Source organism: Grammomys surdaster, unplaced genomic scaffold, assembly GCF_004785775.1.
Source record: "Grammomys surdaster isolate TR1022 unplaced genomic scaffold, NIH_TR_1.0 125881, whole genome shotgun sequence".
Classification (NCBI taxonomy): domain Eukaryota; kingdom Metazoa; phylum Chordata; class Mammalia; order Rodentia; family Muridae; genus Grammomys; species Grammomys surdaster.
The window spans coordinates 3,487,902-3,559,112 of NW_021620706.1; the positions used below are offsets into that span (position 1 = coordinate 3,487,902).

The window sequence follows — 71,211 nt, forward strand, 5'->3', positions numbered from 1 at the left end:
AGGAAGGGGTGGGAGGGTAGGACTTCGAGGAGAGAAAAGGGGGCTGCAATCAGGATGTAAAGTGAATTAATTAATTAAAAATAAATAAATAAATAAAAATATAAACAGTATCCTGGCATATGATAAAGACTCCAGCCGGGCGGTGGTGGCGCACGCCTTTAATCCCAGCACTTGGGAGGCAGAGGCAGGCGGATTTCTGAGTTCGAGGCTAGCCTGGTCTACAGGACAGCCAGGGCTATACAGAGAAACCCTGTCTCGAAAAACAAAAAACCAAACAAACAAAACAACAACAACAAAAAAGACTTCATAAATATTCGTTACAATAGGGCTGGTGTGATGGCTCAGAGGTTAAGAGCACCGACTGCTCTTCAGAAGGTCATGAGTTCAAATCCCAGCAACCACATGGTGGCTCACAACCATTGGTAAAGAGATCTGATGCCCTCATATAAGTGTCTGAAGACAGCAACAGTGTACTTTGGGCCTGAGGAAGCAAGGGCCTGGAGTGAGCGGGAGAGGCCTGGAGCAAGTGGGCCTGGAGCAAGTGGGCCTGGAGCGAGTGGGCCTGGAGCAAGCGGGGCTGGAGGGAGCAGGGCTAGAGCAAGAGGGAGAAGGGAAGGGGGAAAAATATTAGTTACAATATAAGTTTAAAAAGATATCACCTTATGAGACAAGGATACAAAAACTTCAAAAGGTGTCTGAAAGTATAGCTCAATGATAGAAGGTTTGCCTTCTGTGTACAGATACCAAATAAAAGAAAAATCCTGCCGGGCAGTGGTGGTGCACGCCTTTAATCCCAGCACTTGGGAGGCAGGGGCAGGCAGATTTCTAAGTTCGAGGCCGGCCTGGTCTACAGAGTGAGTTCCAGGACAGCCAGGGCTATACAGAGAAACCCTGTCTCAAAAAAACTAAAAAAAAAAAAAAAAAAAGAAAAAGAAAAAAAAGAAAAAGAAAAATCCTTCAAGTTTACTACCATTATTCTCATGATTAGCTCTACTCATGGTATGCCTACAGAAAGAGGACGTAAACTCCTCCACATGGCAGATCTGTTGCAAGATCGCCTCTCTGCTGCTGCCTGGGAACTTGAATTCTGGCCCTTGGTGATAAGAAGCTGACTGTGCCTAAACTATGCAAACAATACGGCTTATGCTAAACACCTGCTTTCCTCCTGGGAGTCTTGAATTGGCACCTGTGCCAAGCCGAGGTGGCCTGTGTGACTGCCCCCTCAATAAAAAACTTGGATGTGGAGTCTCTAATGAATTCCCTGGGTGATAACATTTCAAACAGTTCCCACATGGAGAAGTCCTTGCCTGAGGTTTCATTCGTTTCTGGTTCTCTCGGGACAACACCCCTGGGAACCTGTGCCTGTGTTTGCCCAGAGCTCCCCCTCTATCGTCTTTCTCATTACTGAGTATGTAGACATGTGTTTCCTTGTAGTGAGTCCTCAATCTGACTGGGGTTACACATGTGTCCTGGAACCTCTCGACGCAATGCTGAACTTTCTACCTCCGGGGGAAAAAAAAATGTTTCAAGGGAAAACAGCACATTATCTAATCCAATGAAGATAAATCAACATGTTTTCATAAAAAGACTCAAAAAATATAGCATCAAAAAACAAACATTTTTCTTTTTTCAGGTGCGTGGGGGTGGTACTGGGGATCAGGAAATCAAACCCCGCAGCCTTGTGCATGCTAGGTAAGCACTGTATCACAAAGTTCCACTCCCAACCCTTGGAAGAACTATTCCTAACTGAGTGAAGGATACAAATGCCACCACACACCAGTGACTTTCCCTTAACATGTTAAAGACATCAGGAGCCTTCAGGATCTTAGAATTTAACCACCTTACGTACAATGAAACAGAAAGTAAGCAGCAGGGATATCATTTAATCGTTTAGGTCGTTAGACACTAAAAGCTTTCTGTTTCTGCCCCACCCATGTAGGATTTTTTTCCTCTCCTCAAGAGATTGTTTTATAAGACAGGATCTCACAACATAGCCCTGACTGGCCTGGACCTCATATGTAGATCACGCTGGCTTCATATTCATAGTCAAGCTCCCGAGTGCTGGGATTATGTCTGTGCACCACCACATCTGGCTGGAACAACAGCTGGATTGTCTGGAATTTTTTCTTGTATTTAGTTTTCACCATCCTAGCGAGGGATTGAACCTACGGCATCAGGCATGCTATCCAAGTCACAGAACTGGGCTGGAGCCTCAGCTCCACCTCAGCTCACAGGCTTGTCCAGCTTTTCTACATCAGTGAAGGGGAGCTGCGTCTTCAATCACAAATCCTGTGTGTCGTCGTGGGAATTCCGTGTCTATGTGTTGGATTATGAATGTGCTATCATTTCTGTGTCTGTTTGAAATATACTCAATCAACAAGAGCTAATTGAGTATCTTCTTTCATGCCAAGCAGACTTGTGCATTTCTTTGGTTGAACATGAATCCTGCAGCTTAGAAGTCCTTGTTAGAAAAGCCTCTGAAAATCCTGCTTTCTCCTCTGTGGAAGAGAATCAACAGACCATGTGTTTGGGGATGTTGTACTGGGCTTCATATCCAATGTGCTAGTTACGGGTGTTGTTGTCTATCTCCTTGATGGATTGCAGCATGGGGAGGGGGTGGAAGCAAGCCTTCATTTTACAAAGATTTAATAAAATGGAACTTTTTTGAAAACGCACTATGAAACCCAGGCTGACCTGCCCCAGCCAGGGGATGGGCTATCATTCCCAAAATGGTACTTTTCTCCAGCTGGTTAAATTTAAAACACTGGAAAAAAAATAAAATAAACAGTTTCATGCAAGGCTCTTCAAATCTGGGCATGGGCATATTCTTCTGAGGGTGAGCTGATCATATTGGTATGTCACTCACTGGTCTGCAAGCATCTGTCTACTCTAGAGGGAACTGAGCCCTCCAGCTCTCCATAGTCCTTCTGGTTCTCATAACTGTGGTTTCCATTACTGCTGCAGCTGATGGCCCCTTCTCTTTGAGTGCTGACAGGTTTCAAGGAAGGGCTGGGCCAAAGCTGTTTCTATTTTTCTCTGCAAGTTCTGAACGGAGACATTCCCTGACATCCTCATGACTTTTTCTGAGGCAGTTTGAAGCCTCCCTTATATAATTGGCAGAAACGACAGAGACAGATAATAAGTGCATCCAGCTGCAACAGGAAGCAACACAGTAAGTCAAACAATTCTTACCTACTGAGTACTCCCTGCTCCCTAGCCTACATCCATGTCAGAAATGAAAGAGGGAAGCACGGGGCCCAGCCTGCCAGAAACAAGTGCTCTGGGCTGTCTATCTTAGTGCTCTTTGATGTCAAGGCACAGAAGGCCACTGGGAATGGCCATGGGGTTGCTGTAAGCTAGGGAAGGAAAGTTGCTGAGTCTCAATGAATCTGAACCTAAGTACCTGGTGTCAGTGAGAGGCATAAGGCTGTTCTTGTCTTCTGGAGGTCCCATCTCCTGCTGCTGCTTTTTCTGAGTCTACTTGATGGTCACTCTGTGCTCACCCACTGTCTCAACTTGGGGCTACTTGAGTCTGCTTGTTTTCCTATAATATCACTTCCACCTTCTTGTAGAAGATAGTTTTGCTAGTCATATGGCCACACAGCTAATGGATACACTCCTGATGAGGCTCTGACCAGTGCAGTATGGGCAAACATGACATGTACAACCTCTGGGTCAAGCTCTTGGTGTCTTCTTTCTGTTTGTTGTAAAGATGGACTCAGTTCGAAGCCAGCTCAGATGTGGGATCTGCTTACCACTCATATTTATCTTAAGTAGACACAGGTAAACTCTTTTCTCCTGTTCTTTCTTGGTCATCCTGTGGCTGAGATGCAGCAGGTAAAGTTACTGTCTTTGACAGGAACTCAAGGCTTAAAAGATAGAAACAACAGCAGAGACATCTGGGCCCTCACCTCCAGAGCTGGGATGATCTTTAACCCTTACTAAACTGCTTCACACTTTCCTATAAAAGGAAAATGTTGACCTTATTTGAGCTATTGTTGTATTGGACCTTTAACAAAGTCTAGAATCAAGTGAGATTGCTCAGTTGGTAAACCACTTGTTCCTCAAGGCCAAGGGACCCAAGTTCAAGCCCTGCTTCCCATGTAAAGGGAACCTGACCTCCACATATGTACTGAGTCATGCCCCTTCCTCATATGTCACACACACAGAATAAAAAAATAAAATAAATAAATAAGCATTTTAAAACATCCAGAATCAAACTAATAAACCCATTTTCTCTGTTTTCTGTATCTGAGAGGGAAAATGATCACCTCGTCACTTCTAAATTTACCAGACCTCAGTTGAAGTGGCCATATGAGAATTTTCCATTCTAACACCAAAAAATTTGATTGGTCCATCTTTTGCCTTCTGGTTAGCTAAACTAAGAAGGTAGAATCAGGAAATACAAGCCTAGTTACTAGGCACCCCTGGGGAGTGTGGGGCTGTAGCTCGCACATGGACATGGGTCCTGTTGGGCTGAGTTGTGGATCCCGCGTGGCGTGGCGTGGCGGCGTGTCTGCCACCCCAGGCGACTGGAGCCGCTGCTCAGCGGGGGGCAGAAGCTCGGGAATTCGACTGAGTTCATTCCACGAGGCCCTGGGCAGACATCAGGCTAGAGGAAGCCACTGAGTTCCACTCCTGGCAGACGTGGGGAGATCCCAGTCTGAAGTCCTACGGGGGCGGAGCTCTTGGGTTGGGGAATCCCAGGCAAGAAGGCAGACAGGACAGGGATCAGCTGGTCTCAGCTCCCAGATGCCATTGAGAGGCTGAGGAAGAGTTGAGACCAGAGTTGCCTCTCTTGGCTGGGCCTCAGCTGGCTCGAGTTGCTTGCTTGAGTTAGTGGGCTCCGTGGCTGGAACACAGAGAGGTCCTCCACAGGAGATTAGGCTGCAGCTCCTTAGTTGAAGACCTTCTCCAAAGTCCCCCATAGCAGACCCCAAGTACGAGAGATAGTCCATGGTTTTAAAAGGTTTATTGTCATAGCGGAAAGTGGATGAAGCTGTACCCCCATGTTCTCAGGCAGGCCTGAAGTTAAATACCTTTTGCAAGTAGGAGGGTGGTCTGGGAAGGAATGCTTAATTGGCTACACCCTCTGGCCTCTAGATATCTCATTAATATGGAGAGAGATCTCTCTGAGGCTCTTCGGCCTGTGGCCATGCCCTCTACCTGTGCTATGTGACACAAACCTCTCTTTGGGAGGGGCTGTAGAGGGCTGTAGCTAAGTGAGAGGAACCAGGAGGCCAAGGAGTATTCCTACCATCCCTTTAGGTCTCCAGGGTTCTGAGCAGACTCAACTGGATATCCCATTGCCTCTTACAGCCCACCGTCCCACAGGGGAGGGCATTCCCAGAAGAAAAGAAGTTCATCTACATAACTGACCTCTTCCTATCTATCTACCTACCTATCTATCTATCTATCTATCTATCCTCTGTATCTATACCTATCAATACATCTACATCTATGACTCTGTCTATCTCTATCTCCACATCTCTATATGCATCCCTTAGTTAATAAGGTCTCCTTTGGATGTGATGTGAGATTGGAATGGCTAGTGTCAGGTGACTTCCTTCATTCCTGTAGATCTTCTAGAACATGTGGATATGTAAATATGGTAACAAACCCCAATCCCTTTTGGTCGAGAATATTCAAAAAAGTATGTTCTTGGGGAATCTTAATTCAGACATAGGGAATGAACAAGAGAAGAGACCTGTCTGATAGATGGATTGGGTTTTAGATGAAAGGAAGGTACTAGAGTTGATACTTGGACCACTTCAGCAACAGCACTCAGATTGGGTACCATGTAGCATGGTTCTGCAGGCTGAGGTCTGAGAGCAGAGAGCCTGCAGAGCTGGGCTATGAGGAGAGGCATGCTCTGCCCACAGACTGCGGCTGTCTCTTTGTATCATCACCAGGTAGAAAAGGAGCCACTTCTTAGAGAATACGCATCTCAATGACTTGAGTCCTGTTCTTGAGACCTAATGACTTTCTAAAGGCCCAACTTCAAATACTATGGCACTGGATTAGACTGCAATGTGAATTTAGGGGAAAATGGGCAAAATTCACAGCCCCTCCTCAAATATATGCAATATGCAGACAACTGGTCCCACCAGCTTCCAAACCCTCGACTCATTCCAGTGTCAATCCTTAAGTCCAACCACTCATTTAGACATCATCAGACAAATCAGATATGGGTGAGACTCTAGGCACATCCTGAGGTGAAATCCCTCTCCATTAGTGAACCTGTAAACCCAGTCAGCTGGGTTGCCTTTGAAACAAAATGGCCACAAACTCCTTTGCTGAAGGGAGATAAAAGGAAGAAGGAAGAGGTGAAGGGTCCTGAGCAAGTCCCAAACCTAGCAGACTAAGCACCACACATTCTCAGAGCTGAAAAATGACCTCCTCAGATCCCTTTCTTCTTCAGTAGGTCAGTGGTCCTTCCTTTGTGACCCACTGAGGTGTCATTATAATCTCTTAGATCAGCTGGGATTGAAGTCTCTCAACTGAAGCCTACAAGGCTGAGGTGCTGCACTTGGAGTTTTAGTAAGTAGTGCTTGAAACTCTACTGCTTTGAGAATAGTGTATTTTTAGCTGGGCGGTGGTGGCACACGCCTTTAAGCCCAGCACTTGGGAGGCAGAGGCAGGTGGATTTCTAAGTTCGAGGCCAGCCTGGTCTACAGAGTGAGTTCCAGGACAGCCAGGGCTACACAGAGAAACCCTGTCTCGAAAAACCAAAAACAAACAAACAAAAACAAAAAACAAAAAAGCCTCCTAATAGTAGCTCTATAGTCTCATCAATGAAACCCACAAAACCAACAACTTCTTCTTCTTCTTCTTCTTCTTCTTCTTCTTCTTCTTCTTCTTATTCTTCTTATTCTTCTTATTCTTCTTATTCTTATTCTTATTCTTATTCTCCTTCTCTTCTTCCTCCTCCTCCTCTTCCTCCTTCTTCTTCTCCTCCTCCTCCTTTTCCTTCTTCCTCCTCTTCTCCTCTTCTTCCTACCTAACCTCCTCCTTTGCCTCCTCAGATTTCCTCTTTGAGACAGGGTTTTGCTATGTAACCCTAGTTGACCTGGAACTCACTAGATAGACAAGCCATGCCTCAAATGTGCAACAATTTTCTCACCTCACAAGTTCTGGAATCAGAAATGTGCACCACCATGCCTGTTTTGAGACATGGCTTACTATGTAACCCAGGATGACTCTGAACTATCTTCCCACCTCAGCCTTCCAGCAGAAGTAAACTCCTGTGCCCAGCATGACAGACATTCCTTATTCTGTCCCCTCCCTCCCCTTCTAGTCACACTTCACCCTTCATCGTTCACCTTCTAGTCACCTGGCTCACCCTTACACAGATATCCTTATGAACTTGGGTTGTGTCACACCCTGAATGACTGACATTTTCTGAGCTTGCTTTCTTGGTTTTCACAGGGTGGATAGAGTGAGAATTTTCTAAATTTTTTACATTCTAGTTCCCTTTGCTTAACAATTCTGACTTAAATATTTTTTCTTTCTTTTCACATTTAACTTTAGGACCAGAGCCCCTTTTCAATGCTTGGCTTAGAAATCTATTCAGCTAAATGACCAATAATTACCCTTCTTCCCAGCCTCTCAAAAAACGAAACAAAACAAACAAACAGTAGAGCACAAACACAGGCTCTCTGTTTGGCAAGAATTGTCTTTTCCTTATTGTCCCTTCTGTTGAAGACAGATCACACTGGGGTTACCTGATCACACTGGGGTTACCACCTACCCGTTTACCAGCTGTACTGGTTATAACTCTCTAAGAAGACACTTGGTAGCTTTTGTTTCTTTCCTTTCAAAGCCACTGGGAGACTTGACTTTAATGTCCCTTCTTGACAATCTGGTCGGCTGAATCAATCTCACCTAGACCATCCTTTACCTGGTTCCAAAGCTCCCCCAGCATCATTACATGTATACATAGAACCAACTCATTTCTCAGTACCAATTCCCATCTTAATACAAGTCACAATAGCAAAATCCCCCAAAGCTGAGACCAGCCCAGTGTCTGTTGAGGGTTCCTTTGGATAGAATTCTAACTACATAGCACAGAGAGAGCAGTTAATTCCATGCCTGGGTCTACACGGAAAGAAATCAAAGTGAATGAACAATGACATGGTTACACACCCATGTTTATTGCAGCACTGCTTACAACAGCCAAGATAGGAGTCAGCCTGGTGCCTATCAGCACTTGAAGGGATAAGGAAAATGTGGTATATGTATACAATGTAGTTTTATTTCACAATAAAGAAGGAAAGTATGCTGTTTGCCGGGAAATGAATGAACTGGAGAACATCATGTTAAGCAAAAGAAGACAGATTCAGAAAGACAAAATTACATGTTTTCTCTCCTATGACTAAACTAGACACATCCTCCCCGACTCATCCTCTACTACCTCTGGCTCCTTCTCTTTGTTTAGCATTGTTACCACAAATGAAAACAAATTAGTCTGTAAATTTAAGAACCACATAGTCTGGTGAAAAAGAGCCACTAGTCAATTATGATGCATTGGGTTCTAGGATGTTGTCTTAGTTAGGGTTTCATTCCTGTGAACAGGCACCATGACCAAGTCAAGTCTTATAAAAGAGAACATTTAATTGGGGCTGGCTTACAGGTTCAGAAGTTCAGTCCATTATATCAAGATGGGAACATGACAGCATCCAAGCTGGCATGGTGCAGGAGCTGTGAGTTCTACATCTTCATCTGAAGGCTGGTAGCAGAATACTGACTTCCAGGCAGCTAGGATGAGGGTCTTAAAGCCCACACCCACAGTGACACACCTACTCCAACAAGGTCACACCTTCTAATAGTGCCATTCCCTGGGTCAAGCATATACAAACTGTAACAGATGTGTTGAAACTAAGTCATGGAGTCAGGTATGATGGTGCACACCTTTGATCCCAGCCCTTGAGAAGCTACCCTGGCCTACATAATGAATTCCAGGACAGCCTAGGCTATGTAGAGACCCTGTCCCTGTCTCAAACAAAAAATGAAGTCATGGGAAGTGTCTTAGTTTGGGTCTTATTGCTGTGAAGAGACACCATGACCATGACCACAGCAACTCTTTTTTTTTTTTTTTTTTGGTTTTTTCGAGACAGGGTTTCTCTGTGTAGCCCTGGCTGTCCTGGAACTCACTCTGTAGACCAGGCTAGCCTCGAACTCTCAAACTCAGAAATCCGCCTGCCTCTGCCTCCCAAGTGCTGGGGTTAAAGGTGAGCGCCACCACCGCCTGGCAACCATAGCAACTCTTTTTTTGTTTCTTTCTTTGTTTGTTTGTTTGTTTGTTTTTCGAGACAGGGTTTCTCTGTGTAGTCCTGGCTGTCCTGGAACTCACTCTGTAGACCAGGCTGGCCTCGAACTCTCAAACTCAGAAATCCGCCTGCCTCTGCCTCCCAAGTGCTGGGATTAAAGGCGTGCCGCCACCACCGCCCGGCCCGTAGCAACTCTTAAACAGGAAAACATTTACTTGGAGCTGGCTTAAAGTTCAGAGGTTTAGTCCATCATCATGGTAGGAAGAAGAACGGTAGCGCACAGGTATATGGTGCAGAAGTGGTAGCTGAGAGGTCTACATCTGGATCGGCAAGCAGCAGGAAGAGAATACGAACCATTAGGTCTGGCTTGAGCATCTGAAACCTCAAAGCCCACCCTCAGCGACCACACTTCCTCCAGCAAGGCCATACCTCCAGTAATGCCACTCCCTATGACTCTGTGAGGGGTGGGGGCACTTTTATTCAGACCACCACAGGAAGCTAGCAGCAGCTCTGCAACAATGTGAGCATATGGGGTCAGAAAAGGCTTCCTGGAGAAGATGCTGAATGAGATGAGATGGGATAAGGCTGGTGAGCTAAGGAACACAGGAAGACATGAAAGAGGCCTCCAGACCCACATGTGTTGCCTGGTGACTGAAAGCAGAGCACTAGAATGTAGGTTAGGAACTCCCACGCAGGTAGGAGCGCCTGTAAAGCTCAGAGACCCATTTATTTCAGGCTGCCAATGAGATAGCCCATGAGAAGAGAGCTTTGTATAGAGTTGTCTGATGGGGCACACCAGGTATGCCAGCACTCAGGGGACTCAGTTAAAAGGACGGCTGTAAATTTGAGGCTGTCATAACTATATAAGGTCCTGCCTCAAAAACAAAGAGGGTGTCTTAATGTTTGGAGCTGTCCTCCAAGCACAGTTGAGTCTCCTAGAAGAACAAGGCTGTGCAATTGCCCTTGTGCAATGTAGATTTGGCTAGATACAAGATGTGAAAATAGGCCTCTTGTGGTTCAGTTGGTAGAGTATTTGTCTAGCATGCACAAAACCTTAGGTTTAATCCTGGCAGCATCTGATAGTCAGAAGGTAGAGGACAGTAGGATAAGAAGTTCAGGTCCATCCTTGGCTACATAGCAAGGTGGAGGCTAGCCTTGGGTACATGAGACCCTGTCTTAAGAGAAAGAAAGAGCCACTGGAGCGATGGCTCCATTATTAAGAGCACTGACTGCTTGTCCAGAGGTCCTGAGTTCAGTTCCCAGCAACCACATGGTAGCTCACAACCATCGGGCGTGGGATCCAATGCCCTCTTTCGGCGTGTCTTAAGAGAGTGACAGTGTACTCATATACATAAAATAAGTTAATAAATCCCTGCTGGACAGTGATGGCGCATGCCTTTAATCCCAGCACTTGGGAGGCAGAGGCAGGTAGATTTCTAAATTCGAGGCCAGCCTGGTTTACAGAGTGAGGACAGCCAGGCCTATACAGAGAAACCCTGTCTCAACCCCCCCCCCCCCCCCGCCAAAAAAAAGAGAGAGAGAAAGAGAGAGAGAGAGAGAGAGAGAGGAGAGAGAGAGAGAAACACCTCTTGAGTTTCATAAGTAAGTTTGAATAATAAATGCCCAGTAAAGTAAGCCATGCTTTTCTTTTGTTTTTCTTTTGTTCTTTTTATTACAACTGAAGTCTTAAAATATAATTCTTTTCTAAAGTAAATGCTTTATGTAGTTGAGGGACCTGTATAATATTGGATACCTTTCTATAAAGCCATGCTTTTCAAGGCCCAGATTTTTTCTTGCTTGTAAGCAGACTTCTCAGAGTCCAGGACAGAACCCGACATGCAGAAGACACTCAGTGGTTGAATGAGTGAGTGAGCTAGACAAAATGATGTGTGTATTTTAAGAGAACTGTTTGTTCACCTTTGTTCATCTTTTTGGGTTGGCCCTGATTGCAACAGTATTTTTGGCTCACATCTGAAAAGGACAACAATTTTTTTTAAGTTGTATATTAACCAGACTTTTCCATGGTTATGTAAGTGGAAAAGCAGTCTTCAAGAGGTAACACTGAAACTTTAATTTAAAAAGAGTATCTGGGAAAAATTAATAGTCTTCTTGCTAGTTTTCCATCACTATAACAAAATACTGGAAGAAATCAATTTTTAAGTAGGTTAAGGTTTGTCTTGGTTCGTGCTTTCAGAGATTTAAATCTGTCACGGTCAGGTAGTCCATCGTTTTGGCCCTGTGGCAAGCAGATATTTCAGAGCCAGGAACACATGGTAGAGCCAAAGCTGGTCACTTACTTCACTGTGGCCAGGAAGCTAAGGAGAGAGAGAAAGAGGCTTAGGGTCCCAGGGTCTCCGGTGACCTTCCTCCCTCTAGGCAGTGCCTGCTCAAAGTTCCACTTCCTTGTCACACCACAGGTCTTGGGGACTCATAACTGGAAACAATGGAAGGGAACAGTTTAATTGTCACAGTCTGCCTGGCCTTAAGAACCAGTTGGTCAGAGCCTACAGAGGTCAAATAACTCATCTGCATAACAGCCCACAGCTATGCGCCTTCCCCCTCCAGGCTTCTCTTAACCTCTGCCCTGTAATTCTTACCTTACTTAAAAATGTTTAATAGGAATTAGCTCGGAAAGCAAAGTAAAACAAAACCAGAAAACACTGACTGGTGTCAAGAGAAAAAAAAATATCACATTTTCTACAAAATAATAAAATGTAGTTTTCTTTCTTTCTTTCTTTCTTTCTTCTTTCTTTCTTTATTTATTGTTTTCTTCCTTTATTTTTGCCTTTCTTTATTCTTTTCATAGTGCCTTGCTATGTTGCCTAGGCTAGTCTTGCTTGGACCCCTGAGCTCAAATGATCCTCCTGCCTCAGCCTCCCAAGTACTAAAACTATGTATGTACTACCATGTCCAAACACTACATGGATTGCCCCTTGCTCTGACACCTCATGGTTTCTCCTGTCATAACAATTTTGTTATGGGTAATTCATAAGCAGTAAACGTTGATCCCTCACTGTCCTGGAGGCTGGGAAGCCTGCGGCTCAGTACTGCACAGGGCTGCTGTGTGTCCTGCCGTTGCACCCTCTCACTGCACAGGGCTGAGAGCAGAAGTGGGCAGTTGTCCTCTAAGTCTCTTTTGTAAGATCCTTAATCTCACCCAAGAGAGGGACTCTCAGACCCTTGACTCCCTGCCAGTTTGAACTCCTGATGCTATCACAGTGCAGAGTGAGTTAGGGCACAGAGTCAGACCACAGCACTCTTGGTGAGACAGCAAAACCAGGCAATTCAGAAATGCATTTTCAACAGCTGAAAGGGATTTTTTGTTTGTTTTTAGTGGGAGTGGAAGATGGGGTGGTATCTGGAATAATGCCTATAAATCACACCCATACACTCTTCTAGCTAAGAGCTACAAGCAAAAAGTATATTAACAAAGGAATTTCCTTAAAAACTAATTGGGGGGGGGGGAGTGATTTTAGGTGAGGCCAAAAAAAATTTTTTTTTTTTAAATCTATGATCACAATCCAAACAGTTTAAAATGCAACGTTGGAGAAAGAAATGGAAACGAACGTGGAGGCCAGTTCTGAACACACAAAAGGGAGTGGAAAAATTCTTTCCTATTATGCTGACCACATTCCTCTCCTAAAACATAAGCTCTCAGCCGAACCAGTATTATAACATAATAGGCGAGTTCTTATCCAGGGTGGCTGGACAATGGTCCACCTACCTCTTTTTTCCAGCACTGGGGTTGAACGTAGAGCTTCCAGCCTTCCAAGCCCATGCTCTGCCACCGAGTGCAAAGTCGGCCCTCTTCACATTTTAATTTAAAACCAGATATAATTAGCTTGCTTAGGCTGCCCTTGCCCTCGGCCTCTAGTTCTAGGCTGTGAACTTGGCTTACTGCTACCTCAGCCTCCCAAGCAGCTGGAATTACAGGCCCCAGTCACCTACCTCACCTACCTACTTAATTTCAGTTTGGGCCTGAGTTACCAGATATACTACTCAAGACTCCATTTTAAAAATCGCTTTAATGCCTAACTAATTTGGGCTTATTTTAATCCTCCTTTAATTCAGAAAAACACACAGGAGGTTTTTTTAGTGTTTTGCTTTTAACCCTTTAGACCTCCTGTCTTGTTACTTGTAGTTGTCTGTTTCCTGATGTTAAAATACATCTGATTCTGGTTTAAGTGAAAGCTTGGGCCAAAAGGTAGCTCAGTTAATAGAGTGCTCTCGTAACAAGCACAAAGGCCTGGGTCTCAGGCCCAGCACTGCATACGATTAGACATGGTTAAGCATACCTGTAATCCTAGTACTTAGAGGTAGAGACTGGAAGATCAGATGTTCAAGGTCATCCCCAACTAGTTAGCAAGTGTAAGACCAGCCTGGGCTATATACTCTGTCTCACAAACAAGAAAGAAAAGGGGGAGGGGCAGTGTGTTCTTTAACTGGAAGTTTTGGAGGCTAAAAATACAAAATCATGCAGCAACTAGTGAGGGCCCCTGGAGCGGTATGTCACATGGCTGGTGGCATCATGATAAGAACATAAGCACAAGGAGAGACCACCTATTGAGACCGGGAGCCAGAAGCTGGGAGGGCTGGACTTTCTCCTTTTATAACAACTCATTCTTGTGAGCACTAAGGTCCCAAGAGAATTGGGCCAATCCTTTCCGAGGGCCGTGCACTAATGACCTAACCACATCCCACTAGGCCTCTTTGTCTGTGCGTGCCTCGTGTATTGGTGTGTGTATTCGTATGTATGCACTTCTCGGAAGGTCAGAAGTGAACCTTTGGTGTCGCCTCTCTTGCTTTTGGCTGATGGGTCTGATCCCTTCACCTCCCCAGAGCTGGGATTACATGTATGCATCACTGCCCTGGCATTTTTTTATGTTGGTTCTGGAGATCAAACTCAGGTCTTTATGTTCTTCCAGGAAACATTTTACCTAGCTAAGCCCCACTTCTTAGGGGCTCTACTAACTTAACACCACCGCACTAGAGCAGAGCTCACCACATAGACTTTGGGAGCATACCCTCCATGCAGCCAAACCATAAGTTATCCCTTTAAGGCCAAAGGCCTAACAACTTCAAAGCCCTCTTGCTCTGATGGCTGCCTGAGCCTCCTATGCCACCATCCCCCATTCCCCCCAGCCAAGCCTCCAGCTACTTCTCTCCTTTTCTGAGTTTCAAGCTTGTCCTCTTCCAGGAATGTACCCTCGCTTTATCTTCTCAATGATCACATCTCCATTTGAACGGCCAATCCTCCCCAGACCACCCTCCCTAAAGCACACACCCAGGCCTTTAGCAGAGTTGTTTTGCCACGTTCCTAGTAGTACTGGACTCTGTTCTATGTCCTGCAATGGCTGATAGTAGCTGGCTCTTTTCTCTGTCCTGCTGCCTTCTAGATTGGAAGCCCCAAAAGATCTTACCTGTCTCATTTCCCAAGTGTTCCCAGAGCCTAAAAATATCTGCCACAGGGATGGCACTCAACAAACAATAGCTGAATTGAATGACAGAGGTTCACCAAACGATAGGACTCTGTAAACTGGGTTCTGTTACCTGCTCGCTTTATGCTCACTTTTTGGATATGAAAAGGTACGGTGGAACACAGACACAGCCATGAGGTAGAGAAAGCACTTGCCTAACAAGGGTAAGACCTGGGGTTCAATCTCAAGCACTGTCAAAAAAATTTAAACAAAATTTAACATACACACACACACACACACACACACACACACACACACATATATATATATATATCTCACCAGGGCCTGAGGTAGAGACAGGAGGATCAGGAATAAGAGGCCATCCTTAGCTACACAGTCCATTCTGTCTGCATGAGACCCTGACTCAGATAAAAAGAAGAAACAACGACTCTTTTTTTTTTTTTTTTTTTTTTTTTGAGACAGGGTTTCTCTGTATAGCCCTGGCTGTCCTGGAACTCACTCTGTAGACCAGGCTGGCCTCGAATTCAGAAATCCACCTGCCTCTGCCTCCCTAGTGCTGGGATTAAAGGCGTGCACCACCACCACCCGGCAACAGAAACAACGACTCTTAAGAATGCGTTTGAGTGCAGACATAATCAGGAATCAGGCAGCACTGTACCCTAAACAGTGCACCTCCATACATAGGCAGTGAAGAGAAGAGAAGCGTTTGTAAGCTCTTTGCAGAAATGAGGCAGAAGAAACATTTCATTGCTTAAAGTCCTATGAGGAGCTAGCTGGTGGTTTCTGATTGGTTAAGCTGAACTTTCCTTGTACTACTGATGAAGTTTCATTTTAACAACGGGCCTCTCAATTCATTATTGTAGTTGTTGCCTTGCTAAGAGGTAAACCAGGGCCTTTGCACATGCTAGGCAGAGCTCCTACCATAGAGTTCGGCTCCTAGCCCCCAACTCGTTATTCTTACAAGACAAATATTCAATAGTGGCCGCCTTGTATGAAGTATTGGTGTGATACATTGCTGGACAGAATGGTTCCTGCCCCCCTTGAAATTTAAAATCTAATGGGAAGGAGAACAGGAAATTGGCTTAGGCTTCCTATATGAATATTATTGAAACAATCTAAGTATCTTTATTACAAAAAAAAAAACTGAATTGCATTCCTGACTGCAAGTGTGTGTGTGTGTGCACCCGCACTGATGGATGCACCTAAACATAATTATTTTAAGAAAAAGGTGCCCAGCAACTTTGAACAGATTGGGAGGTTCACTTGTCTCAGTGCTAGAGGAGTTGTGTTTCTGAAAGGTGTTCTGGCTTCCATATTCAGAGTAAACAAGTTTACAAAGGAATTAAAGGGCATTAGTATTCTCATCCCTTCTTAAATCAAATTATCTAAGGTTTTGGTAAACCAACCAGAAGACTGGAATGTGGCACTGGAATTCGGACCATTTCTTTTTCTTTTTCTTTTTTTTCTTTCTTTTTTTTTTTTTTTTTTGGTTTTTCGAGACAGGGTTTCTCTGTGTAGCCCTGGCTGTCCTGGAACTCACTCTGTAGACCAGGCTGGCCTCGAACTCAGAAACCCACCTGCCTCTGCCTCCCAAGTGCTGGGGTTAAAGGCATGCGCCACCACTGCCCGGCTCTGACCATTTCTTTACTTCATCCCTTTGCTCAAAGAATGTCCACTGAATAAACTGTCTCTCATAGCCACCTTCAGTTGTCTACTCTACATATCTGGACATTTGGAATCTCAACTGAGGAATTGCCTCCCCTGGATTGGCCAGTGGGAACCTTGTCTGAGGCATTTTCTTAGTTGTTAGTAGACAGAAGAGGGGCCAGCCCACAGTGAGCTGTACCATTCCTGTGCCGGCAGTCCTACAGTTATATAAGGAAAGTAGCTGGGTAAGCCAAAGCCAGCAAGTCAGTAAGAGCAGTCTTCCATAGTGTCTGCTTCAGTCTCTACCTCCAGAATCTTCCCTAGAGCTCCTGCCCTGACTTCCTTTGATGATGAACAGTTAACCAGAAATATAAGATGAAATAAACCCTTTCCTGCTCAAAATGCTTTTGTTCAGTGTTTTATGAAAGCAATAGGCAAACTGCCCATCACTTAACTATTGAGCCTGGCTATCAGATCAAATACAATATCACAATGGCTTGTGTTCAAGTAACCTTTACTTTACATCATAACAGCTCTAATGTTCAGGGACTATAGTGATGGTGGCAGTTTCTCTATGCCAAAGAGAAGATGGAAAGTGCTTCTTTTCAAAAAGCTGTCATTATTGTCTTTAATTATGGGGGGGGGGGGCTATGCATGTGTAAGTGTAGGTGTCATATTCTCAAGCTGAAGTTATAGGTGGTTGTGAGCTTCCTGAAGCAGATGCTGCTGAACTGAACTCAGGTCCTCTGGAAGAGCAGTATGCATTGTTAACCACTGAGCCATCTTCGGGACCTAGTTCTTCCTTTAAGTATAAATGTCCCATCATCACAAAGCAGGGTGACTACAGTATAGTACAGGGCAGAGCAGACAATGCTCATAAATAGCACAATCATGCTGTGTTCTCACCAGTTGTTGTTACTCTTTTGCTGTACCTAATGTATAAATCAAACTTCACCATCGCTATCTACATAGAAGAAAAAAACAATACACTTTATTTAGGGTTCATTACTATGCTGCATTCTTGGCACCCTCGGGGGTCTGGGAATCTGTTCCAGGTGGGTTAGGTAGCTGGTTATACCAACAGAATCGATCACTTCAAGTAAGGGAGGAACATTCCCCAATAGGGACATAAAAGAAAAGTATCGTCCAGAGTGATGTCAGCCACACCTGTGTGCTCTTATCCCAGCATTTGGGAGGCTGAGGCAGACAGACTTCATTTTGAGACTAGCTTGAGCTACAGAGTGAAGATCTATTTCAAAACAATAACGTCCTCCAAATCAACAAAACACCACCGGGCAGTGGTGGCGCACGCCTTTAAGCACTTGGGGGGCAGAGGCAGGCGGATTTCTGAGTTTGAGGCCAGCCTGGTCTACAGAGTAAGTTCCAGGACAGCCAGGGCTACATAGAGAAACCTTGTCTCGAAAAACCAAAAAAACAAAACAAAAACCTAAAAACAAAAATCAAAAAAACAAACAAAAAAACCCAAAACACCCATCCACCTCACCCCAACGGACACAAGGGGATTTAATAGAGTTACAGGATGCAGTGCCTGGAACATGGATGGAAACCCTGTGACCCTTTTCCATAGCTCACCCCTGCATGCCTTTCACCTGGCTATACATCTTTCAGGAAAACCGACTGTACATGAAGTTGAATGCTGTACAAAGTGGATATTTTAAGTCTTCAACACTAGAGAAGTTGAGGCAGGAGGATAACTGTGAGTTAGAGGCTAGCCTGGACAATATAGCAAGATCTCATGCCAAAAAATAAAATCAGAATTTAAAAAAATGAAAAAATAGAGCACAGGTGAGCTGTGCACTGACGGTGAGCTCTGGTGTCTGGCCCATTGCTCTGTCTGACTCCCCGTAGGAGGCCTCAGGAATATTCAGGTCCATCTGGGGCACAGGCAGCGGAGAGCAGTGTGCTGCTCCCTGAACTCACTGTCAGGACCATGGCTCTGCCTGCCTGTCTGAGGAGTCTTGCCAGCATCAGGAGCATCCAGCCACCACCAGGGACAACCAGATGGCTAAAGGCCAGCATAAGAACACAATCAACAAGAGCCAGGGCAATGTGGCACCACCCGAGCCCAGCTCTCCTGCTACAGCAAGCCCTGGATAGATATCCTTTTTCTTTATTTTTTTTTTCTTTATTTTTTTATTTTTTTATTTTTTATTTTTTTTGAGACAGGGTTTCTTTGTGAAGCTCTGGATATCCTAACACAGCTGACAAACAATAAAGTGACCTCAAATCCTATCTTATGAAGATGATAGAGGCCTTAAAGAGGAAATGAATAAGGTTCCCCAAGCAAACAGACCCAAGAATCAAGCTGGAGTAGCCATTCTAATATCTAATAAAATAGGCTTCCAACCAAAATTAATCAAAAGAGATGAGGAAGGATACTTCATACTCATCAAAGGAAAAATCCACCAACATGACATCTCAATTCTGAACACCTATGCCCCAAATGCAAGGGTACCATTATTCCTAAAAGAAACAATACTAAAGCCTAAATCACACATTGAACCCACACATTAATAATGGGAGACTTCAAAACTCTAGGCTCACCAATGAACGGGTCATCAAGACAGAAACTAAACAGAGAAATAATGAAATTAACAGATGTTATGAATCAAATATACCTAACATATCTACAGAACATTTCACCAAAGCACAAAAAAATATACCTTCTTCTTAGTATCTCATGGAACCTTCTCTAAAATTGATCATATAGTCAGTCTCAAAACAAGCCTCAACAGATACAAGAAAATTGAAATAAGTTCCTGCATCTTATCAGCTCATCATGGATTAAAACTGGAATTCAACAAAATAGAAACAACAGAAAGCCTACAAATTTATGGAAACTGAACAACTCTTTACTCAATGACCTCTGTGTCAAAGAAGAAATGAAGAAAGAAATCAAAAGCTTTCTAGAATTCAATGAAAATGAAGGCACAGCATATCCAAACTTATGGAACACAATGAATGCAGAACTAAAAGAAGAGTTCATAGCACTAAGTGCCTTCATAAAGAAATTGGAGAGCTCTCATATTAGCAATGTAAAAGCATACCTGAAAGCTCTAGAACAAAAAGAAGCAAACACACCCAAGAGAAGTAGACGGCAGGAAATAATCAAACTCAGGGTTGAAATCAGTAAGTGAGAAATAAAGAGAACTCAAAGAATCATTGAAACTAAGAGCTAATTCTCTGAAAAACTCAATAAGACAGATATAGACAAACTCTTAGCCAAACTAACTAAAAGGCAGAGGGACAGTATCAAAATTAATAAAATCAGAAATGAAAAGGGAGACATAACAACAGACACTGAGGAAATTCAAAGAATCATTAGTTTTTACTTCAAATGCTTGTATTCTACAAAATTGGAAAATCTAAATAAAATGGACAATTTTTGTGACCCGTGTGTAATTGTCTCGCCAGCAAGAACACTCGCGGACACCAGGATCCTTCTGCAGCAAACATTTTATTGCGATGAAAGGAGGAAGACCCTGGGCCCTGAAAAGGCACTGTTTATATACCCTTGGAGCGTGTGTTCATTTCTGATTGGCTGCTTACTCGTTACCCGCCAAAAACGCCCCGGGATGGGCTGTGACTTGGCACTGGCTCACTTCCCGCGGTCTCGCCGCCGGCACTACGGCGGTAGCGGCTTCCTACAAATTTTCTTGATAGATACTACTTACCAAAGTTAAGTCAAGATCAGGCAAACAATTTTAAATAGTCCTATACCGCTAAGGAAATAGAAGCAATCAATAAGTCTCCCAACAACAACAACAAAAAGCCCAGGGCCAGATGATTTTAGCAAAGAATTCTATAGACTTTCAAAGAAGAGCTAATACCAATATTTTTCAAACTATCCCAAAAAATAGAAACAGAAGGAACAGTGCCAAACTCATTCTATGAGGCCACAGCCACCCTGAGACCTAAACCACACAAAGACTCAACAAAGAAAGAGAATTTCAGACCAATTTCTCTTATGAACATTGATGCAAAAATACTCAATAAAAGACTCACAAGAAGTTAAGTAACAAGGAAGGCCCAAGGGATGATGCTTGAATCTCACTCAGAAGGGAAAATAAAATAGTCATCCGAGTTGAATGGAGCAAGTGAATGGGCTGGGAAAGGAGGTAGAGGGGGGGAGGGTGGGGATCAGGTGTGTGGAAGAGGTGGGTAGGAGTTGGGGGGGGGAGGACTGAGAGAAGGAAATCTGTGTGGTGGGGGGAGCATCTCTGGAATACCTTGATGGAGGAGGCTTCTGGGAGTCTATGGGGGTGGGTGATCTAGCTAAGAAGCCTAGCAGCAAAGGATATGCAGTCTGAAGTGGCCACCTCCTGTAGCCAGGCTGGACTTGAAGTGATGGGAAAGGAACACTGACCCATCCACAAAACTTGACCCAAAATTTGTCCAGTCTACAAGATGTGCAGGGATAAAGATGGAACAGAAATTGAGGAAGTGGCCAACCAATGACTGGCCTAATTTTAGACCCTTCCCATGGGAGAAAGCCAACCCATGACACTCTTAATGATACTATGCTATGCCTGCAGACAGGAGCCTAACATAACTGTCTCCTAAGAGTCTTCATTTCAGCAGCTGATGGAAACAGATGCAGAGACCCACAACCAAACATTAAGCAGGGCTTGGGGAATCTTGTGGAAGTGTCGGGGGAAGAATTGAGGGAGCCAGAGGGGTCAAGGGCACCACAGGAAGACCTCAACTAATCTGGGTCCATGGGGTCTCACAGAGATTGATCCACCAACCAAAAGTATTCTTGGGCTGGACAGAGGCCCCCTACATACATGTAGCTGATATGCAGCTTGGTCTTCAAGTGGGTCCCCTAACAACTGGAGCAAAGGCTGTCTTTGACTCTGTTACTTGCCTTTGGATCCCCTTTCCTTGTCTGGGCTGCCTTGTCTGGCCTCAGTGGGAGAGGATGCACTTAGTCTTGATTCAACTTGATGTACCAGGGTAGGTTGGTACCCATGAGTGGTCTCCCCTTCTTTGAGGAGAAAAGGAAGAGTGCATGAGATGGAGCCTCCTCCATCAAGGATACCAGGAGGAGCGGAGGGAGAGGGGGCTGTAATCAGAATGTAAAGTGAATAAATAAGGAAATTTTAAAAAGTGAAAACTAGAGTATTTTTATAACATATTCCAAAAAAAATCACCTGTAAAGTAATTATTTAAATTCTTAAGGGAGTCCAGTAGTTTTTAGAAAGTCATTGTACAGCCGGGTGGTGATGGTGCACACCTTTAATCCCAGCACTTGGGAGGCAGAGGCAGGCGGATTTCTGAGTTCAAGGCCAGCCTGGTCTACAGAGTGAGTTCCAGGACAGCCAGGGCTACACAGAGAAACCCTGTCTCGAAAAAAAACCAAAAAAAAAAAAAAAAAACCAAAAAAAAAAAAAAAAAGAAAAAGAAAAGAAAAAGAAAGTCGTCGTATCCCAGGCCTGATTTTAAGGTTTGTGCACGTGGAGCTCAGAGGAGGGTCTCAGGTGTCCTCCCTCAGGAGCCATCCCTCGGTCTGGCCGTCAGTAATTTGGCTAGGCTGCTGGGCTGATAAAACCCAGAGATTTGACTCCTCCTCCCTGGGATTATGAGCACGGCACATCACCCACTTTTACCTTTTTTTAAAAAAGGTGCAATCTGGGATTCAAACTCAAACCCTTGTGCTGCATGTACTTTACCAACTGAGCTATCTTCCCAGCCCAGAAGAATATGCTCTAAAATAAAAAGCAAACCCTCCTTTACAGCTCTCCAGTGCCTACTTTCAACTAATGAATATTTGGAAATGTAGTTGTACTGTCTAAGAGTGCCTACTTCAATTCGAAGTGTTCTTCACATTCGGAAAAAAATGAGTGAAAAAGCTTGAGATTTTCAGGCCCTCCCTAGTGACATACTCTCTTGTTAGAATTTGGTCAGGGTTTTCCGAATTTATCTTAACAGTAAAAAGAAAACAGTGTAAAAAGAAAACAGTTGGCTAGGCATGGTGACTCATATCTATAATACCAGTACTCTTAGAGGCTGAGGCAGGAGAATTGCCATGAGTTTGAGGCCAGTGTGGCTACACAGTAGGGAACCGTCTCTTAGATTAACTAATTAAAAAACAAACAGATACATACTCAGGCACGTTAGTGCATGCTTTTAATCCCTAGCAAAAGCAGGCAAATTTCCATGTATTCAAGACCAGCTTGGTTGACAAACTGCTGTGGTCTCAACCAACCTTCCCAATCCTGAGGCCTTTTAACATACTTCCTCATGTTGTGCTAGCCCAAACCATAAAATTGTTTCATTGCTACTTCATAATTGTAATTTTGCTTCTGTTATGAATCCTAATGTGATTGTCTGATATGTGACCCCTAAAGGGGTCTTAACCCATAGGTTGAGAACCACTGACATATTAAGTTCTAGATCATCTAGGGTGACACATAGAATCAATCTCAATCTCTCTCTCTCTCTCTCTGTCCTGGAACTCACTCTGTAGACCAGGCTAGCCTCGAACTCTCGAACTCAGAAATCTACCTGCCTCTACCTCCCAAGTGCTGGGATTAAAGGCGTGCACCACCACTGCCCAGCCCAGAAACCCTATCTCAAAGAAGGAGGGGAGACTTAAAGGTTAATTTGAAAAAAAAAAAAAATACAGGTAGCAAGTGAGTACATGAGAAGATGGCAAATGTACTTATTAGAAGTCCTGAAATTAAAACAGTGAGCTACCACTCCATAGAAATATACTGAGTGTTGGAAAAGGTACAGAGGACCTAAGACTTATGCTTGCTGGTAGAAACACAAAACATGGCAATAATTTTGGGAAAATATAGGTTGTTTCTTTTTTGTTTGTTTGTTTGTTTGGTTTTTTTGAGACAGGGTTTCTCTGTGTAGCCCTGGCTGTCCTGGAACTCACTCTGTAGACCAGGCTAGCCTCGAACTCTCGAACTCAGAGATCCGCCTGCCTCTGCCTCCCAAGTGCTGGGATTAAAGGTGTGTACCACCACCGCCCAGCTAGGTTGTTTCTTTAAAAGGAACTTTTAAATTATGTTTATTTGTGAGCATGTGTGTGTGTATGTGTGTGTGTGTGCCCAGACGTGACTGTCAAACTTGGAAGCAAGTCCTTTTACTTTCTGAGCCATCTCATTCACTCAGCTGTTTCTTAAAAAGTTAAACACACACCTTTTACCTGCCAGCCTTTGTTCTTGGAGGTATGTATCTAAAAGAACTGAAAGCACGCACGTCTATGTTAATAGCATGTTTGTGAATGACTACAGCACCTTTTTTGGTGGTCCCTGACTGAGGGTGGTTCATGATCTCCCAATTTACAGTATTGTGAAAGTGACAGGCATCTAGTAGAAACTGCACTGCAAATCACCAATTCTTTATATATATATATATGCACCTCCTCCCCACATACATACACACACACACACACACACACACACACACATATATATATATATAAAGACAGAGTGTCTCTACATAGCTCTGACTTCCTGGAACTTGCTCTGTGGACAAATTGGCCTGCAGTTCACAGAGATCTGCCTGCCTCTGCCTCCCCAGTGCTCAGATTTAAAGGGTCCACCATTATCCCCAGCCAAATTACAACTTCTTAACTTCTCCCAGGAAAGTGCTAGGTGGTCTAAGGCTTTCTCCTGATGTCCAGCAGCAGCAGAGAATCGCAGCTCCAGCCAACCAGGTGATGCAGACCGTAAACAACCATTCAGACCTGATAACTCACACCCTTAATCCTAGCATTTGAGACGACACAGGAGGGTTAGTGCAAATTGGAGGCCAGCCTGGGCTACAGTGAGTTCTAGGCTAGCTTAGGCTTAGGGTACCCTGTCAAAAATAAAACAAAAATGAGAGAGCAACCCAGAAAACGACTGAGGATGATCTGTGACGCACAGTGGGTTGCTCAGCTGTGGTGGTCAGTAGGTTAGGTGTGATTTTATTTCAATTTATGGTATTTTCAATTTACTATGGGTTTATTGGGATGGACCCTCATTAGAAGTCAAAGTACGCCGGGCAGTGGTGGCACACGCCTTTAATCCCAGCACTTGGGAGGCAGAGGCAGGCGGATTTCTGAGTTCAAGGCCAGCCTGGTCTACAGAGTGAGTTCCAGGACAGCCAGGGCTACACAGAGAAACCCTGTCTCGAAAAACCAAAAAAAAAAAAAGAAGCCTTCAGGGTGATAGCTATATTTAGTCTCTGGCTGTGATATGTTTTATGGAGAGGGTGTGTGTGTGTCTCAAACTACACTTTATCTGTTGTTGTTCAATAGACTTGTCTCAATTAACAATTACTCTCAATTTTTATTTTTTTCAAATTTCATTTATTCGCTTTGTATGTGAGTGTGTGCATGTACGCCACGTCTTTCAAGTGGAGGTCAGGAGGGGACTTGATGGAGTTAGTTCTCTCCTCCCTCCATGCGGGCTCTGGAAAGCAACCTCAGGTCATCAGGCTATGCAGGCACCTTTATCACTGAAGTTATCCCCCAATTCTAAAAGTCTTCTCTTTTTTTCTTTTTTTTTTTTTTTTTTTGTTGTTGTTTTTCGAGACAGGGTTTCTCTGTGTAGCCCTGGCTGTCCTGGAACTCACTCTGTAGACCAGGCTGGCCTTGAACTCAGAAATCCGCCTGCCTCTGCCTCCCAAGTGCTGGGATTAAAGGCATGCACCACCACCGCCCGGCTCTCTAAAAGTCTTTATACCCCTCCCTCTCCTTCTTTAGGAAACAGGGTCACACAGTGCAGCTCTGGCTGGTCTTGAACTCACAGTGATCCACCTACCTCTACTTTGAGGGCCCTAGGACTGAAGGAGTGAGTGCTCCATCACACCTGCCTCCACATTCATTCTTGAACACAGCATTACTTACTCCTAGCAGTGAGTTAAATGAGAAGAGGAGCTGGGTGGATTTCTGAGTTCAAGGCCAGCCTGGTCTACAGAGTGAGTTCCAGGACAGCCAGAGCTACTCAGAGAAACCCTGTCTCGAAAAACAAAAAACAAACAACAACAACAACCAAAAAAACCCAAAAAAACAAAAACAAAAACAAAACAAAAACAAAAAAGAAAGAAAAAGAAGAAGAAAGAGGAACCCTCAGGTGCACGGACAGAGCCCACTAGGACCAAACCTTAGTGGCAATGCCCAGAACATCATGTACTTTGGAGAAGATAGTGATTGTCTAAAGGAACAGAGCAAATGTTAATGTTGATTTTGAAGCCACACAGGGGGACAGGAGCATTAAGTAAATTCCCATAGCTGTGACTACTGCCACTATGAATTGGTAGTGTCATTCCACATCACAAACCTTTGAAACTCTGTAATCCTTAATGACAACCTGTTAAGCACTAGAAACCACACTTCTGATGACAGAACTGAATAAAATCCTCAAGCATTCTACCAAGTATGATTTAGGCAAGTCAAGTGGCATTGGCCACCAATCCTTACCCACTGTGGCCAAACAGAGGCCCTGAGGTTTGGGGTTCTGGAGGAGAGCTGGGGGTGAGGGCTGTAATTTCGACTTCATATCTGGCTCAAGTATTGGTTCTAAAAACTGGGTTTGGTATTGTGGATGACAGAGAGCCACTATCACCAGACTGGAAAAACAGCCCCAACTGCTTGTATCATCATACTGGGTCAGCTGCATCATCTTTCTGTGGAAAGAATGCCCTAATTATTCTAAGTACCTTCAGAATCAATCAGTAAACCATTGGAAGTCATTTCACGTTTCTGCCTATTTGACTTGTCACTGGTCTATTACATTGTACCTGACAGCGTTGTGAAAAATTCCTTCAGCTAACAGAAATTTTGTGCCTTTTCTTTTCTCTGTAGCTCAGGCAGACCTCCAGTTCAAAGGCACAGCAATCCTCTTCGTGCTGGGACAGAAGGCTTGGGACACTATGCCACACTCCCTTATTTCTGTCCCAGAAAAGGTTCAGCTTGGGCTATCTGGGCTTCTCTTTTCATGCAGGCAGCCGTCCCCGGTTCTGTAGGTCTCTTCTGGAATGTCAGCTGTATTTGGGAAACATAAACCAACATACTGAGACCCAGAGGACTGAAACGTGTCCTAGGTGTGCCCCAAGACACCAAGGCAAGCCATGACACTCTGGAGGGAGTGACTGCTGTCATATTAGGAATCTCAGAGTTGCAGCCTTCAAGTCTCTAAAACGGATATGAAGTCTACGGAGTAAGTTTTGGGAAAGTAAATGAACTAACCTTTCAAAGACATACAGTCCAGTATAGCGCCAGGAACACCGGCAGGGGACAACGCTCTGTTTTTACCTTTCCTCTATCAGTTTGCCTTTGAGATCAGAAAGAAAGGGACGGGCAAGAATACAAAGTGCTGATTCAAAGAGATTCCTGATTAAAAAACAAACAAAAGCAGGTAGACTTCCCAGTCAAGGCACTCCTCTGATTAAAAACAAAGGAACCACCTAGACTTTTGGGCTGGCTGAACCCCTGGTGAAGATGCTTGCAGAGGGCAACTGGTATGAATCCAGAAAAGGACCTGAAAAGCTGCCCCCGCCCCAGGCTTTGCCACAGCACTTTCCCAGTTTCTTTTGCTCTGCGTTCAAAGTTTAGAGAGAACGAGCAGGAATTTTTGGCAAAGAGCGTTGACCGAGGCAGAGGTCAGACCCACAGGTGCGGCTGCTGCGTGGGGAGGGAGATCTGGCAAGTGTCCATGCAGGCCTCCCCGGGCCTGGCACGTGGGCTCGGAGGCTGCTCCCGGGGTTTCCTGCGCAACATCTGGGTGAGCTGCAGCCCGAGAGGAGATGGATGGAGTGGCCGGTCAGCGGCGGGCCAGTTCGGGGAGCTTCCCGTCTCCTCCACCGTCTGAGCGCCAAAGGATGCCTGGGAGTTGATGAGAACCAAGACGGCTGGGAAGCCCCCAGGCGCCGGGGCGGGGCGGCCGCAGCCCGCTGACCAGCCGGGAGGAGGGGCGCCGAGGTCCTCGGTGGCGTGAGGGCGGGGCCGGGGGCTGGGACCCGCGGGAGGGAGCGCCGCGCCCGCCGCGCTGCCATTGGCCGGGAAGGCCCGAAGCAGGCGAGGGGAGGAGGCGGCGCTCCATTGGTCGGGCTCGCTGGCCAATCCCTGGAGGCCCGGGGGGGGGGGGGGGGGACCAGGCTGGGGGCTGAGCGTGCGGAGCCGCGGAGCGGGCAGCGAGCTGGGCAACTGGTCCCACTCCAGAGCGACCCGGAGCCTCCGCGGGACCCGAGTCCGAGCGAACCTCGGAGCATCATCCGCCTCCGTCTGCCGCGTTCCGGCTTCTTCGGCGCCGCGCTGAGGAGCGAGCTCCTGCATCACCCGCACGGCCGTCGCTGGGACTAAGAGCAGGGACACCGAGGGTGACTGACCCCCCAGAGTCCGAGCGCAACCCCTTCCCGTCGTCCGAACAGCCATGACCCACTTCAACAAGGGCCCTTCCTACGGACTCTCCGCCGAGGTCAAGAACAAGGTACTCGTGCGGGCGGGCTGGGGGTCTGCCGCGGCGGGGGGGGAGGGCTGCGAGCCGCCGCGGAGAGACGTCGAGGCTGCGGGAGAGATAGATGCTCCCCGGCTTGCAGAGACGGCTCGCACGCGCTGGTCCTGGCTTTGTTCCCGCGCCGCAGCCCGGGCAGACGGTGGGTTCCCGGACGCCTGGAGTCCCGCAGCGCCGCGGGGCCCGCTCGGAGGCTGTAGGGTGCGCCCCTCCGGGAAGGGGGCGCTCCTGAGTGGCCTGTGGCCCTTAGGCGGGGCCCTGCCTCGGGGTCTGGTCTCCGGGAGTTGCCGCCCCCGCCATCCGCCTGGGCCGGGGTTGACTTGAGACCCTACGTCTCCTCTCCTCCCATCCCGTCCTGGCCCCCTCCTCCCACAAGCGAAGTTGGGCGGTTACGTGGCCAAACCGGGCCCCTCATTGTTCCTTTCCTCCTCCATGGGAGGGGACGCAGAGTGTCCCGCCGACCCCTGGGACCCGCGGGCGGAAAGGGAGCGGGTCGGTGGTGCCTTGATGCAATCGCCGCTGGTGCGGGAAACCCAGACAAAGCCTGAACGCGCAGCCTGCGAGCCGGTTCAGCTGTAGATGGGAGACTTAGAAATACAATCCTGAGAAGTTTGCAGCGCGTTGCATTGTCACGATATCTCGGCAGGGTCGGTTTTGTTCGGGGTTTATTTGCTGTGCGGGTTGCAATTTTGGAGTGATTGGAGTCTGGCTACGCTGCTTTGCCGTGTACTCATCTCAAGAATGCATCAGGGTTTATCTTTCAGACTTTTGGCCTGGGAAAGAGATGAGAGGCGCCCCCCTCCCCAAATCCTCTCCTTCCTTCCTCCCTGCCTGCATTCCAAGTCCATGACATCAGGGGTTTCGGGGAGTGGGGGTGACCAGCCAATCGGCGTGGAACTGCGCACAGACCGCTCATTGTCTCCCCTTTGCTGTTCCGGCCAAAGCGCCACAAAGGAAGGCTGCTGTGGTTTAATTCCCATTAACTTCCCGGGAGCCGAAGCATGTCAGGATTGTCACCACGCTGTCCCACCTCCGGTAGAATACTTTGGCATCATCAGAGCAGAGAGAGTTGTGGGTGTCTGTGGTGTGAAGGGAAGTACGTAGAAGTAATGAAGCGCACCGTTGTCAGACCCAAGCGAGAGTGGTTTATTTTTTTTCCCCGCTGTTGTATTTAGCGCACCCCTTTGTAGTTCATCTAGAAGATTCTAAACAGTTTTTGAAGCAAGGGGCTAATTTTATTCTGTGTTCAAAAAATTGTAATCTTTGGGGTGTTTTAACCTTTTCAAATGTTTTGTCTGTATAAAAGTTTTCCAAAAGAGGCAGAAAAGTTTGTTTGGACGACAGCACTCACCAACTGAAAACTTCGTTAAAAAATAGCGGTCCTTTCAAGTTTATAGCCCTAGCTTTAGGCAGTCGAGGGCGTTGGCGTGTGAGAACTGGGTGCTTTGTGCCCTGGTGCCGCTTGGTGCGTGATTTCCCATTCCCTCTGGGATTCTGGCGCCCACTGAGTCTCTTTACCTTTGCGTTGTAAATGAGGGACTGGTGACTTTGGCAGCCCTACAAGTGACTTGACTTTTCCTGGTTCTTGGTTTCCAAGCTGGCTTTCTTTTTGCTGACTGGAGTAATAGCTTTCTCCTCTTGGAATTCTCATTGAGCCAACAACTCCAGGAAATGCAGAGACTCAGGCTGGGTCACTGGTACTGTAAGACTTGGAAACAGTAAATCCTTATTTTTTTAAAAAACTTTGGAATGTTGTAAAGGCTGTAGGGATTAAACACCAAGCCCGTTTAGTTTAAAAGAACAAAACAAAACACCCCCATTTATTTATGTAGGGCTGTCACGCAGGACTCTTTCATAAAAATCCTTTTGATCTCCCCAGAAGAGGTGCTCTGTGAGGTGGGAGCACCACTGGGATTCCAGCACCGATTTCTGATCAGGGTGTGACTGGCCCAAGGCCACAGAAGAAACTTGGAGCATTCTAAGAATTTCAACAAGCAGTGTCTTAGTTAAGTACTTAGATATATTCAACCACAGGACCCACTGTCTGCCCCTGCCCATCCCCTATTTCTGTCATCCACCTGTTACTACTTGACATTGTAATTATTCCTGTAACGATATTTATCATCTGTTCTGGGCTCTGAAACCAAATCTGCATGCTTGAATGAGATGTTGGGTTTTGGCCAAGGGTGTAGGACTCTGTTGGACAAGAAGAGCCGACATTCGGGAAACACGAATTTAACATTGCGTCTTTACAGTCACGCCTGCTTTTTTTTTCCATGTATAATTTGTGACTTGATTACGTATCAGAATTTTGTCTTATCATTTTGTGTGTCTGGGTGTTTTGTTTGCATGCCTGTATGTGTACCATGTGCCTACAGTGCATATGAAGACCAGAAGAGGGCTTTGTATCCCCTGGAACTGGGGTTGATCATTTGAGCCATCAGGTGGGTCCTGCTGGGGGGGGGGGGGGGTCTAACGCACCAGGTTCTCAGCAAGAGCAATCAGTACTCTTACACATTTAACTGTAGCTCCAGTCCCCCTAATTGGAGGTAGTGTGGAGTGAAGAATTCAGCAGATGTAAATTCTGGGTCTCCCTTGGCCAGTTCCTGCTTCTGATGATGTGAGCTGTCTGCTGGAGTCCCGATTAACAAAATGGAAGGAAATATTATCATCCCTGAAATACTTTGTCGTGGAGGAGTGTCTGCTTGTATTGTTGGTCAGTGACTATGGAGTGTCAGCTCTTAGTCAGAGGGGCTTGCGGGCTGTTTTCTTCCTTGAGTTGTCTGTCCTCTTAAGTAGTCGCTTTGTATCACAAAGTGTTGAGCTTATACTTCAGTGGTGAGAGCAGTCCACGGATGGATTGAAGGAGTCTTTGATCTTAAATACTTGGAATCAGTAAAATTCCTAGGGAACATCTTTGTAAATAACATTTATCTGGTGAGATGCCAATACATAGCAGAAACGTACAAACTTCTTTGGGGGGGGGCAGCAAGAAAATATGGAAACCTGGATTTAAAAAACTCCCCAGTCTTCGTTGTGAATACACTTTCTGCTTTGCTTTTTTGAGACTGGGGGTCATGGAGTTAAGGCTGATCTTGAATTCACTTACCAAGAATGATCTTGAACTCCTGCCTCAGCCTCCAGTTGAGAGCTGGGATTACAGACATGCACACACCATAACTGGCCTGTCTTTAAATAACAGCAAAAGAAAGAAACAATAAAAGGACCAGTGCCAGGAATCTACATCGAATCCAAATGGCCCCTGGAAATAGAAGGTGGACTCCTGAGGGAGGTTGGATTTTCTCATAAGTGAGATACTGTCCCGGTTTAACAGGCTCTGTGGGGATCAGAAGGGAACCAAAAGAGACTGAAAACAAATAAAACCAACTGATCCTCTAAGGAAGGGCAGCATTTCCTGATGCTTGGGTCCAAACAAAATGTAGGAGCCAGGAAAGTTGTCCTGAGGCGGATGTCTTGGACCCTATAGCTCTCTGGGTAGTAGCTGAAACCAGCTGCTGGATTGGAAGGGTGTGGTGCCCCCAGTGGTTTTACCTCCTTGTGCTTTTCTGGTGGAGGCTGAGTGTTAAGAAAGACTGAGATTGGAACGTGAGATCGGAATGTGGTTCTCCTCACTGCCTTCTGTTCCCACTGGCTGGCTTCAGCAAACCAGCTACTTGAACAGTCTTCGTGATCACCCAGTGGTATTCCCAAACAGCTAAAAGCCACTTTGGAAGACTCACTCCTAAATTTTTAAGTCACTTAGAAGTAAGCTGAACAGTCATACAGTAAAATGAGGACTGGGACCCAAGACATCCTTGCTTGCAGCTGTCTGTCCTAAGCCTTTTGAACAAACAACTGCTTTTCAGGGTGTTCTGGATCAGAGTTGCTCCCAGGTGACTCTGGCATAAATTGTCACATCTTTAATCCCAGCACCTGAGAGGCAGCGAGAAATGGACTTCTGTGAGTTTGTGGGCAGCCATGGCTATGTAGTTTGAGACCCTGTCTCAATAAATCAAAAAAGGAAAAGAATGATGATAATAAAATCCACTTATGCTGGCACACCAGAATCACAGTAAAAAAAAAAAAATGTGTAGCTGGGATTACCTTTTTTCCCCTTAAGGTACTGAAATTAAAATTAATTTTTCATAAAAAACTTGTTATTGTATATTTTTTTCTGTCAGAGATTAAGATCTGGGTCTTATTCAGGGATGGATCTCAAGGTCTGTATTAGGTGTTTTTGAAGGATAATATTAAAATTGCTGTGAAACTAAATAAAAATCTCATTATAAGAAATGAAAGCTGAGAGGTGGTGGCTCATGCCTTTGATCCCAGCACTCGGAAGGTAGAGACAGGAGGATTCCTGTGAGTTGGAGGCTGGTTTGGTGTACAGAGCTAGTTCCAGACAGCCAAGGCTACACAGAGAAACCCTGTCTTGAAGAAAAAAAAAAAAAAAAAAGGAAACATCTTGCAAATTGGAGTAAATATTTATCGATTTAATGAATGTATCAGGAATAGATTTTGCTGTTTCTAACAGCTGGAAATCAGCCCCTCTGAGCAGTCTCTCCTGAAAGAGAATGCTGTTGTGCAGGTCTGATGTTTTTGAAGGGCTTAGATGTTTTTGTTGGGTTAGTTTGTCGAGACAGGGTCTGACTATGTAGACCTAGAACTGGTTTTGTAGACTAGGTTGCCTGGAACTCACTGAGGTCCACCTGCCTCTGCCTCTCAAGGGCTGGGACTTCATAAAGAAGTGTGTCCTCACCCTGGCCATTCTTGTTTTATAAAGCACTTGTTCTGTGTATACACAGAAAACTTAACCACTAAAATAATTCCATCTTTGATGTTGATTTGGGGATTATCTCCTGTGGGAAACTCTTTCTTGAACTTCTACTTAGAGGGAAATGGTGGAGAGCTCCTCTGACAGGTCCCCTCTGACAGGCCATCTCCAGTGCTACCTCCCAGAGATGGGACACACTGGCTATCCAGCCAGGACAGGGTCTTTGCTGCTGGTTGAGGACTAATTGTTGAGGTTTGTCTGCTAGTTTGCATTTTTTCACTCCCATCCCTTCATCTTGAAGATGTACTTCTCAAGAATAGAAGAGGTAGGTACCACAGCTACTCTGGAACGATTTCTTATCGTGCTTGCTGTCCTGTGGCCATTCACAGTCTGGGAAATATATTGTCAGCTGCTACCTGCAATTTTAGATTTCAGAAATAGGCTGAACAGGAAAAACACGCAATGTTTCCAGTGCGTGTGTGCATGCGTGCGTGCATGCATGCGTGCGTGCATGCATGCATGTGTGTCATAGTTAATATTATTTGTGACTGTATTTTTCTCTTTTAAAGCACAATTGGATGGTTTTGGGTTTTGTTCCCCCATCATTGTATCCATCTTAACTTCCTTTTCAGGAAGAGTTTGTGGCTTGTCCTTACTGCAGGGCAGGTCCCATGTTCTTGACTTTAGCCATACACTGCGTGCATTGGTTCTCTCTGGTTCTAAACTCAGCCATACATGGGTTAGTGCCTGTCTTCTTGTATCCTCAGTTTTTTTGGTAAGTATTTCTGGGAAGAGGGAGCACGTCCAGGTTGTTTGTGGGGACTCACACTTATGATAAAATATAAATATATTTTGCAAATTCAATAAATGAATTTCTGAGCACTGAAAGGCCTTCTGGTACCATCATCTCTGGTCCTGTCAGTGAGTGATGAAGCTATCAGTGAAGAAAGGGTACCTGGATTTGAATCCCGTTCTATAAGACTAGACCTAGACTTTGGACAAGTGACTTAACCTGTATATATCTCACCCTTGCAGTGAAGATGTACCCTGAGCATTACACGGTTGGTGGGAGAAAACTCTGACCAGGATCACTCATGCCAAGTGTTTCATTTAATGCCTGGAGCCCAGAGCTCAGATGTTGGCCATTTTGCTGACTAGGCAAGGGTTTTACTGGCTTCTTAGGTTCAGTTCTGGATTCTGAGCTGTGTCTGTCTCCAAGACCTGAGCTTTCATTTGTATATGAAGCTTCTGGTGGGGGGGGGGGGCAAATGAGCATCCTCTGTTTCCCCTTCTCATCAGGAATGTGGTGGGTCCCTGGATCTTTGTCCAGAACTCCCTGTAGCATCCTGGTAATGCCTTACCCCACCCCCACCTCCCCAGGGCCAAAGACCTTTGCTCCTTTCTGGCCCAGTTTCCCTTGTGAGTTAGGGGGAGAGCTTCTCTGTATCTTCCTTCTGAGCAGGAACTGGGAAGCTGTAGGGAGTGGGCGTGCCTCTTGGGTGGAGCATCTACAGTGGGAAAGCCAGAGAACTGGGAGCAAGAATGCAGCAGGAAGAGACCATTTTTTTTCTCTTCCTCTCAGATCTATCTTTTTTTAATTCCCAGCCCTCCTTGCTCCTTACACCCAGTTCAACCAGTGGTAGGATATGAGCCTCATTGCTGTACTTTTTCTCCCTCTCTTGCTTCATGTGGGAGGAGAGCCGAGAAGAAAAAATAATTAATACCATGTGTCACAACTCTCTTCCTGTCGGTTAGTTCAGACATATGATTCTACTTCAGAAGCAGCAGCAAGCCAAAGGCCGTAGATCAGCTGGTAGGCTGCTTGCCTAGCTTACACAAAGCCCCAGGTTCAATCATAGCACTGTATAAACCCAGCATGGTCACACGAGCCTGTAATCCTAGCACTTGGGAGGTGCAGGCAGGAAGATCAAGAGTTCAAAGCCACCCTTGGCTGTATGGCGAGTTTGAGGATAGCTGGAGCCACGTGAGAGACCTTGTCTTAAAAAGTGGGGATGGGGAGATAAAATCAGTGCTTGCCTTGAGGACCCAAGTTTGATCCCAAAAGACCCGTGGGAAAAAGGAAACGCCTGGGCATGTTAGCATGCGCTTGTAATCCCAGCACTGAGGAAGCAGAGACAGGAAGATCTCTGGAGTTCACTAGCCAGGTAGCTTAGCTTACTTAGCAAGTCTCAGGGCAGTGAGAGACCCTCTTGGGGGGTGGGGGTGGGGGGTAAATGATGCCTGATGAATGACACCCCAAGGTGTCTTCTCTCTTCCACACATATACGTGCTCCCCCAAAGGAACAGCAACAGCAGTTAGTTACTTTACGCATCCCATCATGTGTAGAAATTGTTTGTACACGAACCTCATAAGCTTGTTGGGGTTCATGGCCATTAGCAGCAAAACTGCATCCCTCAAGATGTCGTGAGGTTGTGGGCCTGGACATGTGCTGTGGGTTTTCCCCGTTCCCCTTGATGCTGCTGGATTAGGAACGAGCCCTCATGCTGCCCACTGGGCCGAATACGTACACCCAGACATGCATCCTGCCAGTGAGATTTTCATCTCTAGTTTTTTCTTCCCGTCTTGGCTTGATCCTGTTAACTTACCCTTTTTTCTTCTCAGTAGTCAGAGAGTCTGTTTTAGCCATTTTTCTGTAGTTGATTTTCTAATACTATTCAAAACACCCGTGGCAAGGGGCTACTTTCCAGAGCAGCCAGTAGAGTAGTTTTCAATCTGAGATATCTTTGTGAAATATCTTTATGTGAACTTTTGAACCGTGCTGGCACTGCCCCCTTGAGACTGCCAATTCCCTAGGTTGTTGGAAACAGAGCTCTTAGCTGGCAGCAGGCTCTGGTGTATCCGAGTGATATGCAGTGACACTGGGGGACAGGGAGGTGGATGGGTCTTCTGTATCATCCAGATTAATCTCTTTAATTCCTAGGCCCAAGCAGTCCCCTTTCCTCCATTCTCCTCAGTGGCTTGGGGGTCTAGGCATACCCTACCCTCTTCTCTTGCTGCTTTGAGATGAACTAGCTATGACCGGTTAGGGAGGGAAGAAGAAAGGGCTTAGACTCTGGGGCAGACCTGGGGCTAGGATTCCTGCTTGGCACTCAAGTCTTTGGCTGTGTCCTCTGCGCTTTCTTCCTTGCTGATGAGAGCCTCTCTAACTCTTAATCTCTGTTCGGTCAATGAAATAATTGTGAGGAATGGGAACGGTACCAAGCTGTAAGAGCAAAGTAGTGAAAGAACCTTGGACCCCTCGCAGCCCTGTCTCCATGGCTCGTCACCTCAGTGTCGCTCAGATGCTCTGGAGACTGGTCTGCTGTATGGATGTCCGTGATTCGTTCCCTGCTTCCATGCTGGGAAAGTTCATTTAAAGATGTTTCTGTGGGAAAGTGTGTAGATCTGGATCCAGTATTCATGTGTGTATTAAGTAATATGCAGTTTTCACTTTTTTTAAAAAAATCAGTTTATACTCCTATCCAATGGTGTGAAACCGGGAAAGGTCACTTTTTTTTTTTTTTTTTTTTGGTTTTTCGAGACAGGGTTTCTCTGTGTAGCCCTGGCTGTCCTGGAACTCACTCTGTAGACCAGGCTGGCCTCGGGTCACTTTTTTTTAAAAAAAAAAAATCAACTGAAAACCAGCATTTGGAAGGTAGAGAATGAAGGATTAGGAATTCAAGGCCATGTATATGGCTACATAGATAAGTTTCAAGGCCGATCTGGGCTACATGAGACCCTGTTCTGAAAAGCCAGAAAATAAGAGGCTTGAGAGATGGCTCATTGGGAAAGTGCTTGCTGAACAGTCCTGCAGTCTGGAGTTCTGGATCTTAGTCCCCGTGTAACAATCCCTGACTACAACCCCAGCAGGAGAGTCTCTGCGTCATGCCGGGGCCAGGTTCAGAGAGAGACCCTGTCTCAAAGGGATAGGTGGCAAGTGACAGGACACCGGATGCCCTTTCCTTTGGTCACTGTTTGTACATAGGTGCACACACATACATATACACCTACTCTCTGACCATCCATACTTAAATAAAGCTCAAAAGAAATACAGCCAGACAAGCAATAACCAACCATCCAAAGCTCTGTGAGTGCCTTGCTAAGGTTCAGGGCCCGTGCTTTAATTCTTCATTATCATATGATAAATCACCAACATCTGTAATCCCCGTTTCACTATTCATCCGGGCTTGGGGACCTAACAGTGGGCAGGGGTGAGGACACTTCGGTTACAAATTACTTGATAAGTAATAATTTCTTCTCAAGGTAATACTTAGGTGGCATCAGAATGGTCGCATATTAAATGACCATCAAATGGTATCAGCCAGTTAATTGTAATGATGTGCAGCCAGCCGTCTGTGGCTGTGAACTTCACGTCTGTGTTGTCAAACAACCTCGGATGGAGAGGAAGCCCCAAAATGTTTGTGTCTGTATTGAACGTGTACACAGACTTTGCTACCTATTGTCTAAACACTATAGGATAGCAACTGTTTATAAAGCGTTTGCATTTCTCTTAGGCAATTTAAGTGCTCTAGAGACGATTTTAAATATATAGTAGGGGGACTGGAGGTTTATTTAATGTGTTGGTAGAGTGCCTAATTAGCAGGCGGGAGGCCCTGCGTGTCATCCAGTACTACACATTTTAAAAGTCACAGGACGATGTGATAGATTGCCTGCATGTACTGTTTAAAACGCCATTTTATGCACAGGGCCTGAGCATTGGGTATTTTGATATTTGTGGTGGGGAAGGAATGCCCTGTGGATACAGAGGGACAGCCACTGAATGTGAAGAGTCGTCCGGTGTCTTGTTGGGAATGGCCAACTAAGTATAGGAGAAGAAGGGGACGTTTAGGGCGCTTCGGCTGTGTTCCTGAATGTTGATTCTCAGCTGCTCTGGGATATGAGAGACACTGAGGAGCTCCTGTTTGCAGCAGAGGAAGGAAGTTTGGCAGAGAGAAGATTCCATATACCCCGGCACTTTGCTTTAGTTAAGGGGCAAAGAAGAAAGGTGCTGAGCCTGGAGAGGGCAGGCCAGGGTCCTTTGACAAGATACACAGGAGGAGAGGACCAGGAAGGCCGGTCTTGTGCAGGAGGAGGGCTGGAAACAGGCCTAGGTTGGGCTGCTGAGCACTTAGGCTAACCTTTGAGAGACTGAGCGAGGTGGAACACAGAGAGGAAGCGAGAGGGCTGGCTGGACATGAAAGAGACACAGCACAGTTCAGTGCTTGAGGCTGGTGTCAGGGTTGCTCAGTGGTTTGCTTGTTTCAGTTAACATGGGAGCCAGTGCTCATCGAAGGGCTTCGTGAGAGAGGGGCTGGAGACAGTGGGGTTCGGGGTTAGCAGAGGTGGGAAGAAGGTGGAGGACCCTAAAACACAGAGGTGGTGTGGACTGGACCTCTCTTTAGCCAGTAGTGTTCTTATGTGGAATGGGATGTCACTTTGGCCTTGGCCTGGCCTGGCCTGGAGCTTCTGAACTGGCCACATAGGCCACAGGGAGTGAAGGTGGTCTGGCCTGTGTGTGGAATACACTGCACTCTGCTGCTTGGCTCAGCTTTGAGTCCTGCTGGGTCCCTTTGCTGTCTGGGGACGTGTTCTCTCCTCCCATTCCTCTGGCCCTTGACCTGGAGGGGAGAGGAAGCCAGATTTCCTTTTTGGGTTCTGTGCCTGTGTGTCTGTCACATCACCTCTGGGAGACCTTTGTCCTGGGGCAAGAACACTGACCAACGCTCCTGGTTCATGAGGACTGACTTTGTTCCTCTTGGGTCTATTCAAACTGCGTGACAGTCACACACAATGTGAGTTGTCTACTGTTCATAGGGAAGTCCTGGACTTTAATCAGATCCTAGCTGGAAAGGGGAGGCTGTGGTCAAGGTGTTTTTTGTTTGTTTTGTTTTGTTTTGTGAGGAAACTGAGTCTTCCTTCTTTTTTTACTGTGGTGAGTGAGAAGCTTGAACGTCATCTAACCTGTCCACAGTAGCATTTGGGCAAGTCATGGTGGCATGCAGGTATGTGGCCCCAAACCCCACATTTATTATTTTTTACATTATCAAAGGAAAAGAAAAAGAGGCAGAGGTGGCAGGTGGATGTCTGAGTTCGAGGCCAACCTGGGTCTACAACGTAAGTCCAGGACAGGAAGGGCTTGGGGTCTCTAGCAAGTCCTTACACAGCTTGGGTCTGGGAACCCTGACTAGGGTCTGACGTGAGACTGAAGAAAGGACAGACACACATATAGAAAAGCTGGGATGGGGTGTACTAGGCTCTCTGAAGGAGAAACCCCAGGAGCCTGGAAGCTCGGTGTGTTTGGTATATACAGTTGAGTAGAGAGGTGGGGTTATTTATTGCATGCAATCGAAGGGGGCAACAGAGATAGATGACAATAAAAAAAGGAGGCATGGGGTTTTTGTTTTGTTTTGTTTTTACAGTCCATTCGTTAAATTACACCCTCCCGGTCCGCCCTCCCACAGTTCCTCATCCCATTCCTCCTCCCCACTGTCTCCAAGAGGATGTCTCCCCACTCCCTGGGGCCTCATGTCTCTCAAGGGTTAGGCACATCTTACACTGAAGCCAGACCAGGCAGTCCCCTGCTGTATATATGTTGAGGGTCTTGGACCAGCTCCTGTATGCTGCCTGATTGGTTGGTGGCTCCGTGTCAGAGATCTCAGGGGTCCAGGTTAGTTGAGACTGCTGGTCTTCTTATAGGGTCACCCTCTTCCTCAGCTTCTTCAGCCTTTCCCTGATTCAACCACAGGGGTCTCTGACTTCAGTCCATTGGTTGGGTGAAAGTATATACATCTGTCTCAGTAAGCTGCTTGTTAGGCCTCTCGAAGGGCAGCCATGACTGTAAGCACAACATAGCATCATCAGTAATAGTGTCAGGCCTTGGAGAGGAGGCATGGTTTTTAAAGACGGTTGAGTGGAGCTGACTCTGTCGGGGAGCCTCCTCCGTTTGTAAACGTGGACTGAGAAGATGTGCTGCATATTTTTTTTTTTTTTTGCACACACACACTCATTTGCACTTGGGTCAGGAAAAGACTTTGCCTCTGAGTTTCACCTGGCTATGTTCATGTCAACAGCACACTGCCACTCAGGGCTTGAGGTGCTCCCTAAAGGTCACTTCCCATGCCATTTCATGAGGCACGGGGGAGCTTTTTTAAAAGGGGGGAAACGGGAAATTCCATCCTGTTGTTTAATGGAAATTTTATGTCCTCTAATTTTCATAGAGGGAGAATGCAGTGCCTTCTTGCACAAGCTTATAACCTGCCTTTAAAGTTTAGTGGTCAAGATCTGTAGCTGGTTTTGTAATAAAGGCCCTCCCAGTCTGAGATAACAGATCTGGGTCCCCAGGCGGAGTCCCATAGTTAGAACCGACTGAATGGTTGATATTTGCCTCTAACCTGTCCTAATCCAGCTCAGTAGCAGATAGGGAACCATGTGACTAATGGGAACTCAGGCGTGACACAATGTTCACCTGGGAGGAGGTCTTCCTACATCCCAGTCACCAAGGAGCACCCAGTGCTTTGCTTTTGGGGCAATGATGAAGCTTTTGCGACTTCCTCAAATCACAGTTGATCTCGAGATCCATCCTCTGAGGCAAACTTGTTGAAGTGAGTACACGTCCCAACGCTGCAGAAGGTGCTGGAGCCAACACCAGCTGGAGCCAACACCGCTCACATAGACTTCAGCGCTGCCCATGTGTAGGCTCAGAGGTTTTGGAGGTCCTGAGTCTAGACAGCAGTGAAGAGCTGACAGCATCCGGTGCTGTGAAGATGCAGGTGTGTTCCCACCCTGGGAACAGAGAAAATGCAAAGTTGAGAAGCAGCCTTGTTGACATCCAATGGGGCTTCAGCTGGAACCTTCTTTCAGTAAACTCTCTGTAGATCTCTCAGCTTGACAAGGGAGCCCATTAGCAGAGATGATCTTCTCCAGCTGGCTTGCCTGCAGGTGGACTTCCTGCTTATGCTTAATAGATACTAACAGACAGGTGTTTTTCCATTTGGCTTTTAGTCCATTTCCTTGGGTCTCCTGTGTATTTATCCTGAGGCTAACCTCCATGTGCCTCAGAATAAACTGGCTTTCTCTCCTCTAAACTTAATGTTCAGATTATAGCTGACCTCTCTCAGGCTTTTTCACAATAGGCTGCATATGATTGATTGAACATCATTCATTCATTCATTCATTCATTCATTCATTGAGAAAGACTAGGTTCCAACTTGTAATCCTCCTGCCTCTGAAGAGATGGGATATAAACATACACCACTATGCCTAGCTGTATCTTATTTCTTTAATCTTTTTACCACTCGGTTAGATCTTTTCTAGAGACTGATGTCAGTTTGTCATCCTCTACTAGGATGTATCTAGATTACAGTATTTTGATGGATGTGGTCCAGCTGGGGAAGAGTGGAATAGTTACCCAATATTCTGTATTTGATTCTAAACTCTACCTCTAATTTCAGTCAGGATGATAGCATGGTGATGAGGAAAAGACATCTCTGTAGACAAGAGTCTAGACCAGTGGTTCTCAACCTGTGGGTCACGACCCCCATGGGGGGTCACATATCAGTTATTTACATTATGATTCATAACAGTAGCAAAATTACAGTTGTGAAATAGAAACGAAATAATTTTATGGTTGGGATTTCGTCACACATGCGGAACTGTATTAAAGGGTCCCAGCGTTAGGAACATTGAGAACCACTACTCTAGATAGTACTTTGGCAAATGGATTTTGGCTTCTGTTAAGTTAGCTGGTAATAGTGTAGACGGTTTAATAGTTCACATCCACTTTTCACGCCTGTTACTTGTAAGTAATGCCCTTCTTGGGTATCGCCTGAGGCTGTTGTGATTCAGACAAACAATAATTATATTGCTATACGAAGAGAATATTAGTTTAACTCAGCTCACTGAGGAAGCACTGTTAGACCTTTGTGGCAGGGTTTCAGATGTGTCTTGAATAATTTGCTTATTGTACAAAGTGAGATCTTTCTGACTCCCAGTTTAAGTTTTATGAACACACCACGGTTTCTGGATCACTCATTACCTGAGCAGAAGGGCACTGAGACTGGGTGACTGCTCCTGACCGACCTCCTTCCAGGCCTACTGCAGACAGCATCATGAGCGGGCCATCTAAGATTACTAGATTGGCTGGTCAAGGAGAGGTGACGCACACCTGTGATGAGCACAGTAGCACTCAGGTGCAGGTGTCTCTCAGTCACAAGACAGACCTTTAAATGTGAGGCTGGAGGCTGCTGATGTGACCCAGAGATGAAGGTCACTGTCTACATACTATTGTACTGTGTGTGAAGTTCTGAGCCACAAGTCAAGGTGCGAGACCTTGAGTGCGTCAAGGAAGGAGATCTGGGCAGCTAGCTGTTCTTGAATGTGATTCTGCCAGGTGTTTGCTCACCCTCACCGGAAGCCCCCCATCCCCTCCAGGACAGCCACCCTCTTACCAGTAATAGAGACTCTTGTTTTTGGAGTAGAAAGTGGGCCAACCCTTCTTTCAGGATTTCATTCATCATTATTCACTGAGTGAGATGTTTCTATCCTTATTAACTGAAGTTTTTGAGTCTTATGTCGTGTGTTCTGGGAAGCCAGTCCCTCTCCCCCCCCCCCCCCCAGTTTAGGGTCACACATTCAAAAATCTACTTCTAAGTATGTGTGTTTCGCATCTGAGAATCTAAAGATCATTGTCCCAGACAGAGGCAGAAGTGCTTTTCCTTCTGTCTTGTGCTGCTTGGATTCGGCACTGGATTGGTTCCTCTTAATATTTTCAAAGCTTTAGCTTCTTGCCATTTTCACAGTACATCACAGAACATCATCAAGTCTTAGGGTCCTTGTGTTTATCTGACTGTTAGAATTTGAATGTGGCAAGGCTCTGTGGAGAGCTTGGTCGTCTCCCTATGGTTGGTGAATGTAGAGGAAGCATTAGGAGGTGGGGCTTAGTTAAAGGAAGTGGTCTCAGTGGGGGGCTTCCCTTTACAGGTATTGCATCATAGCCCCTTCCTTTTGAGCAGTTTCCTCTGTCTCACATTTCCCACCATGGAGTTCCGGTCTGTCACACGGCTAAAGGCAACAGGGCCAAGCAGTCATAGACTGCAACTATGAACCAAAATAAATTTGCCTTCAGGTATTTTCTCAACAGCAGGAAACTAACACAGTATCTATCTGGGGATACCTTGGCCTGAAGGTCTGGCTGTACCTTTGAGAGGAAGGCCTGCTTTGAGATGCCCTTAGACGCCACTGTGTTAACCGGGCACAGATGCAGTTGTCCTTGACTTTCAAATTTCCCCAGGAAGCCCGCACCATAGAATGACACTTGGTTTCTGTACTACTAAAATAAGATCTTTTAGGGCAGGGTCTGCCTTTGAACTGTGCTTCCTAGCCATTAGCACAGAACACAGAAAAGAAGACTGAAGAAGCTAAAAGAAGAATCCAGAAAACATGTGGCAGATGCTGTTTTAGTTACTGTGAGGAGATACCATGTCCAAGGCAACTCATAAAAGAAAGCAGTTAATGGGGGGGGGGCTTGCTCAGAGTTTTGAGAGCTAGTTCATGATTATCAGGGTGGGAAACAGCCATGGTCCTGGAGCAGTGGGTGACTTTTATACCCTAATCCACAGGCAGCAGACAAGCAGACAGAGACAGTGAGGAGAGAGGGGGGGGGGGAGGAGGAGGAGGAGGAGGAGGAAGAGGGGGGGGGTCTGACATGGGCTTTTGAAACCTCAAAGTCCACTCTCAGTGACAGGCTCCTCCAGCAGCAAGGCCACACCTCCTAGTCTTTCTCTAATGGTTTCACTAACTGCAGACTAAAGCATTCAAACATGAGCCTGTGGGGGGCTTCCTCATGTAAACCACGGGAGATAGTTTGGGATTATGCTGAGTCATCTGAGTGGCTGAAAACAGCCCCAGGAGAATTCAAGCATGGCTGAAAATTGGGAGACTGTTTCAGCACCAGGAACTATGACCTGGGTTATTGTTTCTGGGTTTTAACAGTCTCTGTGATGACTTATTGTAAAAGGGAAAATGGGTTGGTTCTCTATACTCATTGGCTAGGCACCTGCAGATTCAATCAGCCACGACAAAAATGTCGAGAGAGAAACTGAATGTTTGGCAGGCTTCTATTTTCATTGTCATTCCCTGAACTCTGTATACCAGCATACGCATGCACACACACACACACACACACACACAGCATTTACATTGTACTGGGTTATAGTAATAATCAACAGATGATTTATAGAATACAGGCTATGCATGGGCTGTGTGTAAATGCTGTGCTATTTTATGTAAGGCTCTATAGCAGCTAGGGAGTCTGGTGTCTTTGGGGTCCTAACGCAGAGCCCTATGCTGGATTCAGGAATAAAGTGCTCTTCACTCTGGTAGACTGCCATGTGCCTGGAATGTGTGACCCTCAGGCAGCTATTTTTCCATGAGGGTGAGCTCTCTGCCTTTAGGTACCAGCAGCATTCTTATTGAATGCTTGCTGCTTACCCCAAAACAGCAACAGAAACAGCACAGGGTTTGTTTCTAGTCCGTTGCTGAGATGTCTTTTGTCTCCTTGTTGAAGACTTCCAGTGAAACATCTCTAAACGATTCTGGGCTGCCTCTCAGCAACCAGAAGGCCTTTTATCTGATGTAGTGTGTCTTTCTGCTATTAGGAAGCACAGGCCCTCAGGGCTTGTGGTTTTGATGAGAATCTTTTTCCTGTGTTTTATGTTTTATTTGACAGAGGATAAAGCTTACCTTGAGGAAGGGGGTGAGATTGGGAGGGGTGATGAAGAGAGATTTATTTATTATAGTTCACCTGAAGTTTCTTACCCTGTCTGTCAGTGTCACTTTATCCTTGTAACCTTTCTCCGAATGTCTCCTATCTCTGCCAGGTTTAGTACAAAGAAATGAAGCTGTTGAGTGGGTTGAGTGAGCTTTGAGGAGTCTTAAGTTTGTCTCCCACAAGACCCTCTCTCTGCCCTTGTCACCCCATGGGTCTGCTCTAATATCTACATAATGTAACTTTTGTGAACAGATATTGTTGTAGAGTCTGAAGTTAGGATTAAAGGTGAACCACACAGGATTGGCCTCAACTCCAAATGGGCTCTCGGAGTTGCCCAGACCAGAGAGCTGGGCTAGGCAGATGTAGAGGCTCCGCAGAGAGAAGAGAAGCACAGGCTGGTGACTCAAATTGTTGCCCTTGAGTTGGGTTCTCAGTACTGAAGGAAGGAAGGACGGACAGTTGATGCTCAAGGAGAGTGAGAACAAACTGAGCATTGGTTGGTAGAGGAGGATGGTTCCCACTTAACCCAGAAGGCCTTTTCCCTGGCCTTAAACGTGCTTGCAGGAAGATGCTGTCTGTCGAGCCTCTCTCTATAAGGAGGCTCCATCAGCTATGCCCAGGCATGGCTCTCAGCGCTGTGGTCTTTGCTTCTTTTGTTCTGTTGTGTTGAGACAGGGTTTGCTCGCCATAACTCTGAGTGTCCTGGAACTTACTCTGTAGACCAGGCTAGCCTGGAACTCAGAGATCCATCTGCCTCTACCTCCCTAGTGCTGGGATTAAAGATGTGCACCGTTACACCTGCTACTCACTCACTCTTTTCTTTCTCTCTCTTTTTTCTTTGCCTTCCTTCCTTCCTTCCTTCTTTCCTTCCCTCCCTCCCTCCCTCCCTCCCTCCCTCCCTCCCTCCCCCCCCCCCTCCCCCCTTCCCTCCTTCCCTCCTTCCCTCCTTCCCTTTCTTTTTTTTTTTTTTTTAAGATTTATTTATTTTACTTATGAGTACACTGTAGCTGTCTTCAGACACACCAGAAGAGGGTATCAAATCTCAATATGGATGGTTGTGAGCCACCATGTGGTTGCTGGGATTTGAACTCAGGACCTCTGGAAGAGCAGTCAGTGCTCTTAACCACTGAGCCATCTCTCCAGCCCCCTCCTTCCCTTTCTAATAATTTATTTAGTATGTCTGTCTGAGGGTGTTGGATCCCCTGGAACAGGAGTTACATCAGTTGTGAGCTTCCGTGTGGTTGCTGGGAACTGAACCCAGGTCTTCTGGAAGAGCAGCAGCCAGTGCTCTTAACCGCTGAGTCACCTCCAGCTCCTGACTTCATTTGTTATGTGTATTTGTACCACCTTTTTTTGTCTGTTCATATATTAATTCCACTTTGGGTTTTCGAGGGGCCTCTGTGCTGATTTTTCCCCTGCAGCTCTGGAGTCCACACTTCCTCACTAGTGTGTGTAAAGGTTCCTTTCCCCTACGTCTTGTCATATGTCCCCAGTTGTTTTCTGGATGACAACTCTTCTCACTGGAGTGATGTGGAATTTCAAAGCACTTTTAATTTGCATGTCTAAGGTTGTTGAGCCAAAAAGTACTTATTTGACTATTTGTATTTCTCTTGAGAACTGTTTCCTAGCCTGTTTATAGATTGGATGATGTTTGATGTTTCATTTATTTGAAGATCTTTATATATTCTATTTATATAGTCTAGCTATTAATATCCTTAAGTGTAATTTTTTTTTTTTTTTTGAGACAGTGTCTCACTAGATAGCCCTGGCCTAGAACTCTCCATGCTGGCCTTGGAATCAAAGGATCCATTCATCTCTACCTTTCAAGTCCTTGGGACTAAAGGCATGCACCGCTGCACCTGACTTAGCAGTTTTTTTTCTTCCCTTGCGTAGGCTGTGTCTTTATTCTAACCATTACAGTTATTGTTTTTTTTTTTTTTGGTTGTTTTGGTTTCACTTTTTATTTGTGTTTTGTTATAATGAAGAGAATCTCATTTTAGCCTAAGTTCAGAAATTAATAAAGCTTTTAAGGTGAGAATGTTGAATTCATTGTATTGGCTAAAGGGTTTTTCTCTTGGTTAGTTTTGAAAAATTCATAATACATATGCTGTGCTTTGATAAATCCATCACCTGTTCTGCCCACCGCTTTCCCTCCCAGCCCCATGCGCTTTATTTTTAAACCCATGAGTCCACTTGGTGCTGTCTGCCTGGGCACCTGCTGGAGCCTGTGTAGCCTCTCCAGGATCCATCATTTGCCAGTACCTAGGAGTGGGGCGTCCTGAAGCCTTCCGTGCTGGGATTTTGGCTGCTTCGATTGGGCAAGTCTTGAGCACGTGGTGACACCTCTGAGTTAATGTGTGCAACAACCGTGTCATCCCAGACAACTGTGTTTGCTGTGGGTGTCTCCCTACCTCTGTTTCTACAAACTTATCTCTTTTGGTTTTTCGAGACAGGGTTTCACTGTGTAGCTCTGGCTGTCCTGGAACTCACTCTGTAGACCAGGCTGGCCTCAAAGTCAGAAATCCGCCTGCCTCTGTCTCCCAAGTGCTGGGATTAAAGGCGTGCGCCACCACCGCCCGGCCAGACTTATCTCTTATTCTGTGCGTGTTGACCAGTTGTGGGTCTCTGTACTAAGCACAAAAAGAAGCATCTCTGAGGGTACAATTATGCATTCATCTATGTTATTAGGAACATAGGGAATTACCGTGACCATTTAGCAGAATAAGAGTGGTTGGTTCTTATCTCTGACTTAGGCAGCCGTGGGGTTTTGACCTGGTCAATAGTGTCAAGTCATGAGTAACAGTGTGTGTGAGCCTTAAGTCCAATCAGAGAGGGATTGGTTATTTTTACAAACCTCTGTTCTCTGTTTCACCAGTGGCCATATCTTACCAGGGCGGTTGGTTGGTAATGGCTTTCAAGGTTCACAGCTGTTGTTTGCTTTTCTCTTTCAGTAGGAGACAGACTTCCAGTCAGTACCAGCATGATTTCTCCATGTTTTGTGACTCAAGTATATGTGGTGTCTTTAGGACTTAGCATCAAATCCTGGGGGTTGTCAAGAAGACCGGCAGTAATAGCCTATAATGTTTGGAGGGGGAGGTTCTATACCACTAAAAAAAGGTATCCTATACCCGATACTGGACTTTTAAAATTATTCTGTGGTATCTAGGTGAGACTGTCCCTCTGTTATAAGGCAGCTCCATTTGACCTCTGTAGTATCTGTAGAAACAAGTGAGACCCTGCCTCAAAACCCAGGGGAAGGAGAGAACCAACTCTGAATTGTTCTCTGACTACCACCCCTTACATCATGCATGCACACACATAATAATAAAGGATTATAAGCCGGGCGGTGGTGGCACACGCCTTTAATCCTGGCACTTGGGAGACAAAGGCAGGCGGATTTCTGAGTTCTAGGCCAGCCTGGTCTACAGAGTGAGTTCCAGGACAGCCCGGGCTATACAGAGAAACCCTGTCACGAAAAACCAAAATAATAATAATAATAATAACAATAAAGGATTATTTTTAAAGGCCATAGCAACCATCCTGCAAAGAACAGCCCCTGTAACAGTTTCATCTCTATATTTGAAAAAGCAGGAGAATATTTTTTCAACCTCCACCCCACCCTTTAGATTCATGACATAACTCCACTTGCCTCTTGTCCTTGTGTGCTGGGATCACAACTTTGCAACACTGTAATTTTTGTTTATTTTAGTTTTTTTTAAATGTGTATGAGTGTTTTACCCAAGTATATGTCTGTGCCACCATGTGTCTGCAATTCTGTTCTTTTTTTTTTTTTAAGATTTATTTACTTTATGTATATGAGTACTGTAGCTGTCTTCAGACACACCAGAAGAGGGCATTGATCCCATTACAGATGGTTGTGAGCCACCATGTGGTTGCTGGGAATTGAACTTAAGACCTCTGGAAGAGCAGTCAGTGCTCTTAACCACTGAGCCATCTCTCCAGGGCTGTGTGTGCAGATCTTGATGATTCTAGTTGTATAGATAACTAGAAGGAACTTAGTGAACTTGTTGAAGTCAGTCCTGTCGCTATGGAGACAGGAACTGACTGGATCAGAAGTTAGGCTCCTAGTGAGGACACCTAGAGTGGAGAAGTGTTATACAAACATGGACCCGTTTGCTGTGTTGGAGGAGACAAATTATCCATCAGTGATTATCTGGAGTAAGGGAGTAGTTGCTTCCGCTTGTCCCTCACTGACAAGGTGAATCTCAGGCAGAATCTTAACTGTCCATAGTTCCCCCTACCTGGTCCCCCCACCCAACCCAGTGTTACTCAAGCTGGCATGGAATAAAAGACCTCAAGGACTGAGGGTACAAAGGCAAGAACCTTGTTGCACACAGGTAAAACTTATACTGCAGTACGAACTAGCCTCCAGGCTGGATTTGATCCTCGAAACTCTGTAGTGCTGTCTTAACTATGACAATAGAAACTTGTTGGGTTTCCTTTTGTAATCCTGGTTAAGCAAACACACCGCTGAAGTTAATTATCCATTATCCATTCCCGTTTCTCTAATTATGGGTAATGGAGTGTGAAGGGGACACAGTAATCCCTGAAATCGTGTTTACTTCAGCAGAGCCTCCCGTTGGTGATGGGGGGAGGGGAGACACCTGCCACAGTCAGCAGCTCTGACGCTGTTCTGGGGCTATCTGAAAGCTTTCCTGAGCCTCCAAGAGGAGGATGTGACTCTTTCATTTATTTGACGTGAGATATGACATCTTTGTTCACCTTGGGGGAAGAAATGAAAGGCTGTCATTGTCATGTCATGTCTGCTGAAGGGGAACCACAGTCAAGTGTGGTCAGTTGAGCTCATTTCTTTTTTAAGACTGCTGACCTTCCTTGTTAGACATAACCTAGCCAGCTTCTTACCTGTCCACCCTGGCCCTGCTGACCCATGATTCTCTCTTAGAACACAAATGCAGCCTCAAGTCCTACATAGTTATGCTTGTCTCCTGCCTGGCTAGTTAGACCTGAACTCTAAGGACCTCCTCCTGAGCAGTGTAGTGATGTGCATTGCTCAGTAATTAAGCCTAATTATGTTTTATGGGCAGCAGACACATCCCCGCTGTTCATTTCCATTTCTGACAGCTTTGTAATTGATGCCCAAGCTCCTATCTAGCCCCTGGGCTCTGCCTAAGTGTGTCTGCTTGGCATTTTTAGCTGTGCTGAATGAAAAGACAAGAGTATATGTATGATCTTGCCTTGCTTCCAGCTGCCACCACTGTCGCTGCCTCCCCCAACCCACTCTTTGAGACAGTCTGTTGTGTAGCCCTGACTGTCCGGGAGCTTGTTCTGTAGACCAGACTAGACTCTGGACTCGTAGAGTTAGGATTAAAGGTGTGTTGCATGCCGGGTTTTTTTGTTTCACTTTTTAAAAAGTTGAAAATAGCTGGGCCAGGGGTGGCTCAGACCTTTAATCCCAACACACATGAGATAGAGGCAGGCAGAATTCTGTGAGTTCAAGGCCAGTCTGGTCTACAGAGTGAATTCCAGGAAAGCCAGGGATACACAAAGAAACTCTGTCTCAAAGACAAAACAAAATAGAATTTTAGGGTGCCACCCTCTTGATGGCTAACAACCTTTTATAAGTCCATTACCAGGAAATCTGACTGATACCTTCTTCTGGTCTTCATGGGCACTGTGTGGTACACAGACACACATACACACATACAAGCAAAACACCCATATACATAAAATAAATCTCAAAAAAAGAAAAGAAAGAAAAAGAAAAGGTTTAGGCTTATGGTGGTATTGTGAAATTCAAAGATAGTGGTTTTTAAGTCCTAAGAAGTGTTTTTAAAAATGTATGTTTAAAAGTATACTTACTGTGTTTGTGTGCCTGCACACGTGCGTGCAGTGTAATGTGTAATTGCTGTAACAGAAGGCAGATCCCAGAACTTTGGGAAACTCCTGGAATGGTATGTTCCAGATAGTTGAGATACTGTGTTAAATAGTCCCATGTGTTGGAATTTCTCCCCGTCCTTCTTTGGAATGTGGTGATTCATGATTCAGTCTTTAAAAGTTTAAGGTCCAGCTGATGCTGTGTTGCAACACTCTGCTAAATCCTGTCCCTTGCGTCACGCATGACTAGGACTTCATCTTGTATTATTGAAATTTTTTCCTTGGTCCCAGCTTCTCTTTTCATGCTCCTTAATTATCACTGGCCTTCACCAACGTTTTGTGTGTAGTTATTGCAGCTGCAACAGCTGGTTAAAGTCTCCAGCAAACTCTCCTGCATGGAGGGAGGAGCTACCTGTCAGAGCTGGGGCTTAGTGTATAATGAACAAAAGCGGATGACACTGTGAGCCAGTGGTGGATGTCCCCTGTTACTGGGTCCCTCTGAGGTTTGGAAACTTGTATTTCAGATTGCATCCAAGTATGACCAGCAGGCCGAGGAAGATCTGCGCAACTGGATAGAAGAGGTGACAGGCATGGGCATTGGGACCAACTTCCAGCTGGGCCTGAAGGACGGCATCATCCTCTGCGAGTGAGTGGCCCGAGCGGCCTTCATCCTCTCCCGCGCCTGTGTGTGGGCTTTTGCCTTGATTCTGTTCCCCGTCTAGAATGTCAACCTTGATATTCTACCACTGTGTGTATAATGCTTTCCCTCACATCCAGGGAATCAGCTTAATATTCTGGTCCTTGTTCTTGAGCCATAAAGCGTCGTTGTAATTTTGTTTTTAGACTCATAAACAAGCTACAGCCGGGCTCTGTGAAGAAAGTCAACGAATCCTCACTAAACTGGCCGCAGGTAATTGTCAAGTGGGCAACCTCCTGTCCATCCCTTTCCTCCCTCCCTCCCTTTTCTCTGTTTCTTCCTTCCTCCCTCTTTCTCCTCCTCTCTGTTCCTTCCTTCCCTCTTTCCCTTTCTTGCTCCCCTTCCCCTCTTCCCCCCTTCTCTTGTTTGAGATAAGAGTTCTACATTGTAGCCCAGGCTGCCCTCACATTCATTATACACTCCTTGATGGACAGAACTTGGACTATTCCTGCCTCTCTAGGCCTAAAATTAACAAGCCGCACTATATATTATAAATTATAAGCTGCACTATTAAAAATGTTGCCATTGTTGCTGATTGAACTGCTCCCGTGATCTTATGTTTAGTTTTAGATGAATTTTATATTTAGTCAGTCTACTTTGAAGGATTTGATAAACTTTTACACAAATGCTATCTGGACCTTAAGGATAAAGTAGGGGGAGCGAGGCATTTAATGCACTGACTTAGTTCATGATGCAGTAGTGCATCCCAGCTTCTTTTCACCAGTGTATGAAGTACCATTGGCTAGTGATCTGGTCTGAACTGTGTTTAGGAGATGGTGGCCATTTAGCAATCAACCTACTTAGAAACCAACTTTAAAACTCATAGTAAACTATTAATGCATGTGTGCAATTTTTGGCAAAGAGGAGTCCAGGCCTGGATAGCTCTGACATAGAGGTCTTAAAACACGTGCAGGGATGATGGGCCTGGGGAGTAGTGTACAAAGGGCTCGCCACCCACGCCTGAGGACTGGAGTTCAGAACCCTGTAAAAGCCGGGTGGACTATAATCCCAGTTGCGTGGGAGGCAGACACAGGAATTGCCAGGGCAAGCTGCCTAGCTAGACTGGCTAAGTAGGTGAGTCCTGGGTGTATCAGAGTCTTTCCCTGCCTCAGTGGAGGATGATGGGGTGAAATACCAAATGTCAACCTTTAGCCTGCAAATGTACACCACACACACACACACACACACACACACACACACACAGACATGGACAATTTTGCTTTTGTTGTCCCAGTTTGTAGAATGCTTGGCTAACATACATGAAGTCCTGGATTTGATCCCCCGCACATCATAAATACAGAGTGGTAGTTAGTATTCATCTGTAATTATAACACCAGATCTGTGGGGTGAGGGTCTAGGCAAGAGGATCAGAAATCCAAGATTCTTGTTGGCTCTATGACCAGTTTTGTATAGGTTTGAGCTTCATGAGATTCTGTCTCAAAACAAGAATAGCAAAGAAGAATTTTAAAAAACCCTTACTTTTAAAAGATTGTTTTGTAAGCCCTTTTAGAGAATAAGCTGTTTGCTTACTATGTATCAGATAGAGAATCCTCGCCAAAAAGCCTCTGTCCTGGTGTCTTGTAACCAGTCACCCAGACCGAAGAATCTCAAACCCTCTCTGACTTTCTGTTTATAGTTGGAGAATATCGGCAACTTCATTAAAGCTATCCAGGCATATGGTATGAAGCCCCATGATATATTCGAAGCAAACGACCTTTTTGAGAATGGAAACATGACCCAGGTTCAGACCACGCTGGTGGCTCTAGCAGGTCTGGTAAGTACATGCTCTTCACTCGATTAAAGACACTTCCCTGCCCATGGGTGATGAATGACATCATTGTTCTCCCAGGGATGCAGAGACCGGGTGGGGAGGGGCCTGTGTCTTCTGTAATTGCTAGCTTTGTGAAAAGGCTGCTGACATCAGCTCGGGCTAGATAGGTTAATTAGAGCCCTCGCATTTCAGAGGGTACAGCGTTATCATTGAATAGGCCTACGTGTGTTTCTACCTCTGGTATGACATGAGCTCACCGGGAAACCTGTCTGTGGACATCCTTTCTTCATTGTTCCCTCTTCAAAATGCTGGTGGCAGAATCTCTGTGTTCCAGCTCAGGTGGTGACTGTGTTTCTGTCTAGGCGAAGACAAAAGGATTCCATACAACCATTGACATTGGCGTTAAGTACGCAGAAAAACAAACAAGACGTTTTGATGAAGGCAAATTAAAGGCTGGCCAAAGTGTCATTGGTTTACAGGTAAGTGGTGTGATGTTCTTTCTTCATTCATCTACAGAGTGTCATTAACTATTGCCACATAAAATGTTATGCCTCTCATTAGTAAAATATGCATGAAAGTTCCATAATTTATGTAGATTGCTTGGATGTATACATGGATTTCACAGTTTTGTGTATATAAGACCTATAGGGCATTAATACTCCTGTATCCCAGCACTTAGCAGGCTAAGGTAGGAGGATTGCTCTGAGTTTCAAGCCATCCTGAGCTACATATAAGGTCAAGGCCAACCTGGTCTACAGAATGAGACCTTGTCTCAACAGATGAAATAAGAAAATGATGGTTTTAAAAAAAAAAAATTCGCCGGGCGGTGGTGGCGCACGCCTTTAATCCCAGCACTTGGGAGGCAGAGGCAGGCGGATTTCTGAGTTCGAGAGTTCGAGGCTAGCCTGGTCTACAGAGTGAGTTCCAGGACAGCCAGGGCTACACAGAGAAACCCTGTCTCAAAAAACCAAAACCAAAAAAAAAAAAAAATTCAGTTATGTCACCCAGCTTGACCATTGTTTGTCTAGGAAATTAAATTATTTATAAAGATAACCATATCATCATTAAAAAGGAAAGAAAGTACACTATAAATTTTAGATGTTATCAACCAGGGGAAGCAATGTATACAAAGACCAGCACGCCAAAGTCGTTATACACTGGTAATGTGTGGTGCTCTAGCAGCCTTGTTGACTGGGTCCTCTTAGTGCTTGGTTGGTTAAGGTGACTTTTGCAGTCTCCCTGGAGAGTGCTACCAAAACACAACCCTGCGGTGTTAGTGCTAAGGACCTCCTTGGTGTACCGACCTCTTGACTGAGTCTCTGTCGGTGGCTTTGATTTTTAAAAGTACACTTTGTCTAAATGGTGGGAAATTGGAAAGAAGTCCAGGTACTGATCAGATAGTAAGTTAGAACTCCGTGCAAGTTGGAGCATGCAGCCTAAAAATTTACATCAGTTTTTGAAAAGACAGGTTAAGAGACAAAGTTACAAAATACTGTTAACTTCTAAAGAGGTGTGTGTGTTTTTGTAAAAGTTGGGCTTCTATGTGTGGATGTGGTTCTAGACATACACAGAGAGGCGTATGCAAACAAAACCCAAAGATATTCACAGAGCTCTGTTGCAAACTCTGGTTGCAGTTACTGTTACTGTTGCAGTGATTTCCCCCCCCTCCTTTTGTGAGGGGGGCATATGTGTATTGTCTGAATCTTTTCTAGTGCAGGAGTTTTGCTTTTAGTAACAAAATTTTTCTAAGTGTCCCCTGAGCATGTACGCTTGTGATCCCAGTACTCAGGAGTTTAAGATTATCCCTGATGACCTAGGGAGTGCAAGGCCAGCCAGTGTTTATGTGAGATTGTCTCAAAAAATTGAAGCAAAAAAAAACTATTTTTAAGGAGAAAACCATCAGTGGTGGGAAGAGCCCTCTTCCTTCCACAGCGCTCCTGGGTCATGTAATTCTCAGCAGGGGAGAGAAGTTATTTATTCCTGGAACCTGCTGCATTTCTGCACTTCACACTCCTCTTACTGCCTTGTTCTGGTTCTGGCCAGAGAGTTGAGGAAATAAATGTATTTTCTCCCCTATGAAAATGTTGATGGTTCCAAAGTGCCTGGCATTTGCTTTCCTGTTTTAACTCTGAGTGCACAGGCTGCACTATGGGTTCAGCCCAGCACAAAGTTATAAACTTACTTTTTTTTTTTGTAAGTTTCTGCTGCTCCTCCTCTTCCCCCCCACCCCCATTATGCAGTTCTGGAGGGTGAACTTTGTAACTGACTACAAGAACAAGGTTGGATGAGGCTGGAGCTTGTTGTCTGGTTTCCTCACTTGCTGTGGTTTCTCTGAAGCGGATTTTACCTTCAATCTGGTACCCGTGCTGCAGAGAGAGTCAGGGAAGTTTAGTTCTCCATCATTCTGCCAGCACAGTGACTTCTTATTTAAGAATCCATCTCCTTCCGCAAGTTGACATGCAGCTAACTGTGCTGTGAGTTTCTTAGGTTTAAGAGTGTTTGGAATTTTTCTTTTACGGTTAGCCTTCACACAGTTTCTTTTCCAAAACACAGAGGAGAGTTCATACTTAGTTGCCAGAGCAAATCCCTTAGCTCAGGAATTTATAAGTCCCTGGATTTCCCTTTGTCTTTTTCTTTTTTTTCTTTTTTGGTGCTTGGGAGTTGAACCGAGACCTTTGTATATTGTGTATGACAAGTGAGAACTCTGGCTCTGAGCTACAGCCTGAGCTGGGCTTTCCCTCTCCTTTGAAACACAGAACATTTTCTTGTGCATATGTTGTTACTGACTTCTGATAATTAATGCTGACCTTTTAACTTAAAAGATGGGAACCAACAAATGTGCCAGCCAGGCGGGTATGACAGCCTATGGGACTCGGAGGCATCTTTATGATCCCAAAATGCAGACTGACAAACCCTTTGACCAGACCACGATTAGCCTGCAGATGGGCACCAACAAAGGAGCCAGCCAGGTAAGCCATGTCTTTTTAATTCTTGAAGCAAAGGGCACAGAAGGGTCTACTAAGTCAGCGCTGACCCTATAGTGAGTAGCTGGACTCTCAAATGGTATTTTTACCATAGTATTTTTAGTCTTCAGGAAAGTAGATTTTGCTGAGAGAGCAAAAGAATCAAAGGACCCTTTCTCTGGCCCGAAAAGTGTAGCGTGACTAATGGTTTTGGTTGGCACTGAGAACAGCTGGCCTTTCTCCCTAACCAGAAGAAAAAAGTGATGTCTATGTGTGTTTTGACTCCAAAAGCCAAGGAAAGGATAGTTGGTTCTCCTCTGCCCCTTTTTGGTTTTGTTTTTAAAGGGGCCCATTTGAGTGGGTGTATAAGATTATTTGGAATTTCTGGAAAGAGCTGTTTAGTCAGAATTCTTATGAAATATTAAGCTAACAGAAGTGAATTTGTATGAAGTGCTAGTTAAATAATCTTTAAAATAATGGGGAGGAAAGGGTTTATTCAAGGCTTACATTTCCATGCCCTAGTTCATCCTCCAGGGCAGTCAAGACAGGAACCTGGAGGCAGGAGCTGAAGCAGAGACCGTGGAGGAGAGTCATCTATGGCTTCCCCTGCTTGCTCAGCTGCCTTTCTCAGACAGCCAGGCCTACCTGCCCAGGGGCTTCCAGCATCCATTAGCAATCACGAAAATGACATGCACACAGGCCAATCTGATAGGGCTAATCCTTTTACAGTTCGCAGGTGTCTACCTGAAAACCAAGATTAGTCGTCACAGGTTTTTAAGTAGATGAGGGTGTGGACAAGATGAGTTTGATCCCTGGAACCTGTGAAGATGAAGGAGAAAGCTAACTACAGAGTTGTCCTTCAGCCTTCACATGTGTAGGATGCATCCTGGCCCTGGTCCCTGGTCCCATGTCTGTCTAGTGCCTTGTCCACTCCTCCCTGTCTCCACCCCAAATAGTAAAAACAATGAGATACCAATAACTATTTGGAAACAGCAGGATTTTATATCTAAAAAAATAGTGGGACTGAGTTTTGGTAAGCCTTCCTATTTGCACAGTGACATCGGTCCTTCCCTGTATGGAGCACGCCCTGCCACTTGCAGTTGATTCTCTTAGCTGTCACTCATGCTTGCCTTTTCACTCACTTCTCAAAGTGTTTGCTTGACATCAGTGGCCACTGAGGTGTGAGTTACGTACTGTGAAAGGGAGAAAGGAGCTGATCTGAAGTGGGGTGGGGAGGCCCTTTGTAGCAGCCTCTTGAGAAGACTCAGTCCCTGAGATCTGCTCAGCATGGTTCTTGTTGAAGGCATGTATACTTTTTTAAAATTGGAGACCTGAATGGTCATTAATAGACCATGTTCATGTGTAATGTTTAGGTATGCAAGTATGGGACATTTTCAACAATATGTGTAAAAAATGTAGAGTTATCTGATTTTTATGTGGAAGGCTATTTTTGCCTGTATGTATGTATGTATGTATGTATGTATGTATGTATGTATGTATGTATATGAAGCATGTATATGCCTGGTACCCTTGGAAGTCAGGAATGGCATGGGATGCCCTGAAACTGAGTTACAGTATAGGTGCTGAGAACTGGCCCTGGGTCCTCTGCAAGACAGACAAGTGCTCTTAACCATAGAGCTGTTGTCTTCAGCCCTGGGCTTGGTTTTACTTTGTATCTGTCCTTCACTTAGGAGAATGTTGTGTTGCTTCTATATTACATATAGGAAGTTAATCTCTAGGTAAGTTAACTTGTCTGATACCATATAGTAATCTTACAGTGGGCAGAGATTTGAAGGAAGGCCTGACTCAGCTCAAGAGTCAGCAAATCCCGTCATAAAAATATGTGGTGTAAGAATAATTTGGTAAGTTAGGGCCACATCAGAACCATTGAAAGTTGTTATGTTAATGCATTCTGTCTGAGTTGAATAATTTAGACAGTGTTAAGAAGTATAGATCTTAGCTGTTATCTTACCTTGTATTCTGTTCTGTTCTAATACCAGGCTGGGATGTTAGCACCGGGTACCAGAAGAGACATCTATGACCAGAAGCTAACATTACAGCCAGTGGACAACTCGACCATTTCTCTACAGATGGGCACCAACAAAGTTGCTTCCCAGAAAGGAATGAGCGTGTATGGGCTTGGGCGGCAAGTGTATGACCCCAAGTACTGTGCCGCACCCACAGAACCTGTCATTCACAACGGAAGCCAGGGCACGGGAACCAATGGGTCGGAAATCAGTGATAGCGATTATCAGGCAGAATACCCCGATGAATATCATGGCGAGTACCCAGATGACTACCCTCGAGAATACCAATATGGCGATGACCAGGGCATTGATTATTAGAGTCACACACAGGAGTGCAGTATTTAGTCCATTGTTTTATCCAGTGAGACCCAAGCTAGCCTTGAATAATTCTTGACTTCCTAAAACACTATTATGCTTGTTGTACCTTTAAAGAATGCCTTACGTACATTCCTCGTTCCTTTTTCTGCCTCCTAAATAGCTGCCTTCTAGTGCTGTAGCAAGGAAACCCTACAGCCTAACCAGTAACTCTCGTCCTGACGAAGTGACAAGGAGCGCTTCACAAGGACAGCCAGCTCTCGTTGAGGATCTATGCATCATTTTTACGCTTACACGTAAACTGGTATTTTCAAACAATAGGAAACTATTTTTTCTTTTTTACATTTTAGTATGTATCTGGCTTGTACCTGGAAGACTAAAAACGCTGATTTGCTAAATGTGGTCTTTGCCAACTAAAATCTAAGATGCAGCTTTAGAACCTGACACATGGATGTTTTTCTGCAGTATTGTCTGCCGAGTTTTAAATAAAGTCATGATCAGTGTGCATTTGTGATGACATGTGTACTCATTCTTTTCCTAAGTTGACAAGGTCTCTCCCGAGTGGCGCTTCTAAAGGCGTGTATACAGAAATGGCCGCAGATGTGTAGGTTTGGGTGGTGTGCCAATGTATTACTGTAGAGTCGCTGTTTCCTTCAACTGTATTTATTGCTGCATTTCTCAGCATAAACTTATCCCATTGTATTTTTTATAAATAAATATTTTTTTTTGAACATTCATACGAACCACAGGCTGGTTATTTTCTGACTTTCTTCTATGTAGGCAGAGTAAGGTCAGAAACCAGAGGCCTTGTCCCATGGGCATTAAGAGGTGTTCTAACATGATTTAATTCATACAACCTGGCACTCATTGGACACTGTGTGACAATTTAACACCAGTAATCCCAGCAGTAGGGAGGCTGAAGCAGGAGCATTTCTGTGAGTTTGAGATCAGCTTGGGCTACAGAGACCTTTTTTTGTTGTTTTTAAAGATTTATTTATTTATTTCTATGTATATGAGTACACTGTAGCTGTCTTCAGACACACCAGAAGAGCACATCAGACCCCGTTACAGATGGTTGGGAGCCACCATCTGTATTGGGCCTGGGAATTGAACTCAGGACCTCTGGAAGAGCAGTCAGTGCTCTTAACCGCTGAGCCATCTCTCCAGCCCGAGACCTTGTTTTAAAGCTACAAAAAACAAAACAATAACAACCATAAGAAGAAAAATGCCTATTGCATATTGTAAAGTGGCAACCAAGAATTACCTGTTCCTTGTTTTATTATGACTTGGCTGCCCTGGGTTTATCTGAAATCCAGTTTGGATTTCTCTTAAAAGCAAGGGGCAGTTACTACATATCCACCAAGTGTGTCACGTGAGTGATCCTGAAGTGGATGAGGGGTGTGCTGTATGGTTAGCTTGGAGGGGAGGGTCCAAACCATCAGCCCCGCCTTAGTGTGGGAAAGGATAGTGCAGTCACCGAGTGAAGCCGTTTGGTCATACCCTCTGACCTTGTCTCAGCCTCGAGATTTCTTCTGATAGGGCTGACTGGTGGCCTTAGGTGGTTTTTGTCAAGACAGATAAGAGATGTTGAACTCAGAGACACGATGTATGCTTGCTCATCCTGTGAGGGCTTGCTTCGATGCTTCTGGGAGTGCCCTGTAAATCATTCTGGGAGACTTGGGAGCTAAATGAGTTCTGTGGTACTATTAAAGAAAAAAATTTGCATCCTGGTCCTGAGCTGTCAGGCTGTTTCTTGTCAGATGCAGAGGTCCCTAGGAAAGTGAAAGGAAGGAGCCTTGTCTTACATCACATGCACTGGCCAGCCAAGTCAGTCAGATTGCACCTCCTGCTAGGTTGCAGGTACCACACAGCATCTGGGCCAATGAGGTGTCTGTTCTCATGTTCAATGTTTCGATTTGTTTAGGGCTTTACAAAGGAAAAGCTCTTCTCTTCCGGTGTGTTTAAAAAAAATAATTTTAAAAAAAAATTTTTTTTTTTTAACTTTTCGAGACAAGGATTCTCTGTGTAGTCCTGACTGTCCTGGAACTCACTCTGTAGACCATGCTGACCTCGAACTCAGAAATCCTCCTGCCTCTGCCTCCCAAGTGCTGGATGTGCGCCACCACTGCCCGGCTTAAAAAATAATCTAAAAGACACTTAGACAAGTCTCGTTTTGGGCAGGGGTTGAGCAACGCCTTTCTATGATGTTTGGTGGCTTGTGAATCTCCCGCCTGCTTGCAGCCGGCTAAGTCTCCTCTTGTTCAGCAGCCTGTCCTGTGTGTGCTTGCTCGGTACCTTCCTTACCTCAGTAAGTCTTAAGAGCTGTAACTTGAAATGCTGATAGCCTCTCTTAGCATGTGTTAGGAAGAATAAGAAACTCCTGTCCTGCATAAGAGCAGTGCCCTGCCCTAGATTTGTTAGATTTCTGCTAACAAAATCCTCCTTAAAAAGAAAAAAAGATAAACTGATTAATGACCTCACAAACTCAGGTGAGTGTTAGATTTTTTAAATATTTATTTTTCAGTACACACACACACACACACACACACACACACACACACACACACACAGAGGTCTGAGGACAACTTGTAGGAATTGGTTCTTTGCTTTTACCGTGTGGGTGTAGGGGTATTAATTCAGTTCCTCAGATTGGCAACAGGCGTCTTTATCCAGTAAGCCAACCTTTATTGATTGATTGATAGATAAGGCCTCTGTAGCATTCAGGCTAGCTTTTAACTCCTGAGTATGTAGTTCAGGCTAGCCTTATTCTGTGGTCTTTGTGCTTCAACCTCCTTCAGTTGTGAATTACAGATGTGTGTCCCTGTGCCCAGCCACAGCGTGCCTTCTAAAGCGAAGCATATGAACATAGTTTTTACATTTTTCTTGCTCTCGTTTATGTGAAAATAGCTGTAGACTTTGTGTCACGGGCGGTCAAAGTTCTCCAAGTGCAAATGTCTCTTGGTCCCTATCTCACGACGGGCTGGAGTTCTGTGCCCTCTTCATTTGGTAATGAGTCCTTGTGTCCTTGAGACCTGGCATTGTTACAGTTGTTGGTCCGTTTTATAAAACTCTGAAAAACAAAAGAATAGAGGACCCCAATGATGTGGCTGCAGTGTAGGGGACTGTTTACTAGAAGCTGTCACCCTAGAGGTTTAGGGGATTTAATTTAAAAAGTTTTCCAAATGTATTGAAAATGTTGGTGTGCGTAGTAGGGTAGATTTCAAAGCAGGTTTTTAACTGGAAGTTTACAAGTCAAGGAGTGCAGACCAAATTAGCTTTAGTACAACCATCAGTGTACAGAAAGATGGGTAGAAGTCATAGCTTACGTTTCTATAAATGGAGGGCACATTCATATTTATACTCATTCATTCATAGGAGGTGCTGAAATCCAGTACCTGCCCAAATGACAGTGCTTTGAATGTTTAAGGCCAAAAGAGCTTAACACTTAATTTTTATTGCAACAAAATGAAAGAAAATTACTAAACTATCACTTGACACCCCTCCCCTGCCAAGACAGCTGAAGAGGAGTGTTGAAATGTGTCCTGTCTACGGAGGATAAGGCAAATGATGAGCAATTTATTGTGTGCTGCAAAAAGCTGTTGGAAACGACTGCCTGCTAGCTCCAGATACAAGCAGCTTTGCTGAGGGTGTGCCTGCTTAGCAAGGGGCCCAAGGGCTGTAGATCTGTCAGTAACTGGCACAAGAGGTAAGCTGTCGGCCCAGCAATGTGCTCAACTCAAAGCTTCGTGGATATGCTTGGAAATGCAAAATGCGTTTGATTTTAATATGATAAATATCAAATTGATGGTAAATATCAACTGTCCCAGACGATCCAAGAGGCCAGATCCGGCTGTTGGTGTCAAAGATGTACCTGCTACTGCTGTGTCCACCCACAGTATGCTGCAGTGGAAGAGGCCGAATGCCCCATTTTAATTTCACCTCCGGAGACTGGGTTTCTGTAGGGAAGTGGGGAAAGATGGGGATTACAACAGGAGATGAAATGTTCGCTTACCAAAAACCCTGGGTCCATAAAGTACGGTTTCTCCGACGATCCGTCATTTGTTCCCAGGTCCACAGCAAAGCACAGGAAAAGCGTATCCAGCACAGTTTCAAACACGGATAAGAAACTGTGAGCCACTACATAGGCAAAAAAGGCAACCAGCAGCAGAGGGATGGCCCACACCTGAAGCGCACGGTTGTAGTTAAATGCCATCAGGCCTCCAAAAACGCTGAAGCACACCACCAGCACCTGCGGGAGGGGGATTGTTGAAAACCTTTATAAATAGGGCGGCAGGCTCTTTACCAAAGGATTTGGGGTTTTTTCCCATCAATTACAAGTAATGGTAGTGTGTGTGTGTGTGTGTGTGTGTGTGTGTGTGTGTGTGTCCTAAAGAGAATTTGACAGGATGAAATAGAAGAAAAAAGGAAAACTGGTAGAAGAAAAAAAAATAGCCCAATTAGAGCCAGAGCTAAGATAGACGAGTACTTTATCTGTAAATGTCCTAATGCCTCAAAGCTTTCCTTGTACTTCTCACCGCAGTGTGGCAAAGTCAGCGGGATCTTCACTTTAGAAGTATGTGCGCATGCGTGCGTGCGGTATACGTAATCCTGTGGATGTGTGCGCCGTGTGGAGGCCAGAGGTCGACGATGTCAGATGCCATCCTTGATTGCTCTCCACCTTATTTCGTGAGGCAGGGTCTCGTTGAACCTGAAGCCCATCCACTGGCTAGTCAGTGGCCTCCAGAGATTCTCCCACCTCCGGCCACACCCACCTCCCAGCACTAGAATTAAACATCACAGCCATCTTTTAAGTGGTGCTGGTCGTCATGCACAGACACTGTACCAACTGAGTCTCAGCCGCTTAAAAGCTTTCTCTGTCTCTCTCTTTTGTTTTTGCTTGTGTTTGTTTCTTTGAGATAGAGTTTCTCTGTGTAACCCTGGCTATCCTAGAACTCTGTTGATCCAGCTGGCCTCAAACTCAGAGATCCATCTGCCTCTGCCTCCCGAGTCGTGTGCCACCATGCTTGTCTTCTTCCTTTTTTCATTCTCATTTTTATACTACAAGCAATAGAATTAATTTGCTAAGTGATTGGTTTTATCCTCTGGGCACTAAAGTGGAAAGACTGTGCTAGTGTGCAAGATAATTGGATTCTCCCAGGCTTTTGTGACATGTAATTACTATATTTTTCAGGAACACACTTACAGGGCATGATATACCCAATTTTTCAAAAGATGTGACAGAGTCCACGTGGGACCCCCGTTACTCCCGGATGCCTGTGAAGATGAATACGGAATCTTGCATGCTATTTCCTTCAGAAGCCTAAAGTCTCATACAAAGGTCACTAGGCATGATATGCTTATGGGAAATCTAAGAAAATCCATATTTAAACTGAAATAGAAATATAAATATGTTAAGAATTATGGCCGGGCGGTGGTGGCACACGCCTTTCATCCCAGCACTTGGGAGGCAGGAGCAGGCGGATTTCTGAGTTCGAGGCCAACCTGGTCTACAGAGTGAGTTCCAGGACAGCCAGGGCTACACAGAGAAACCCTGTCTTGAAAAACCAAAAAAAAAAAAAAAAAAAAGTAAAGAATTATGAAACTGCATCCAAAAAAATTTTTTGAAACTAGAAAATGCATCACCCACAATTCTACTAAGGTAATAGCATTACCAAGTTGCATACAGCCATACCTTATATGGCTGTTTTGAAAGGCATAATTAGATTGTGCTTCTGTTACTGTTGTCACATGAAGCATCTCCAGGGCCAGGTGAACCTTAAATGTATGTGTAATGAGCACACACACACCTGTGAGATCCAAGCATGTCTTAACTTGCTTGAAGCCAACTGTGACAGTCATGCACCAGACTGTGCATGCAGAAGCACAGACTCCTCAGTGGGGCACAGACACCATGTATGGTACTCCCCAGGTCACAGGTGGTGACTAAGACCTTGTTCACTTGTGGGCATTACTGAAAACTGGTATTTATGTCAGAGAGGGAGGGATGGCTGAAAGAACTGAGAGTGTTTAGCTGTGAATACAGAAGACATGGTGGGAAGAATCAGAGTCAAGAATCTAAACAGCAGCATCTGAGTAGGAGGGGAGAGAGAAAGCCAACTCTGCAGTTCAGAATGTTGTAGACGACACAGGTTCTGACTCCAGCATCCAAATCACAACTGCCAGTTCCAGGGGCTCTGATACATTCTTCTGGTATCAGCTCCATGCACATGATGAACGCAAACACAGACACATACATAGGCTAGATAGATGATGGATGGATGGATAGACAGATGATGGATGTTTGGATGGATGGATGGACAGATGATTGGTGATTGGATGGATGGATGGATGGATGGACAGACACATGATGGATTGGGAGGAAAGGTTCCCTTTCCAATTTCTGAGATTTCCATCTCACTAATCTATTCATACTGCAAATTATTTCTTTCTAAGGTAACACATATGTCTCAAGGACTGGATGGTCTCAGTGCATAAGCATGGATCAGTGGAAGAGGGATCAGACAAACTAAGCCATGTAGAATAAGGTAGGCCCAGAAGATGAAAACATCACAGAAAAGAGCATAGTGTGTAGTACAGCACAGAGAATCTAATCTGAGCCATGACCACTCAGGCTGGTGCATCACCGTCATCAACATTATGTTTGTTATCCCTACAACCCAGGAGAGGCACAGGTTACATTCATTTTCTTTTAATTATAGTCCTGGAGCCTGACCCCAATGGCCTCACACAAGCGACACCTTGGAGATCTCCACTGGCCTACATCATAACCTAGCACATTTTTTACTTTTTATTCTGGAGACAAGGTCTCACTAATTAGTCCAGGCTAGCCTTGAGCTCACTCTATAGCCTAGGCTAGCCTTGGCCTTGAGCGCTTCCTGGCTCAGCCTCAGGGTATAGCGTATGACACAGCATAGAGAGGATTACAGACCTGCAACACAAGACCTTGAAGTTCAAAGTTTCCGAGTTATGAGCTCTGTCCTTTACACCACAAGATGCTGGAGCACTAAGGAGCCTCTTTACTGCACAAAGCATTTTAAAAAGATAGTCAAGTAACTTCAGAAACACAACTAGCTCCATTCAGATTGCTCAGATTCCTTTTTTCTTTTTTGTTCTTTCTTTCTTTTTGAGACAGGATCTTGCTATGTTGCTCCAGCCATCCTGGAACTCACTCTGTAAACCAGGCTGGCCTCAAACTCAGAGATCCACTTGTCTCTGCCTCCCAAGTGCTGGGGGTTAAAGACATGAGTGGCTTTCAGATTCCATTTTATAGACTTACTGCCCTTAAATAATGTACAAGTTAATCAAATTAATGAAACGTCTATGCTTTAGGACCAAGACGCAATCCACAAAGCTCACTCATTTCTGAGGTTAGCAGCCTTCTCATTTTAGACAAACAAAATCAGGAATCAAAATAATGGAGTTGGTCAGAGGCAAGATAGACAGAGATTAAAATAGCCACTGTAGGTGCTGTGGGCCCTGGAAACATGAAACCTTAGTTTCATCTGTAAAACAGGAAGGCTCACAGGATTGGGGGACTGAATGAGGGGTGAAGCATGATGGCTACTCCAGAGTAACAAACTCGGATCTCCTTTCAAGTCAGCCTCCATATTGGCTAATTCGTTGACTTCCAGATTCCAGGATTTATTTAGTCAATACATCTCACCTTTCCCAGGAAAATGACAAAGTTTCCAAAGCAGTTAACAGACGTGAGATGACTTGAATTCTTGGATATGATTGCGTGCGCGTCTTTTGCTGATGTACAAAAGTCCGTCCCATTAATGGCAACTGCGGTGTACGCATCCTAGAACAGAAGGCAGTGGTTACGAATACAGTGGTTCGAGTCATTTTAAGGCAAGAGAATGACAGTACAGAGTCTGTGCCTGTAGACCTAGTGTCTCCACCCAAAACAAACAAGCTGGATCTGTTTCTGATCATAGTCAAATATATTTCCATACCATTCGGAAAATGGGAAAGGACCTCAGATGAACACTGCAGGTTAAATGTCCCACCATGCTCATGGAAAGAATGAATAGATAAGGGTTTTAAAAATGTTTTAATACACAATAGAGTTAGAGGGCAGGAAAAGGAGTTCAGGTACCAAGAAGAGGGCAGACCCTAGTGACTTGTGAGCTGAACCCAAGGCCTGTATGGAGTTAGTGAGGGTTTCTGGGACAGGGATCCCCTCGGCCTGAGAGGTAATGTTGGTTGTTTCTAGAGAACTGCATCTCCTGTACAAATTAGGATACATAATTTGAGATCAGCCAACCTTGGAAAAGCACTTAAAAAAAAACCTACTATGTGTCCAAGATAGTTGAATATTTGGGGTTTGGGCAAGAACAAGACAAAAATCATTCCACCAGGGGATGGTGGATCCCCACAACTGCACTGATGGAAGTGGGCTCCCCAGAGCAGGACAGAGACAGGAAAATGCAGAACAACCAGAACTCTGCCTAAGGACAGTGGGACGATGGCTAAGAGGCATGCTGAAGGCGCTCAGAGGAAATGGGACACGGGCCAGAGGGAACAGTGGGAACAGCCGGATGATGTGAAAAAGGAAGGGACAGATAGAAAAACTGAATAGAAATGAAAAAAAAAAACAACAAAAACAAAAAACAATAACAACAAAAACTCCCACACATTTTAAAGATTATATAGTTGGCTTTTGCCTTTAAGTAAGCATTTTATGTTGTTTCATAGCTTCTAAAATTTTAATTTCTAGTAACTCAGTTTTATGGGGGGATGTGTTTTACATATGTGCAGGAAGGTACACTTTGAATTTAGCCAAGAACTCAAGAAGTGAAGTGAACCTACTGGCTATTTAAAATATTCTGATATAAATAAGTACGGAATGTCTTAACTTCGTGATTTTAGATACTTTAAGATTAGATTTCCAAAAAATAATATTTCTAAGTCTGTGTGTGTGTGTGTGTGTGTGCGCGCGCGGGCGCCTGTGCGCGGGCGCCCGTGAGCATGTGTGTTTAGAATGACAGGTTTGTTTTTTTTTTTTTTTAGTTTGTTTGAGACAGGGTTCACATAGTGCAGACTGGCCTCAAACTTACTCTACTGTCAAATATGACCTGGACCTTCTGGTCCTCTGGCATCTCCCTCTCAAATGCTGAGCTTTTAGGCCTGGGAGTCACACAGAGTTTATGTGGTGTTGGGAACTGAATTCAGGCCTTCTCACATGGAGGCCAGCACTCTACCAACCGAATTCTATCCCCAGCTCAGACTCATTCTTTCAAAGACTGGAAAGCAAGATTAAGGGCACTTTCCCAAAGCCCCCTGATGAGTCAGTAAGACAAAGAATCTTTTCTTTAAACTCCAACTGTCTGGATTTCGCATTTCATCAGTTTTCATTAGGCCAAAACTCAATTTAAAAGCACAGTGGTTACGGGAAGCACAGGCCCTGGAGGCCAGCTGTCTTTGGGCTCAAATCCTGGCTCTTCCACTGAGGAGACACTGGGCATGGGTGGGTGACCAGCCTCTCAGCTCCTTTTCCTTATCCAAGCAGGGGACCTACTGATGGGAGGTTTAAGGACACATGCCTGAGGAACCCAGCATCTGGCAATAGTACCTGGAGGCTGATCACTCTCACGTAGCTAGAGCTCTTCAAAGATGGCGTCATTTACCACTGGGAGCACGGGTCAGCTCCTTAAGCCTCTGGAGGCCATGGGAATGACCTGTGTTGTCTTCATCCTCATAGGAATTCATGGCCAGCTATGTGTTTCAGACCGGTGCCCAGTGCCCAGCGTGGTTGCCATCTTCCTCTCTTTAGTAAAGTTCCAACCCAAACCCACAGCCCCAAACTTTCCCTTTCTATTGATTCCTAGTGGACATCCCGATTCATATGGGGAAGGGTAGGTTGGTTTTTGTTTTGTTTATGCTTTTTTTTTTGTTTGTTTTTGTTTTTGTTTTTTTTCCGAGACAGGGGTTCTCTGTGTAGCCCTGGCTGTCCTGGAACTCACTCTGTAGACCAGGCTGGCCTCGAACTCAGAAATCCACCTGCCTCTGCCTCCCGAGTGCTGGGATTAAAGGCGTGTGCCACCACTGCCCGGCTCTTTTTTTTTTTTTTTTTTTGAGGGAGGATTTTCTCCCTGAAACCTACTGCCTCACAGTCCATCACTCATGGGCAACAAAAATAGATTTTGTTTCTCCGCTAAGATGATTAAATGGTACGTTTTCGTGCATGTGTCAATTCCACAACTTTCCAGGAGGCTCATAACCATTTATCTTTTCTTTAACATTTCATGGCCCACTGAAGGAGAACACTAAAACCACATTGACAGGGAAATTATATATGCCTTCCTGAAGTGACTACAGTAATAGCATTTTACTGTGAGATCCCACCCTCCCTGCCACATCGAGACCTAGATTAATGACTGGCTGAATGAGGGGTGGGGGCAGCATTGCCCAAGATGCAGGATACAGACTAAGCATCCTGCTGTTTCAGTATTAGTGGTCCACACTGATGCTGAGTAGAAGTTGTTTCCTTGGCAGGCATCTGGAGGAGGGACTGCACTAGGCTGTCCATAGTATGCACACGTGTCTGAGCTGACAGCTTCGGGACCATGTGCTAAGGGAGCTATAGAGGTTGACATTGTGTGGAAAGGGTGGCTTGTGATGGAGGCTAGGGAACAAGCACAATGTGTCACTCATTCAAACAATGAAGGGAGGAACCCTCTCTCGTCCATGGCTAACCTTTCAGCAAGGAAAAGAGGGTAATGGTTAAACCACTCTGAGTTGATGACCATGTAAAATTTACAGGATGAAACTGAAATAGGGTCTCATGTACCTGTTCTCAGATTTATCTACAGCTATGATGACTTTGAACTTCTGATCTTCTGTCTCTACATCCCAAGTGCTGGGATTACTAGCATGGTCTGGATGGGTAAGCACTCTACCAACCAAGCTACCTCTCTAGCCCGGGTCAAAGGATTTAAGGTTTGACTTTCTATGCCATGCTTTAGAAAGGAAAAGGAGAAGTGAAGCGTGTGGAATGAGAGCAGGAGAAGATCACAGGGAGAATTTGTTTTCTGGGGCCTAAAACACCTGATTTTATTCTAAGTTTTCTCCATCACTTAAGATATAATAAAGGTAGTAAGTAGTTCTCAATCTGTAGGTTGCAACCCCTTGCAGTGAGGACATGTCAAACGACCCTTTCACAGGTGTCCCGTATCAGATATCCTGCCTATCAGATATTTACATTATAATTCACAACAGTAGCAAAATTACACTTGTGAAGTAGCAACAAAGATAATTTGATGTCTGGGGGGAAGGGGAGCACCACATGAGGAACTGTATTAAAAGGGTCACAGCATTAGAAAGGTTGAAAACCAGTGCTGTAGGAGGAATAAGCCAGGAATTACGGCTGAAAACCATCATATCAGAACTCTGCGAGACATCCCCACACAAACCATAATACCCACAGGGCCCTGTTGCACTTAGGGTCAATGTGGTGTGACCACACATCCACCCAGTGCACTGGCAAAGTGGCAGTGACAAACCAGAGTCTGGCCCAAAGTCAAGAAACTCTCCCCTGAGCACAAATGCCAGGACCAGGAACTGTAATTCTTCCCAGATGCTCTGGCTCCTGAACCCCACCCCACCCCCACAGCAGATGTCCTATGGTATGTCCCCAAACAGCCAGACACAAACTCAAAAGGAGCTTCCTATCTCCTATCTGTGGCCTTTAAATGTTTTCTTCTGTAGGCAGGTGTGCAACTTATATGTGGAAGTAAATACTGACACAAATATTCACTCAGTACAGACTGTGTTCCACAGACACTTCCTGAACGTGCTGATTCATTTAATCCTCTTAGCCCCCAGCCAGTAAGGTGGCTCAGAGCACCCAAGCACAAAGATGCCATTCGGAGTCACCCACGTGGAGCTGAGGTTACATCACTCCTGGGCCTCTGACTCACCCAGATCCATTGGCAGAGAAATGTTTACATTGATGTGTGTTTTGGGCATTTCCTTCAGACAGCAGTGTGGTGTGTTGTGAGAGCTTTCTTAGTGACCTGGCAGGACAATTCTGTAGAAGGAGGCTGGGATTGCTGCTTACCTCTCAAAGCCTGCAGAACAACCTCTGCCAGGTCTTGCTCTTCTCATGAACCCCGTTTTGGGTTTTGTAAAAAGACATCTGCTGGCTTTAAAGTTTTGCATTAAAGACTGTCAAGTTGGCTTGGAGAGATGGTTCAGCAGCTAAGAGGGCTTGCTATGACAGTATGGGGACCTTGGTTCAAATTCTCAGAACTCACAAAAACAATGGAGTGAAGGGGCTGGAGAGAGGGGCTCAGCGGTTAAGAGCATTTACTGGCCTCAGTGAGAGAAGATGCACCTAACCCTCGAGAGACTTGAGGCCCCAAGGAGTAGGGAGGTCTGGTGGGGTGGGGGTGGGGCTGGGTGTGGGAACATTCTCTTGGAGATGGGGGAGTGGAGTGGGGAGGAGAGAAGGGATGGGATGAGGAACAGTCAGAGAGCAGACAGGGAGCAGAGGGGGATAACGACTGTAAAAAGAAAATAATAATAATAATAAGCATTTACTGTTCTTACAGAGGACCTGAGTTTGGTTCCTGGCACAAACATGCCTTCCTACAACCCTCTGTAACTCCAGTTGCAGGGATCTGATGCTCTCATCTGACCTCTGCAGGCCCCAGACATGCATGTGGTACACATACATATATGCAGGCAAACATTCGGACACATAAACAAAATAAATACAGTTCTGCTATCCCAATGTGGGTGAAAGTGGCAGAGACAGGAGGCTCACTGGATCTTGCTGGGTACCAGAAAGCTCCAGGCTCAGTAAGTGACATTGCCCTGTGGGGGAGGGGGGATGGTAGAGAGTGGTTTAACAGGAAACCTGGTGTCCTTCTCAGGCCTCTTTGAGTATATATGTGTGTGTGTACCCATGCACACACACATACCTATGTGCACACACACACAGACACACACATGCATGCACACATGTGCACATGGGTTTACAAAGTGATTCACAGTGGACTAGTGCCTTTTTCTAATCACATGACTTGGCCTTAACCTAGTAAAATAATCACTGGAGGCACTATTATTCCCATTTAATAAAGAATTTTAATCATCATGCTATTAGGTAACAGAAAAAGCTAGATTAACTCTTTATCTTGAGAGGGTTCTCAAGAATATTAACACATAGAAAGGTGCCCCCCCCACACA

At 45.2% G+C, this 71,211-nt stretch overlaps 2 protein-coding genes and 1 long non-coding RNA gene across 3 annotated transcripts in view; 1 reads left to right on the plus strand and 2 right to left on the minus strand.

The window, feature by feature from the left end:
• Positions 1–11,459: 11,459 nt before the first annotated feature.
• Positions 11,460–26,865, minus strand: LOC114608247. The gene is made up of 3 exons (XR_003709322.1): positions 26,565–26,865; positions 26,117–26,360; positions 11,460–11,584 (listed from the first exon to the last, which is right to left on the minus strand). It is a non-coding gene; the product is annotated as an uncharacterized LOC114608247 (long non-coding RNA).
• Positions 26,866–27,508: 643 nt separating this feature from the next.
• Cnn3 (calponin 3) lies at positions 27,509–58,518 on the plus strand. The gene is made up of 7 exons (XM_028752185.1): positions 27,509–27,804; positions 50,751–50,872; positions 51,070–51,136; positions 52,560–52,697; positions 53,057–53,173; positions 55,517–55,663; positions 57,658–58,518. Exons 1-7 carry the CDS (start codon positions 27,748–27,750, stop codon positions 58,000–58,002), a joined length of 993 nt encoding a protein of 330 aa, XP_028608018.1. The 5' UTR covers positions 27,509–27,747; the 3' UTR covers positions 58,003–58,518.
• Positions 58,519–60,667: 2,149 nt separating this feature from the next.
• Slc44a3 (solute carrier family 44 member 3) overlaps positions 60,668–71,211 on the minus strand; it is a 74,890-nt gene continuing 64,346 nt past the window's right edge. The window contains exons 13-15 of the mRNA XM_028752186.1: positions 65,684–65,821; positions 62,012–62,248; positions 60,668–61,069 (exon numbers count right to left, since the gene is read on the minus strand). Coding sequence (XP_028608019.1) covers positions 60,965–61,069; positions 62,012–62,248; positions 65,684–65,821 — 480 coding nt within the window. The 3' untranslated portion in view covers positions 60,668–60,964. The remainder of the gene's footprint in view (positions 61,070–62,011; positions 62,249–65,683; positions 65,822–71,211) is intronic.

Excerpts from the sequence above, each read along its gene's own strand:
- Cnn3 (XM_028752185.1), top strand. The coding sequence starts at position 27,748 with ATGACCCACTTCAACAAGGGCCCTTCCTACGGACTCTCCGCCGAGGTC. Across the intron at positions 27,805-50,750 it reads CCGCCGAGGTCAAGAACAAG|ATTGCATCCAAGTATGACCA; the intron begins GTACTCGTGCGG and ends CTTGTATTTCAG. Across the intron at positions 51,137-52,559 it reads CCTCACTAAACTGGCCGCAG|TTGGAGAATATCGGCAACTT; the intron begins GTAATTGTCAAG and ends TTCTGTTTATAG.